The 69642-nt window shown below is 35.1% G+C and overlaps 10 protein-coding genes and 2 non-coding genes across 13 annotated transcripts; 7 read left to right on the top strand and 5 right to left on the bottom strand.

Annotated features, from left to right (window-relative positions):
* The first annotated feature begins 3062 nt into the window (after window positions 1–3062).
* On the top strand, window positions 3063–3169 carry LOC112082274. The gene has a single exon (XR_002896932.1). It is a non-coding gene; the product is annotated as a small nucleolar RNA R71 (small nucleolar RNA).
* A 9224-nt stretch (window positions 3170–12393) lies between these two features.
* LOC18010299 (glucose-6-phosphate/phosphate translocator 2, chloroplastic) lies at window positions 12394–14798 on the top strand. Its single transcript, XM_006391899.2, has 5 exons — window positions 12394–12959; window positions 13440–13665; window positions 13774–13996; window positions 14113–14326; window positions 14499–14798. Exons 1-5 carry the CDS (start codon window positions 12471–12473, stop codon window positions 14508–14510), a joined length of 1164 nt encoding a protein of 387 aa, XP_006391961.1. The 5' UTR covers window positions 12394–12470; the 3' UTR covers window positions 14511–14798.
* Window positions 14799–18820: 4022 nt separating this feature from the next.
* LOC18010356 (beta-glucosidase 46) lies at window positions 18821–22133 on the top strand. Its single transcript, XM_006391897.2, has 12 exons — window positions 18821–19003; window positions 19118–19187; window positions 19577–19635; window positions 19762–19837; window positions 19969–20043; window positions 20144–20231; window positions 20308–20560; window positions 20655–20770; window positions 20870–21128; window positions 21239–21341; window positions 21428–21536; window positions 21682–22133. Exons 1-12 carry the CDS (start codon window positions 18851–18853, stop codon window positions 21881–21883), a joined length of 1563 nt encoding a protein of 520 aa, XP_006391959.1. The 5' UTR covers window positions 18821–18850; the 3' UTR covers window positions 21884–22133.
* An 813-nt stretch (window positions 22134–22946) lies between these two features.
* On the top strand, window positions 22947–25680 carry LOC18010359 (beta-glucosidase 45). Its single transcript, XM_006391896.1, has 12 exons — window positions 22947–23108; window positions 23258–23327; window positions 23466–23524; window positions 23611–23686; window positions 23796–23870; window positions 23961–24048; window positions 24142–24394; window positions 24486–24601; window positions 24682–24940; window positions 25023–25125; window positions 25220–25328; window positions 25494–25680. The coding sequence occupies exons 1-12, from the start codon at window positions 22947–22949 to the stop codon at window positions 25678–25680; spliced, it is 1557 nt and encodes a 518-aa protein (XP_006391958.1).
* A 2959-nt stretch (window positions 25681–28639) lies between these two features.
* LOC18010354 lies at window positions 28640–30277 on the top strand. The gene is given in 4 exon segments (XM_024157589.1): window positions 28640–28898; window positions 29117–29500; window positions 29789–29883; window positions 29918–30277. Coding segments are annotated over 4 exon segments (1098 nt in total).
* Window positions 30278–32285: 2008 nt separating this feature from the next.
* Window positions 32286–38616, top strand: LOC18010319 (phospholipase A I). Of its 2 annotated transcripts, none has more exons than XM_006391894.2 (18): window positions 32286–33052; window positions 33190–33337; window positions 33416–33494; window positions 33587–33740; window positions 33833–34042; window positions 34130–34375; window positions 34458–34620; window positions 34703–34963; window positions 35044–35165; window positions 35417–35578; window positions 35712–35907; window positions 36008–36144; window positions 36330–36468; window positions 36621–36827; window positions 36910–37381; window positions 37478–37694; window positions 37798–37887; window positions 38002–38616. In XM_006391894.2, exons 1-18 carry the CDS (start codon window positions 32501–32503, stop codon window positions 38476–38478), a joined length of 4032 nt encoding a protein of 1343 aa, XP_006391956.1. In that variant the 5' UTR covers window positions 32286–32500; the 3' UTR covers window positions 38479–38616. The 2 variants fall into 2 exon arrangements, with proteins under 2 accessions (XP_006391956.1, XP_024015505.1); XM_024159737.1 differs by having other exon boundaries at window positions 36907–37381.
* A 306-nt stretch (window positions 38617–38922) lies between these two features.
* On the bottom strand, window positions 38923–40779 carry LOC18010318 (probable serine/threonine-protein kinase PBL23). The gene is made up of 5 exons (XM_006391893.2): window positions 40455–40779; window positions 40177–40358; window positions 39882–40071; window positions 39401–39792; window positions 38923–39267 (listed from the first exon to the last, which is right to left on the bottom strand). Exons 1-5 carry the CDS (start codon window positions 40597–40599, stop codon window positions 39001–39003), a joined length of 1176 nt encoding a protein of 391 aa, XP_006391955.1. The 5' UTR covers window positions 40600–40779; the 3' UTR covers window positions 38923–39000.
* A 380-nt stretch (window positions 40780–41159) lies between these two features.
* LOC18010324 (pentatricopeptide repeat-containing protein At1g61870, mitochondrial) lies at window positions 41160–42709 on the bottom strand. Its single transcript, XM_006391892.2, has one exon. The coding sequence runs from the start codon at window positions 42634–42636 to the stop codon at window positions 41410–41412; it is 1227 nt and encodes a 408-aa protein (XP_006391954.1). The 5' UTR covers window positions 42637–42709; the 3' UTR covers window positions 41160–41409.
* A 169-nt stretch (window positions 42710–42878) lies between these two features.
* Window positions 42879–42950, bottom strand: TRNAW-CCA. The gene has a single exon. It is a non-coding gene; the product is annotated as a tRNA-Trp (tRNA).
* A 1664-nt stretch (window positions 42951–44614) lies between these two features.
* LOC18010328 (F-box/kelch-repeat protein At3g13680) lies at window positions 44615–46095 on the top strand. Its single transcript, XM_024157585.1, has 2 exons — window positions 44615–44670; window positions 44860–46095. Exon 2 carries the CDS (start codon window positions 44884–44886, stop codon window positions 46093–46095), a length of 1212 nt encoding a protein of 403 aa, XP_024013353.1. The 5' UTR covers window positions 44615–44670; window positions 44860–44883.
* A 2869-nt stretch (window positions 46096–48964) lies between these two features.
* Window positions 48965–52019, bottom strand: LOC18010336 (protein DETOXIFICATION 37). The gene is made up of 7 exons (XM_006391890.2): window positions 51541–52019; window positions 50793–51424; window positions 50206–50262; window positions 49851–50089; window positions 49631–49749; window positions 49435–49521; window positions 48965–49337 (listed from the first exon to the last, which is right to left on the bottom strand). Exons 1-7 carry the CDS (start codon window positions 51844–51846, stop codon window positions 49272–49274), a joined length of 1506 nt encoding a protein of 501 aa, XP_006391952.1. The 5' UTR covers window positions 51847–52019; the 3' UTR covers window positions 48965–49271.
* Window positions 52020–64481: 12462 nt separating this feature from the next.
* Window positions 64482–65576, bottom strand: LOC112087697. Its single transcript, XM_024157579.1, has 2 exons — window positions 65403–65576; window positions 64482–65012 (listed from the first exon to the last, which is right to left on the bottom strand). Exons 1-2 carry the CDS (start codon window positions 65574–65576, stop codon window positions 64482–64484), a joined length of 705 nt encoding a protein of 234 aa, XP_024013347.1.
* Between the last annotated feature and the right edge of the window lie 4066 nt (window positions 65577–69642).

Below are 69642 nucleotides of genomic sequence, written 5' to 3'. Positions count from 1 at the left end.
CAGTTCGACGGCTCCTTCGGGATCTGGTTTCATCCATTTTCTGCAAAATGAAATGATTCTTGGAAAAAGAGTGAATTTGGGTGCTAATTTTAACACATTTAGATCTGTTATACTAATACTAGTATAAAGAGATTAATTAAAATTATTAGCAAACAAAATTGATATTAAATCAGAGAAATCAAGTAGTTCATGACTAAATTCGGATTTTTGATGTTCTTAACATAGAAATCTTCTAAAAATCGGTTTTTATGAGCAATTTCCATGTGAATTCTAAAGATTACCCAATACTAATCACTAATCACACAAGACTAAATCAAATTCATCAATTTTGCTGTTCCAAATTCGATTTTTATGAAGCATGTAGAATCCAAATTTCAAAAATCTCAATTCCTCTTAAGCTAGGTGCTAAACTCGATTTTTAGATAACCTAAATGGATAATCTATCATTCTTAAGCTATTTCCACCATCAATAGACCAAGATTTTGGGTTTTTAAAGAAAACCCTAAGTTCAAAATCGAGTAAGAATGGTGAGTTTGAGGTTCATACCTTGCTGGAAAGAGAGAATTGATGGTAGAATTGAAATCAGCTTCGAAAAAGAGTGAGGCTTGAGCCAAAAATTTCTTAAAAAGCTTAAGAATTGAAAATGTGTTCTTTCTCCTAAATCTCTAAGTCTTTCGGAAGAGAAGAGAAGAAAGAGTTTTGATCCAAAAAGTTTGTTTCTTTTCTTTAAAAAGCGTTTTTGAAGCAAAAACGGAAAATTTCTGGAAATTTTTAAGTTTATGGGAACTTACCTTTTCTTGTTTGCACATTAGGAAAGTTTAAAACTTACGGAGGATCTTTTCGGGTTTTATCGAGAATATTTCGGGAAATACCAGGAATCACCAGGCGAAACCGGGAATCACCAGGCAACACCGGGAATCACCAGGCAAACACCAGGCAACACCGAGAATCACCAGGCAGCGGCAGAAATCCGCGGAATCATCTCAACGACCAACGGCCGCGGTCAGGAGACGCGCGACCGCAGTAGTCGAGTGCTCGGCCGCGGTCACATTCACGGTGCCGCGGTCGATGCACCTTTGGCCGCGGTTCCGTCTGTTGCGACCACGGGTCTTCCTCCTGCGGCCTATTGTCCAATTTTCTCGTCTTTGCCGGGCCGAGCAGCAAAAGACCTACCTTTTTCCTCTTGGTTTTTCTAATTTTCTGATTTTTTTTTTGTGTTTTTGTTTTATAAAATACCTAATACTTAAAAAGAAAAAGAAAACATAAACTCTAAAAAGGAAAAGAAAATTAAAAGAAAGAGTACTTAAATGGGTTGCCTCCCAGTAAGCGCTTTTGTTTTAAGTCGTTTAGCTCGACGTAAGCATGAGGAATCAGGCTGATTTGAATGGCACTCCACTTGATGTGCCTTTATCACTTCCGGTTGGTGGAGGTTTTACTTCTTCTCCTTGAAGAGAAGTCTTCTTACCTTTACTCTTCTTTCAGACTTTAATGTTGTTCAGAACCCTTTTTGTGTTTTCGATCAGCTCCTGGATTTGGTCCTCACTAGTTTCTGTTGCATCCGATGGATTGATGATCTTGATCTTAGCAAAAGCTTTCGGCTTCTCCTTTTCTTTCTCTTTGGCATGTTTCCTTTGCTTGGAAATTCATCTAAGATAGTAGGATAGTACCTTTTTCTGTCCACATTGAGGAAAACAGCATGCCGGTTTGCGTGATCGATTATTGCTCCTACTGTAGCTAGGAATGGTCTCCCGAAAATGAGTGGCCTCTCCTTGGCTTTATCCATCTCCAGGACTTGGAAATCTGCTGGAACGATCTTATCTCCCACTAGAACTTGTAGATCATGAATCGCCCCTTCAGTATCTTTTTGAGATGAATCTCCAAAAATAACCTTAACCGTCGATGTCCTTAAGGTTTTTATGCCCAATTTTTTGGCAAATGTCTTAGACATGATGTTGACATTGGCTCCGAAATCGCACAAGCAGTCTGTAAACTTGATTCCTGAAATGAAACACTGGAAAACAAAACGTCCCGGATCATCGGCTTTGGTAAGCCTTTGAAACGGTGATCGTTCAGGTACCTTAAACGGTGGCTGCTTGGGATCGATATCCTTGTACAGTGGTACAAATATTGGGGTTTCTTCTTTCTTTCCATCGGTTCCGGACTCTTCTTCGGGCAATCTGGTTATGGCGTTGCAAAACTTCTTAGGGTTATCTTCAACTCTTCCTGGAAGAACTCCACGTTGCCTCTTCATAGAGTCGACTGTTTGGGCAACCTGCACATCTAACTTTTTTACGTGCGAAGATAAAGATTCAAACTTACCATTCAGATCATTGTACATGCAGTCCACTTTCACGTTCACGTCTTTAGATGCTTTTTCGTTCGTCATAACGAGCTGTTGGTTTGACTGTTCAAGTCTACCGATTTGTGAAGCTAGCTGGTTCGTCGTGACTCCCTGCTGTTGTACAAATTGATTGTTAAAACCCGTACCTTGGTAGTTATATGGCTGCCGCGGTTGATATGGTACTATTCCTCCAAAGTTTCCACCTTGAAACTTGTTTGGGAAGGATTTTTGCTGAGGTGGGTAGTACTGATCTTGAGGGTTCTCCACATTTGGATTGCGGTAAGAGAGATTGTTGTAATTTGCATTCCGGAAGTTGTTGTTGAAGTTGTTGTTGGAGCGATTTTGGTATGGCACCAGTGCTCCTACGTAGTTCACATCTTCTTCTTGAAATGCTTGATTAATGTGATCGATATCACTAGGTCTTTCATCTTCTGCGCCATTGTTGGTTTCACAGGCATGGATCGGGCGATTGTTGCTCTTCAGAAGCTGGCTCACCATGTTCTTCAACTCGGTTATCTCCTTGTTGTCTGTTCCGGTTTGCTTCATCGATCGATCGTACTCAGGAGAGTCACTGCTATTGGCTTGAGCCAAATTTTCGATGAGAGCTCTTCCTTGGGTTATCGTCTTTTGCCCAAAATCTCCATTGCTAGCTGTATCAAGTGAAAGTTTGTATTTTGGTTGCAAACCTCGGTAAAATGTGCTCAGCAGGCTTGATCCATGAAATCCATGATGAGGGCAATCACGTTCATACTCCTTAAAACGTTCCCAAGCTTCATAGAAAGATTCAGTTGGCCCTTGTTGAAAGGTTGAGATCTTCGTTCTCAAATTGTTCGACCTTGACTTAGTGTAGAAGTGGTTTAGGAAAGCAGTTCTACATTCTTCCCAATTAGTAATCGATCCTGCAGGCAAAGACTTCAACCAACGGTGAGCTTTATCTGCTAATGAAAAAGGGAACAACTTACACTTTAAATAGTCAGGCGGAACTTGGTTTGTTCTCATCATGCTGCAAATTTCTTCAAAAAGCTCGATATGGTCCATTGGGTGCTCAGAAGGAACTCCATGGAACTGGTTTTGCTTCACCAATGAGATGATTTGAGGCTTGACTTCAAACTCATTCCGGTTTGGAAATGGTACTTGAATCGCAGATCGATTCTGAAAATTTTGAGTAAGTGCATCAAAGTCAGCTATGCGATGGTTCCTGGCTTGTCTTCGGTGTTGATTTGCTGGCGGAATGGGGCGATGAACGCATTCATTCGGCTGCATTGCTGGGTGGTCACCATCGGCTACATTGATGGGTGGATCAAGGTCTTCACGTCCTTTTCTCTCTCGGTTCTGGTGGTTTCTTGGAAGAACCTCATCCTCCTCTCCATCTTGTCGAGCATGATCACCTTCTATGTGATCATTCTCTTCGTTTTCTCCATGTTCGGACCCGTCTTGGTCCATATTTAAATTTTGATTAATAGGATCTCCAGGCTGGTCGTCGTTGGCCATTCCTTGCGTTCGTCTAAGTCTTCGAAATTCTATTTCGTGTCTGTCTATCTCGTCTAGAATTGGAATGTCTCCTGCAGGTCTACGCCTGGTATTCATGCAATTCAGAGAAAGACAAAAGAAGGGAAATATAGTTCAGAAAAACTTTAAGAAAGAACTAGAGATCAGGTGTCTAGAACAGAAGTTAAAACAAGAAAAATAGCAAAAGGCAGCGAAACAAATCCCCGGCAACGGCGCCAAAAACTTGATGCGTGCTCGTGTCAACTACGTGAGGGAACAAGTTTTACCCTTAACAAAACAAATGAAAGCCGTAAGTGCACAGCTAATCAGTTGTAGTATTTAGAGATCGAATCCACAGAGATTTGTGTGCTTGGTATTCTTCTACGGTTTTTAACTTTATGTCTAGACTAAATTGGTTTTAAAGGTTGGTTGTTTTTCTTGCGAATTAAACTAAAACAAAAGAAAGAAAATAAATCTATCCTAAAAAGCAAGTAATGAAAATCGAATGAAATGCATATGGTATAAGTAAAATATCGAACTAAACAAAAATAAGGCAAGTAAAATATCGCATGAAAGGTAAATAAAGCAAGTAAATAACGAACTAAGGAAATTGAAATGCAGGTCTAAGAAAGCAAGTAAAAATCGATGGAATTGTAAACTATGGCTAAAAACGCTGAGCTTTTGGGAACTCTAAGGGATCATAATCGGTTTTAACACTAAGGTAGATAGATTGGAATTGACGGATAACAATATATGGGTTCTAGAGCTAGAGTACGGTGGTATGACTACGTCACCGTCGTGATCATAACCAACTGTTTCTCGCAACCCTGACCAGTAGGTTTCCACTCTGGCCCTGGAAGGGAGAGAACGCAAGAACTACACAAGACTCGTCAATACTCACGATCTCGCCGCAGGTAGGTTTCCACTCCTACGGAAAAATCGCCTGTTTCATTCTAGGGCTGATACTTAATGAAAACTTTCGCAACACTAACTATCTAGATCAGATACTAGGTGATCAATCAAGCATACATGGAATAAGAACAAGAATAAACAGAGAACAGGTCGAAATCCCAGATCTATAAACCTAGATGTCTTAATCGATTATGAGAGCCCCTTTCGGGAACCCTAAGCCCAACTTGGGATCTACTCAGACATGGCTGAGTTCGACATCATCATTTGTTTTAATAAAAGTAATGAAAAACAGTAAAGAAAAGAGATAAAGAAAGTTTCTCTATTGAAGAACTCGGACTTGAACAATCTTCTACAAAAATCTCATAAAAACGGCTAAAGGAAAAAGGTTTATGTAAAGTATGAAGGGTTCTTCCTAAAAACGACCTAAGTGAAATGTATTTATAGTCTCCAATACTCCATGGTCTCTAGGGTTCCGGAATTGAGGCTGGGAATGACTTTGGGCTTCAGATAAGTGGGCTTTAAGTCGGAGCTTGAATGCCGCGGTTGGGAGTGTTGTGACCGCGGTAATTGGCTTGTTGGCCGCGGTCGGGAAGCTTCTGACCGCGGCAAATAGCTTGTTGGCCGCGGTCGCGTGAGTTGCTGGCCGACTCCGCGTGGCTCCGGGGCTAATGGAATATCTTGAGATCCAACCATTGGAATGTCTTCAAACCAAGTGCATTTGAAAGCTGGTTGATTCTTCTATAAGTTGTCCAATTTTGAGGGTGATCAGACGGTGAGAAAGTCTTCGTCTCTCCATGAGAGTTCTGACGGTCTGCATTTATCCAAAAGAGTCTTTTTGTTCTATTTTGTGCCTCTTTATCCCAAATTACCTGAAAAGTCTTTTAAAATCCGGAAACATAGAAATCCTTTGAAAACCTTTGAAAATGGAGTAAAAACACCTGTAAAAGATATTAAAATGATCCATAAAATGGTCAAAATCCGGTGTTATCAACAGGCCGCAAACTGGTGGGCGTAAAAGGATACCGTACCAACGTATGTGCTATCTCCCTATAACTGATAGGTTAAAACGGCTTTATCAATCTGAAAGGACAGCTGCATCAATGAGATGGCATGCAGAACATACACAAGTAGATGGAGAAGTTGTTCATCCATCAGATGCAAAGGCATAGAAACACTTCAATATGGTATACCCAGTTTTTGCTAAGTTCAAACGGAATGTCTATCTTGGTCTGTGCACTGAAGGTTTTAGTCCATTTGGTATGTCTGGTAGACAATATTCATTATGGCCAGTAATCCTTACTCCTTATAACCTTCCTCCATATTTGTGCATGCAAAGGGCATTCTTTTCCTAAGTATTTTGGTTCCAGGTCCAAATCATCCGAAGCGAGCTCTCGATGTATTTCTGAAGCCACTCATACATGAGTTGAATCAGTTCTGGTATACTGGCGTTCGTACATATGACTGTTCTACGGGCTGTGGGCCGTGCTTATGTGGACAATAAGCAATTTTCCCGCTTATGGTATGCTATCAGGATGGACTACACATGGGAGGCTATCTTGTCCTTATTGTCTTCATCAAACTGATGCGTTTCAGCTAAAACATTGTAGAAAAACTTGTTGGTTTGATTGTCACCGGAGGTTTTTACCGGATAACCATCCATATCAGAGGAACAAGAGGTTATTTATGAAGAACAAAAGTGTACTGTTCCTCCACCCGTTAATTTAACAGGAGCTGATATACAGACGCAAATCGATCATTGGAAGGCAGAGGAAACAGTAACGCGTGGGGGAAACTGGCACACTCCTGCAAATATGCTTGAAGGTTATGGAGTTCATCATAATTGGCACAAGAAAAGTATCTTTTGGCAACTACCTTATTGGAAATATCATCTGCTCAGACACAATCTTGATGTCATGCACATTGAAAAAAACTTTTTTGATAACATCATGCATATAGTTATGAACGTCGCGGGAAGAACAAAAGACAATGGTAAGTCAAGATTGGACTTGCCTGATTTATGCAACAGAAGTGAGTTGCATCTACTGAGAAACGGGAAAGCACCAGTTCCTGTATTTCGGTTGAGTGCAGATCAAAAGTCAGCATTGTTCAGATGGGTTTCTTCTGACGTTAAATTTCCTGATGGATATGTCTCTAATCTTTCCAAATCTGTTGAGAAGGGGGTAAAGTTTGCTGGGATGAAAAGCCATGACTGCCATGTGTTTATGCAACGATTATTTCCATTTGCATTTGCTGAACTCTTGCCCAAAAACGTCCATGAAGCTATTAGAGGCATTGGTGCTTTTTTTCGGGATCTTAGTACACGAACATTATCAGTTGATGTAATATCACAACTGGCATTGAATATTCAAATCTTGTTGTGCAATTTGGAAAAGATCTTCCCACCATCATTTTTTGATGTTATGGAACATCTTCCTGTTCATCTCCCACACGAAGCAGAGCTCGGTGGACCCGTTCAGTACAGGTGGATGTATCCGTTCGAGCGTTTCATGAAGCATCTTAAAGCTAAAGCCAAAAACCTAGCTAAAGTGGAAGGCTCAATTGTGGCGGGAAGCTTGACGCAAGAGACTTCACACTTCACTTCATACTATTTTGCACCGAAAGTACGAACACGCAAAAGAGCTTATATATTAGATTACGGAATTTCAATATTTACTATCTTATGTCATAAATCCATCATACATGCAAAGTTGTAAACCTTTTGCTATATGTTAGGATACAATAACCTTTGCATTGTTCTTTATGCAGTATCCCATTTATAAGATTTAGGGTTTAATCACTTTTTAAAAAAACTTCGTAAAACCGTCGTAATATAATCATAACTTTACGACGGTTTTACGACTAAGTTCCCTAAAACCGTCGTTGAACCGTCGTAACGTTTGCACCGGATAGGCTCTTGATCCGAGGTACGAGGTTATAAATTTATGCAATATCCCATTTATAAGATTTAGGGTTTAATCACTTTTTAAAAAAACTTCGTAAAACCGTCGTAATATAATCGTAACTTTACGACGGTTTTACGACTAAGTTCCCTAAAACCGTCGTTGAACCCTCGTAACGTTTGCACCGGATAGGCTCTTGATCCGAGGTACGAGGTTATAAATGTTTAGACGTTACGACGATTTTACGACGGTTTTGGGTAAAATCATCGTAAAACCGTCGTAACGGTCAAATCACGACACGTGTCATGTCATGCAGTGGACCGACTGTTATACAACCGAATCGTTGTAAAATCGTCGCAAAGTTACGACGATTTTACGACGATCACAAAATCTATATAAGGGACGCGAGTTTTCCCCCTTTCGTCGCTCATTCCTCTCTTCTCCCCTCTCTCTCTATAAAACTTTCTCTCTCTAAACCCTAAACCTCTCCCTCTCTCCCTACTCTCCCAGCCAATACTTGTAAGTTTTTTTTTTTAATTAAGTTCATTACACATTCTTTTAGATTTAGGTTCGAAATTTAGATTTAGGTTCGGAATTTAGATTTAGGTTTCGGAATTTAGATAGGCCCGGATTTGGTAAATTTAAATAAATATTTGAAAAATTAGTAACAAATTTTTTAAAATTTTTTTGTAGATTCTGTTGATATAGCTCCTCAGGCTAAGAGATTTCACTACCGACAGCTGGTCGATTCTGACGGTTCGGCCCCGTCTACCTCGGCGACCAGATCAGCCATCCCGGAGTCCTCGGGAACACAACGGACAGTTTCTCAACCGGTCGTTGTACCGCAGCCGGCACCGCCTCCACCACCACCAGCCGAACCAGCGGCTCCCGCACCGACCGATCCTGAAGCTGATCCGATCCCGCCTGTACCGTATGCCCAATTTACGGTACAGGATCTTTTGGCACAGCCGGGTCGTGAGACCATGAACAAACTCGACCCGGATCGAGCTCCGGGAACATTTTGGTACATATTTTTTTCCTACAATATTTTTTAATTAATTAATATTTATTCTTATATATTTGAAATTAATTTACTTTTCTCTTTCTATTTGACTAGGTTTACGACCGACAATGCAGTCAGTCGTAATGTTGCGGATATCATCAAGGGGTTTTTCGTACAACCCCATACCAGCTGGAAGATGCTGGATCAGGCCACACTTGACACTTGGTTCAAGTGTTTTGCGGTAAGTAATTTACAATTTTGTTTAATTTTAATTTTTAATTTTAACTTTTTACAATAATTACTAACTTTTTTTTTCCCTAGCAAAACTGGCATTGGGAAACATCCGCACACGGACGTGTGGAGACGGCCTTCAAGGAGAAGGTCAAATTCCGCCTCAACAACACTGTTTCCGACTGGAAACGGAAGTGGGAGGTTGACGGCGACAAGGCCAAGCCGGCGCCTATGGCCAATTCCATCTGGCGAGGCCTTGTCCAGTACTGGTTGGATCCGCACAACCAGACTACGGCCGCCAAGTGTTCCGGATCTAGGTAAGTAGTTAATTCTATTAATATTTACATTATTTGTTTTTATTAATTCTTATAATATATTCTAATGAAAATATTTTTCAGGAATGTTACTGACGATGCGGGAAATCGGAAGAACGTTCCGCACACTTCCGGCCAGATTCCTTTTGTCGGAAGACGGCTTATGATGGTAAGTAAATTAAAATTACTTTTGTTTTCAAATAATTAACCCTTATTTGTCGATATTAATTTTTTCATTTTGATTTTGTAGGTCGAAGATAACGGAGGAGAACTTCCTCCGATGACAAAGGTTTTCGCCGAGACGCATAAGAAGCGGAACGGCGAATTCACGGATCCTCGGGCGGAGGAGATCTACAACGCCGCCTGTGCGGCGATCGAGGAGCGACAGATGCAGCTGACTCAGCAGGCGCGTCAAACGTCTCCCGGAGGTAGCTCGGTCCAATCGACCTCGGCGCTGACGGTGGCGGAGATGGACCAGATTTTCGAAGAGGTAAATTTAATTACTATATTTAATTAATGTAACTTTAGTTATAAATTGAATTTCTAACCATAATTTTTTTAAATATTTGTAGGTTGCCCCAAAGAAAAAGGGGCGGGTATTAGGGATTGGGTCCATCCGTGATACCCCGAGAGCTACGGCGACTGGTCACGTCTGGGTCTCGGATCCGGTTATCCGCCAAGAGATCGATCAGATGCGGACCCGTTATGAGACGAGGATCGACCAGCTTTACGGTCTCTTCGAGATCATGGGAGCCGACAACCCGGTGCTCATGGCGCAGTTGGACAAGCTGCAGGCTGATGGGGTTGTCGGATCGTCTGCCGTCGGGTCATCCACTAAGACGCAACCGCCGGTGCAGACGGACGAGGAGATGTTCCGATCTCTCGGGGTTGAGCCTCCTAGAGCCGGAGATCAGGCGCCGGCGGAAGCATCAAACCGAAGACCCGGCAAGAAACACGTCCAGGACGATAGGGAGCAGGCCGGTGACGGGATCGACGATATAGATTTAGAATTAGATTTAGAGCTGTAGGGTTTTTTGTAAATTACAATTAATTTTAATTTGAAATTTTAATAAATTTTAAATTGTAAATTTTGTTTTTAATTTAAATTTTAATTCGAATTATTTTTTTTTTAATTTTCAATTATATTAAACGTCGTATAATCGACGTAATATCTTTATTTAAAACCGTCGTACATTCGTCGTAAATATTACGACGAATTTACGACCAAAATGTACGACCACAAATACGACGATTATACGTTCGCGCTTTACGATGATTTTACGACGAAATGATTAAATACTTTACGATTGATTTACGACGATTTTTGCGTCATACATTTTACGACGATCTTACGTCGACCATTAACGACCACTTAACGACGGTCCAGGCGAAGACCAAGTCGACGCAATTCGATGTAAAATCGTCGTAAACTGTACGACGCATTTACGATGATTTCGTTTCCCTTGATGTTACGACGAAACGAAACCGTCGTATATTATACGACGATTTTACGACGATTTGTCTATTACGACGATGAATTTACGACGATTTCGTAATCGTCGGTAATTCGTCGTAATAGCCCTATTACGACGAAATAACGACCATTTTGGCCGTCGTAAAATGATGTTTTTCTTGTAGTGCGATATACTTTCAGTTGATAAATAATTAATATATACGTATATATATACTTTAAATACCAAGAAAATAATTGGGTAGGTGGAACCGTGCAACGATGCAAGAATGTTAGACCATCTTCAAAGGCAGGTTTTTAGAAAAAGCTCTTCACATTGTATATATATATAATAATAATTAAATATTATAGAGATTTTTAAAAAAAGAGAGAAAGTATCTAAAAATTTTTGTTTCAGAATCCTTCTCTCTTGTTTCAGAACTTTTCTCTTCTTTGTTTACATGATTTCATTTTATATTATTGTTTTAAAAACTCTTACACTATTCTTAACAACCTATGAGATGAGATGGTCTTATACTACTTCAAACTTGATATTTGCTTCTTTAACGTAAGACCAAAGACTAAACACTTGGTTTCTTCATTGTCTCATAGATTGTGAGGGCAAAGTATAAATAAACGTTTTCTTAAATAATCATTTTAGGTTTAAAAAATAAAATTCTTACAAGTATATTCATGAGTTAGTGGTTTATGAATCATACACCAAAAATATAACACACGGCAAGTAGTCCGTTTTTACTTACTACTAGGTGATTACCCGCACTATGTGCAGAGTAAATATTAACCATAATTCTTGTAATCGAATATACAAATATAATATATATAAATACAACTATAAAAATGTTTGCTGATATTCATAATTACAAATATATATGATGGTTATGCAATTGTAAATAATATTTAAAGTCATATTTATTTTATAATATAATTGCATAAATGCTAGATAGTTATTAGTTTTATAATTAATTTTAGTAGTATTTTTTAGATGAATAAAATTACGTATTAAATATACTAAATTAGATTAATATGTTTTATTTAACTGGTCTAACATCAGACTATGATATTTTGCTTTGATATAAAAAAATGTGAATTATAATATGAATGAAAAAATTTAGATTTTCTTATTATTAAATATATAATATGATTATTTTTTTACAAAATTAAGATTAAAGAAAGATGAGATAAGAAAATATTTTTTAGTAAAAATATTGTTTAGTAACATAAGTAATATTATGTATTAAATTTTTATAAATATGTTGATAAGAAATAGAAAGAGGGAGAATATATTTTCAAATTAAATGTTTGAGTATTAAATATATATTTGATATAAACTAATCTCTTACCAAATTAATATTAGTAGTATATGATATAATTAATCTAGTAAATTGAATCTAATTTTAAAAAATATTTTAGAAGCATTCTGAGATTGACACATCAGCATGACAAACTTGTTAATAACACATGATATAAAGGTTTTTTTTTAAGTGTACTTTTCAAATAATAATAGAAGATATTCAAACTTGAGAGCAAATAATTCAAAACTTTAGACAAAAATACCCATATCATACAAGCCCCTATTCCGTAATATTAAAGGGTAATTAAGTAATTTAGATAAATCTGAAATCTGTTTGTCGTTACCCTTTCCCTCCTCTGTTCTCAACCTCCTCAAAATCTCCTTATAAATTCTCTTCTTCTACCTCTTCCATTTTCCCAAGAAACTCTTTTTTATCTCTTCTCTCTCTCTCTCATACAGAGAAAAATCTCAAACCCACCTCGGGATCATCGTTTTCATCAATCACCCACTAAAAAAACAATGATCTCTTCAATTAAACCGGCTTCATCTTCCTTCTCCACCGTCTTCACCGGCGTTAGGCGGTCAATTCCGACGAATCTCCGGTTCTCTCCATTAAACATCATAAGAAACTCCAACAACCAAAGCTTCAACAACTCCAATGTCTCTCACCAAAAGCCTCTGTACATTTCTTCTTCTCAGAATTTCAAGCGTGAAGTCAGAGTCGAAGCTTACGAGGCCGATCGATCTCGTCCACTCGACATCAACATCGAGCTTCCCGACGAACAATCGGCGCAGAAGCTAAAAATCGGAATCTATTTCGCGACTTGGTGGGCACTTAACGTTGTCTTCAACATCTACAACAAGAAAGTGCTCAATGCTTTTCCTTACCCGTGGCTAACTTCGACCTTGTCTCTCGCTTGTGGGTCTCTTATGATGCTCGTCTCTTGGGCCACTAGAATCGCCGAAGCTCCTAAAACTGATCTCGATTTCTGGAAAACTCTTTTCCCGGTAAGAAACTAGGGTTTTTTCATGAAGTGGCGAAATTCTGGAAAAGTATCAATCTTTTTCTGAAAATTAAGAGTTCGATTACTTTAAAAATCTGTATTTCTGAGTAATAATTTAGGGTTTTGTGATTCTTTATCTTGATGGGTTTTATTCTCCACTGATTGCAAAACCCTTTTGATAAAACTAATCTCGAAATCTGAAAAACTCTGTTTTTATTGTGATAATTTAGGCTAGCTCTGTTTCCGGTAAGAAATCAGGGTTTTTCATGAAGATGAACTTAGGGGTTTTCGTAAGGTTGTTGCTTGATGGGGAAATTTAGATCTCATGACTCTATTGCTTGATAGATTTATGTGAAAGTTTCTGACAAATTTCGAGGCTATCTAATGATTTCGAGCACGAAACAGAGACTGTTAAATTGAAAAACCAGAACGTTGTTGGTTGTCTGATAAAAGAAGTGTGTGTTTTGATGTTCCTTCTGTTCAGGTCGCTGTGGCACACACGATAGGACACGTGGCAGCAACAGTGAGTATGTCAAAAGTAGCAGTTTCCTTCACACACATCATAAAAAGTGGTGAACCAGCTTTCAGTGTATTGGTCTCAAGATTCTTCTTGGGAGAGACTTTCCCTCTTCCTGTTTATCTCTCTCTCTTACCAATCATCGGAGGCTGCGCTCTCGCCGCTGTCACCGAGCTTAACTTCAACTTAATCGGTATATACAAACTCACAATCCTTCAACAACAAGTAGAGTTTTTATAATCTCACATTGCTTGGTTCTTGTGTGACATTTCCTTGATTAGGGTTTCATGGTTTTTGGCAGGGTTTATGGGAGCGATGATATCGAATTTGGCGTTTGTGTTTCGGAACATCTTTTCCAAGAAAGGCATGAAAGGGAAATCACTTAGTGGAATGAACTACTATGCTTGCTTATCGATGATGTCTCTTTTGATTCTCACTCCCTTTGCAATCGCTATAGAAGGTCCTACAATGTGGGCTGCTGGTTGGGAAAATGCTGTTTCTCAGATCGGACCAAACTTTGTCTGGTACGAACTAAAACCAAATCAAGAAAATCTTTTTTGTGTTTGGTTCCATATTGGATCTAACTTATGCAGGAAGTTTGATGTTTGTTTTGTGTTTGTTTTTTTTGGAATATCAACAGGTGGGTAGTAGCACAGAGTGTGTTCTACCATTTGTATAATCAGGTCTCATACATGTCTTTAGACCAGATTTCTCCATTGACTTTCAGTATTGGTAATACGATGAAGAGGATCTCTGTCATTGTGGCTTCGATAATCATTTTTCACACTCCGATTCAACCTGTCAATGCCCTCGGTGCTGCCATTGCGATTCTTGGAACTTTCCTCTACTCACAGGTAAACATAAACAAAACTTTCTTCTTTTTTTTTTAGTTGCCAAATAACTTGATGTGATTAAGAGGACTATACTTGGTTCTTGAATGATATATATAATCAATAGCGAAAATCGGTTTCTTTAGCTCTAAGAATATTAACCTTTGTGATTTGTTTCTTTGCAATCCGTGAGCAGGCTAAGATGTGAGGATGGCTTATGAGGATATCTTTTTGGGGTAGATTTTGATAAAGATTAGATAACATGAGTAACCGGAGAGGAGAGAATTTTCTGGTGAGATCAACATGGGAAAGTGCTTTTCGCGGTAATTGGATATGAGGAAACTGGAGCTTGAAGTTGATAATCACATCAGAGGGTTTTGCTTGTTTCTTACATCGTGTGTGTAGTGTTCTATATCACAAGAGCGACTAAATATTTCTATATCATAAGTATAGTTTTCTCCATGCATTATGAATAACATCAATTCTTCTTAACTTACCATGAAGATGCGATTTAGAGAGTTGCTTGCTAGGAAGATAATAGTTTATAAAGAAAATAAACATAGCTTAGAGCCACCATTGCTTAATGTAAAGAGTAAACAAGGCAATGGATAATATCCACAAAGATGAAAACACCATCACAAAAAAAAAAAAAGAGAAAAAAAAATTGTTATCCTACAAGATCCTGTGTTGCCATGATGGACATGGACAATACGCAATACCTTGAATTGTATATCAATCGGATCATACCCCAAAAAATTCCTCACACTATTTACTTTGGGTAAGACTAAGGAATCTCTTGTGCTATGGTTACATATCACTGGTACTATACGATCCACATGTCAATAACATAGACAAAGCCATGGATAGGAGCAGAGATTTCATAGGAATCATCAAAGTAGAATTCCGATTTCATATAATTATTGGGGGCTACAGGAGACGAATTGATATCCGGAGTTTGAAGCTAGGGTGACGAAAAGAAGAACAACTTAGTGTCATTTTAGCCCAAGAACTTGGTCAAGAACAGCTCAAGACTTTTGGTCAAGAATAACTCCGTGAAATATGGGCAGAGAAGTGTGGGCTTTGCCCAAGACTTGGTCAAGAACAACTCCTTGAAATATAGATGGAGGAGAAGTATAAGGCTTACTATCTAAAACCAAAAACCAAATAACTCGAACCGGACCAAACCGAATAACCAAATGTCCATCTCTAAATTCAAGAGTATTGGATACACATATAGGCATAGATTAAGCATAAAACCAAAATAATAATTATAGGAAGAGCTCAATTACAATATAAGACATCTCTTCTCGTCTAGTCATCATCGTTTTCTATTGAAAGAGATATGGAAAGACAAACTTTACTCACATATTCTCTCTTCTTTAACCATTCGGTTAAGAAAGGAACATACCAACTCCCAACTAGACAACGAAATGTCCCTCTTTTTGTCTTTTCTTCTTATTTTGTTGTATAATGTCTTAAGATAATTGGCGAAATACAATAGAATAGAGAAGTATTTTAAATTTTAAACAAAATAATTTATTCTTTGTATATGAACAAAGATAAATTAATCCTGATGACTATAATACTTTATGAAAAACAACCGAATTAATATGGGCGATAAAAATGAAAATAAGAAAAACCATGCACTTTGACAAAACCGAAACTCGGTTTACAACTAAGTTGAAATGCATATAGTGTTATAAGCTAATAATCTTTAACCGTGGATTTGATAATTTCGATGGCATGATAGATTCTTTCATAACTTTTTAACAACGTAAATCAATCATCTCGTCGGTAACGAATTATAGTCCGTAGTTTCACATTTTTGTAGATAATTATCTGTGGATATTGAATACGATTAACTTTTATATTTGGTCACTTATCTAACGTTATAATTTTAGTTAATATTTATGATGTTTTAAATTTTTATTTGACTAAAATTTTCGATCAATTTAGATTTTTTTATAGTTTATAATATTTTTTTTATAACGTTAAAATATTTCTAATATTTCACTTTCTGATAACCTTTTGATCAATGGCATTTTTACATAAAAAGTTTTTTTTATCAAATTAAAGAACCAGATTAATCTGAAACAATTATCCAAAAAACGTGATCTGTTGAATATTTCCTGCTTCTCATTATCTTTCAATGTGTCTGCAAATGTGCAAATAATATCATCCATATACTGAAGTATCAAGCATTCACTCTTCTCCCATTGCGTAACGATTTCTGCTGCATTAATTTTTTTACCAAATTCTTATTCACTGATTAACTTTGAAAACTTTTGCAATTAGAAAATTACTCATACATGTCTTTTTCTAATTTAAAGAAAACAGTTGTACGTACATTCAATATTTATGAACAAATTACCATCTACAACGTCTAATCTAGCATTTATATGCAAAACTTTAAGTTCTTAAATTAGCTATTTCTTGTACCGTTATAGAAGTCTTATATTCTAAAGAGACTATAAAATTAAAGGAAACAATATCATTAAGTACGTAATCATGGGGTGTATTTTAGAGGCTTAGAGTTGGTAAACTAGGTAACACCATTAGCTATTTAATTAATTCGAAATGAGTCGTTAAACAGTATAAAGAAAAGGACACACGAACAAATGATCACATAAATAAATATAAGCAAAATGGGATTGGACTCAACAATTACATATTCAGAAATGGTTGCGTGGTTGATGAATTCCTTTCGTTTCTTAACGAAAAGGTCGTGTCTAAGTAAATTGAAGTCAATTTTTTTTGCCATATTATTATATAGACTATAATACTTTTCTTTTTGGTTAGGAAACTCGATTTATTGAGTATCATGAATAGAATTGTTCAAAGGGCCAAAATTATTTTTGTTTTCTTTGCAATAGAGTCTGCCATAGCATTGGCTAAAGGTGGAATAAAACAAAAACGAAATCGAGTGAAACAAAGATCCTAAAAACATCATCAATAATAGCATGAAGTAGTCATGAAAATTACTTATCAACTTCAAAGCTAAGAAATTTTAAAATCAGATTTTATTTTAAATTATGGTATGATTTCCATCGTTGATATCTCTTTGAATATTTCTCTTAATTAATCTCCATATAGCATAGATTCCTAGAAAAGAAGAGAGAGATACTATAATCAAGAACGAAACAGCAACAGAGAGAGTTGAAAAAGAAGATGCATTTTCCCATATTTATTAGGATTATAACTTTTTTGCTCTTATCTTTCATCTTTCTTGCAGTATACGCAACCTTGTTCTACGACGTTTGTTCAGAGACTGGAAACATCAAAAGAAGTAAGTTGAGATACGACAATGGCTGTGAAGCTAGGAGCAGCCAAGTCATCAACCCTATCTTCAGCCGCCACATCACCACCAACCTCTTTACCAAACCGGTCAACTTTCTCCGCCGCACCACCACTTCGTATTCCAAATCGTAAGTTTTACTTTTACTTTTATTAATATTTTTCACTTGTATTTAGATCCTTACTATGTTGCAAAGGAATTGAGACGAAGTTTTTAAGATATTGTTATGAATTAGTCGCTGATTTTAATTTTGTGAGAACGTTGTAAATTTTCGATGTATTTGTCGTTTAGAACGGATTTCAAATTATTTAATTCCGTAGAGTATGGCTATTCCAATTAAATTAGTGGTTAGAATTAAGAAACAAATTTCGACAAAAAAAAAAGAATTGAGAAAAAAAATTATGGTCCTTCCAAATCTGTTGAAGTAACTTTAAAATGTATCAAATGCATTAAGTAAATTTTATATAACTATTCCTTAAAAAACTACAAACTTGGTAGCTCTAAGCCTCTAACAATATGGCTCTAACATGGCTCTAACAAAAAAAAAAGTTGATGGTTCGAATCCACTGCATAGTCTTTTGTGTTCAAAACCGGTCTAGCCGTAAGGAAATATTAAACATTAAGGTGTTGAATTGTATAAATTGCTCCATAACGTTGAAATTACAATAATCTGTTTTCGCAAACTCTCACACCAAGACTTGCACCCGTTATTTTTAAATTATTCAAATCAACTAATGGACATTTTGTTGGTAGAAAGTTGATAACAATACTTAATTAATGAGCACTTTATCACGTTACAATGAGAAGACATTTTACATTTGGTGAAACATTTTTAAATATACATTTTGATATTTTTAAAATAATAAATCTTATATATATATAACTTAATTATAGATTCAGATTAACAGAGTTAAAATGAGTCGTTAGTTGTTAGGCACACGTTAATATTTTAAGTTTATGATTTCTTAATTAGGAACTTTATGATGTGCACATATACTTTTTAGTTATAATATATCGAAAAATATGAAAAAGGCTATATAGTATATATTTGTAAACAATTGGTGTATAGTATGATATTTAATATTTTTGAATATGTTCATTAGTTGAAATTGGATACTTCTTAATTATTAGATAAGACTACCAAATCTCAATCATGCATCCAAAATATTCTACACATTTTTCATATAAATACAGGCACATATAGATAAAGCTAGCGTACACCAAACCCAGAAGATAAACACAAGAGAAAAAAAATGAAAAGTTATGCCAACTTCGTAACTCTCTTTTTATTACAAAGCTTATTGTTTCCTCTTTACAGTTTATCTATCCATCAAACTTCTTCAGATGATTCAACATCTCCATTTCCTTCTGATTTCTTCTTCGGCACAGCTTCTTCTGCTTACCAGGTACTTCCCTTTTCTTCTTTCTTCAATTTGGAGTCAAATTTTGAAATCCTAATCTTTTGTTTTCTTAATTTATTTTCATAAAATGTTTTATTTATTTATTTATTATGTATTCAGTATGAAGGTGCGTTCTCAACCGATGGAAAAGGTTTGAACAATTGGGATGTCTTTACCCATGAGAATCCTGGTATGTGTTTATTTTGGATTCGTTTTGGGTTAGTTCGGTTTAAAAATTAATCATGATGAGAACGTAAAAATTGAACTATATTGGCCACTGATTTTTATGTGGTTTTCTTTTTGTGAAATTTGTTTTGGTTAAGATTAGCTACACGAACATATATTTGAAAAAAATGAAAGTTGCGGTTTAGTTCTTGGTTCAAATTTGGTTCGATTTCTCATGTGTGTTTCTATATTAATTTTGTATCTATATACGCACGTAGATATACACAGCATACTTAAAAATTATTGACAGTTTTCCAACTTTATTCGATTTTTTTTTTGTCGGCAAGTTATCACTTTTAAAATGAGTTATCCTATCCCATTATTCCTTTGACAATATTTTGTGGTAAAATGCAGAGAAAATAATTAAAGAGGGCAATGGAGATATAGCTGTTGATCAATATCATCTTTTCATGGTTCAATAACTTTCTTCTTATAATTTGCGACTTTTTTGTTTGTTTATTTTATATTGTGAAGAACGTGACTAACTTTACTATTTAAAATTATCCACTATATATATGCTAATTCTTTTTAAACTACAGAAGGATATCCAATCAATGACTTACCTTGGCGTCAACAGTTACAGATTATCAATTTCTTGGTCTAGAGTCCTGCCAAGTAAGTCTTTACTTTCATAATCAAGAATGAGTCTAATAATTGAATTCTGTTACTTGTTTGGTATTACAAAAAAACACTTTCCATCTAATGACATAAACAATAAACAAACTGTATTGGGTTTGAAAATACAGAGGGGAGAAATGGAGGCATTAATCATTTGGGAATAAAGCATTACAACAGGCTAATCGACGCGCTCATTAGAAATGGTAATTAATTTACCCTCTCTTGACTTAAATCTATATTTATTATTTATTGATGAAATTGAAACAGAGGAGTTAGTACTAATGATCATGTATATGTCACCAGGGATTACTCCATTTGTGACGTTGAACCATTTTGACTATCCTCAAGAACTCGAGAACCGGTTTAAAAGTTGGTTAAGCTCCGAGATGCAGTGAGTAATTAAAGCATCTAACCGAATAACCATATACAGAACTAACTAAAACTAACTCTTCACTTCTTTTTACTAGGAAAGAATTCGGGTACTTGGCTGATCTATGTTTCAAACATTTTGGAGACCGAGTCAAACACTGGATCACGATAAACGAACCAAATCAACAAATAATCTTAAGCTATCTAAAAGGTATATTTCCACCTTCTCGCTGCTCCATGCCGTATGGAAACTGTAGCCAAGGGAACTCCAACACTGAGCCTTTTATAGCTGCGCATAACACGATCCTCGCACATGCAAAGGCTGTTCAAATATACCGAACCAAATATCAGGTAACACAACCAAAATATAACTATCTATATGGTTTTAACTGATAACTATTCTACCTATTATTATTATATCGGTGTAAATACATTGTGTTTGTAGAAAGAACAAAAAGGAATCATTGGCATTGTGGTACAAACATCATGGTTTGAACCAGTAAGCAATTCCATCGCGGATAAAAAAGCTGCAGAGAGAGCTCAATCATTTTATTCGAATTGGTATGTTATGCGTTATTCTTAGACAAACAAAAAAATTCAAATATGAGTATGTAAAATTTACACTCATGTTTCTTCGTTTAATGTGAACTGAAATACCAGGATTTTAGATCCTGTTGTATATGGGAGATATCCTCAAGAAATGGTGGATATACTTGGATCAGCTTTGCCGCGATTTTCGAGCAACGAAATGATGAACCTAAAGAGATATAAATCAGATTTTTTGGGTATTAATCACTATACAAGTTACTTCATCCAAGATTGTATGACCTCTGCTTGTAATTCTGGAGATGGAGCTTCTAAAAGTGAAGGATTCGCGCTTAAATTAGACCGGAATGGCAATGTTTCAATCGGAGAACTTGTAAGTATATTTGTATATGTACTTTCAACTTTTTTCTTTCTTGAACTCCCTAGTAATTATACTGTTTTATAACGTTATTTTACAAATGCTTGATTTTTCACGCTTTATAGACCGACGTAAGTTGGCTGCACATCGACCCTGAAGGATTTCGAAAGATGTTGAATTATCTAAAGGATAGATACCCAAATATACCAATGTTCATCACAGAAAACGGTACAATGCCTCAAGATTTTTGGTTATGTCCATTTTTTTTGTTGAGAATGTATATATTTTGAACGGTTGCTATCGATGTTTTGCAGGTTATGGAGACTTGCAAAAACCAGAGACGACAGTTAAAGAACTTCTAAATGATACAAGAAGGATACACTACATGAGTGGATATTTAGATGCTTTGAAAGACGCAATGAGGTAATGTGAATTGGATATTAGTGCTATATTTAGTCAGGCTTTAAACCACAATTGATACATTTTCAAGGGAACTTAATCATATATATTGAAATGCAAAACAATACCAATTACTAAGAATAAAAGCTAATTGTAAATTCTTTTGTAGGGATGGAGCAAATGTGAAGGGCTATTTCGCATGGTCGCTATTAGATAATTTCGAGTGGTTGTACGGATACACGCTTCGATTTGGGCTATATCACGTGGATTATACAACTCTCAAAAGAACACCAAAGCAATCAGCTTTATGGTACAAGAATTTCATTGAACAGCACGTGATGAATTCAGGAGATCTCACAGACAAATATTAAATACATTTACTAAGAATTGGTATATTAGCATACTCCTAATCGAAGTAAGTCAAAAATAGGAAGGCTTAGCTAAAATTCTTCTCATTGTTGATTGTATTTGAAATGTGTCTTGTATTTCTTCTACATGATTATTTTCCTAGTCTTACATAAAAAAGATTATTGCAAAGATAAATGTATATGAATATTTGAGTATAGATATATTATATGGGAATGCTTGAATTATCTGTATATTTGAATAGGTCGGAATCAAGAATCAAAATTAGAAAAGGTTGCTATATTGCCCTTTATCCAAAAAGGTTACTATATTGCCTAGTTGATTTCTCATGCTGACTCCGATGGTAATTTTTTATCAAAATATTCTATCATGGCGTCCCTCTCATATTTTGAAGAAAAACAGGAATAATGCGACTGACTCTCAAACTGGAAAAGAATTATTGAAAGCATTTTGATTAGCAAAATGTGTATATTACGCACCGAATATAATGAGAGTTTATTTCGGCGTATAATGAGCAGTTAACTCGGTTTGTTTTTTTTGTTTTTCTTAAACTCGCTTTGTTTTACATAAGTTGAAAACACACAAAAAAAAAAATGGGTTGTTTACATTATGTAGAAGCTAGCATTAAACTCAACTTGTTTGGATTAATTATACATGTATACTGGTCAAATATATATATATATATATGTATATTGAAATTTAGTATCAATATAATCCTCATGAGTGAATATGCACACAACTCATTCAAAGAATAGAGTATATTTAATAGGTTTTTCCACACACAGAAAAAGAAGAAAGAAAAAAAGAACATTGTGAGTGGTTGAGCAATATTCCTAAGGTCTCCATAGTTGATGTATTCCTTTGATTAGTTCTCTTCGAGGTGTGAGTTATTTGTTTACTGTTAAACTCATTCCTAACAAAAAAAAAAGAATACATATACAACATAGAATTTTGAATGGATAAGTTTTAGTTTCAGTTAATAAATTTTTAGTATATATAGTGCATATACACACAAAAAGACCACCAAAAACTGAGAAGGCCAACATAAACATGAGAGCACCAGACAAAATGCAAAGTTTACCCTTTTTCGTATTTATCATCCTATCACAAAGCTTAATGTTTAATGTGTACAGTTCGTCTCTCCATCAAAATTCTTCACATAATATTTTACAAGATTCATATCCATTTCCTTCTGATTTCCTTTTTGGCACAGCTTCTTCCGCTTACCAGGTATTTCCTTTTGATATCTTCTGTGTTCATGTGTTCGTCTTCTTAGAAAGAAGACAAAAAGAATCAGATTTTGAAGTCAATCCTCGAATATCAGTTAAGTTAATGAATTTTTTTTTTTTGCTTTTTGTTTATAATTTTGGTGTAAATAGTATGAAGGTGCGTTCTTAGCCGAAGGGAAAGGATTGAACAATTGGGATATATTTACTCATGAAAATCCGGGTATGTATTGATTCTGGTTTGATTCGGTTTCACTCCGGTTTAGATTGTTACCTATATATGTGAATATCACTATTAGTAATCATTTAATTCAGCTTTTTTTTTCTTGCTTATATTCGGTTGACAATATTTATATCTCAGGGAAAATTCGTGATGAGAATAATGGAGACATGGCTGTGGATCAATATCATCGATTTATGGTAAAAATATTTATCTCATAATAGTTCTATATATGTTATTTTTTTGATTTGATATATTCATTTGAATTAATCTACAATGCTTACAGGAGGACATTCAATTAATGACTTCCCTTGGGGTCAACAGTTACAGATTTTCGATTTCTTGGTCTAGGGTCTTACCAAGTAAGAATTGAGTATTACTTGACATAATTAATTGACTTACTAACCGATGATAATTTCAAACATACCGAAATCAATTATTAAATGAAGAGGTTTGTTATTTGGGAGACAGGAGGAAGATTTGGAGGTATTAATTATTCGGGAATAAAGTATTACGACAGATTAATCGATGCTCTCATTAGTAGAGGTAATTAATGTTTGTCTTAAGCATACTGTGTAACCTTTTTGAGTTAATGAAACTTAAGAATATGACTTACCAGGATTTAAATGTATCCAGGGATTAAACCATTCGTGACGTTGAACCATTTAGACTATCCTCAAGAATTCGAGAACCGGTTTCAAAGCTGGTTAAGCCGGGAGATGCAGTAAGTGGTTTAATAAGATCACTAACTAATTAAACCTACATTACTATAATTCGAATGTTAATGATCTCTAGTTACATCTTTCGAATCTTGCAGGGACGATTTTGGTTACTTGGCTGATTTATGTTTTAAACATTTTGGTGACCGAGTTAAACACTGGACCACATTCAACGAACCAAACCAACAAATAATCTTGAGCCATCTAAAAGGCACATTTCCACCGTCGCGCTGCTCCTTACCATATGGAAACTGTAGTCAGGGGAACTCAGAAACCGAACCTTTCATAGCTGCGCATAACATGATCCTCGCACATGCAAAGGCGGTTCACATATATCGAATCAAATATCAGGTTAGTAATATACCGAACGATATAATATGTATATATATAATCCCTAATATTTCTTTTAGTCTAAAGTCGATAGAAATATGATGCGGTTTAGGAAAAACAAAGAGGGATCATCGGCATTGTGGTGCAAACATCATGGTTTGAACCTATTAGCGATTCCATTGAGGATAGAGAAGCTGCCGAGAGAGCTCAATCTTTTTATTCGAATTGGTATGGTCTCTAATGATTACTAAGACCTACATTTTACATACTATATAGTCTTATATGTTACGTGCTACAATGTATACCAGGATTCTAGATCCAATTATTTACGGAAAATATCCAAAAGAAATGGTGACTATACTTGGATCTAACTTACCGCGATTTTCGAGAATGGAAATGGAGAACATAAGAAAGTCAGGATTAGATTTTGTGGGCATTAATCATTATACAAGTTACTTCGTTCAAGATTGTCTGTTCTCAACTTGTAATGCTGGAGATGGAGCTTTTAAAGCAGAAGGATTTGCACTCAAGTTAGACCGAAAAGGCAATGTTTCCATCGGAGAACTTGTGAGGACATTTTTGTTTGTCTAAACTGTGCAAATTCTAGTACTTTTACATAACCTTTTGTTGATTTTTCTTGTCATGATAGACCGATGTAAATTGGCAGCACATTCATCCTGAAGGGTTTCAAAAAATGTTGAATTACCTAAAAAATAGGTACCACAACATAACGATGTTCATAACCGAAAACGGTACGAGACCTCTAGAGTTAACCAATTATCGGGTCATGTTTCTGTATTCGTTTGAAATGTATACATATTGACCGATGCAAATCAATACTTTCAGGTTTTGGAGACTTGCAAAAACCCGAGACAACTGTTAAAGAACTTCTAAATGATACTAAAAGGATACAATACATGAGTGGATACTTGGATGCTTTGCAGTCAGCAATAAGGTAAAGAGACTATGTGAATTGTGCAAGGAGCCAACTTGGCATCTCAAGTACATTTACTTAAACATTTGAATGAATTGATGTATATATCAAACTGATATTAACATAGATGATATACAATGCATAATCTCTCTAATGAGAGTAATTGTTTTGTGAATTTTTGTGTAGGGATGGAGCAAATGTGAAGGGCTATTTCGCATGGTCGCTATTAGATAATTTTGAGTGGTTGTATGGATATAAGCTTCGATTTGGGCTATTCCACGTGGATTATACAACTCTCGAAAGGACACCGAAACTTTCAGCCTCGTGGTACAAAAACTATATCGAAGAGCACATTAGAAGAAGAGATTATTAGATATAAACACATGCATTGTTTTTAGTTTCTATAAAACAAGATCATCCTTACCATTTTGTGATAGTAATTGAACAGACTTTTTGCTGGAATTTGTTTCTAATAAAATCGAATACGTGGCTTAGTTCCATCTTTCTTAAATATTTTCATATATCTGAATGTCACATCTGATGTTTATTTCTACCCAACTAACGTTTTTCATCTACTATATCATCACAAGTCTCCAAATTGACAGTAATAATTGGGGGAAATTTTTCTGACATAAGAGGTCACCATTAATTTGATTATATAAAATAATGATAAATGATTTATTCACAGTATTATCAAATGTTTAAGTAAATGTATCAAGTGTGCTACCTTACCACACAAAGTAAGGTATAAGCACAACAAACATTTTCTCATATGGGGATAAGAGGTGTGCGTGAGAAACATTAGTGAGAGGTGTGCGTGAGAAACATTAGTGCGAGTTGTGCGAACGTAATTTACCTTTGAAATTATATCTCACCCCCTTTGGAGTAATCTTACATTTGGAGAGAAATCTCACAGGTTAATGTTGGATTAAGCTTGAAAGATAACTTGAGCAGCAAGTTAGATTATGTTTATTTCCTAAAAGGATTAGAAAATAAACTAAAGTGTTTTAGGAATATTCTTAGGAGTTATCTAAGAATAAGGAAATTTGTTTTTCTATTGGATTTAAGAGTTAGCTAATCCATTCTCTATATAAGGAGTTGCAGAGTTGTTGCAAACATTTATGAGTTGAGAGAGAGATTAAAGAGAAGCTTTAGGTTTTGAGTAATTTTCCTAAAGTTAATAAAAGAAGTTGCTTTTATTAGTTCTTGATCTAAGTTTCAATTCTATAATTGGTATCAGAGTCTAGGTCAAGGACAAAGTGAACCTGGAGAAGTTGGATTGGACTGAATGTTCGGTGCGGGAGAAAAATCCTCAAGGTGATCTTGCGATTAAGAAAGTACAAGATGGTACTAAGTATCGCTGTAGGTTGGAATTCAAGAATTATAGGGTCTTTGCCTTAAGGGGGAGATTGTTGGGAATCAATCCAAAGTCCCACATCGGAAGATTATACCAATATGATCTAGTATATAAGTAATGTCCAGTTCCAATTAGCATGAGGATTTCTTTAAAAAAAAAAAGAGAAGCTTTCGGTTTTGAGTAATTTTCCTAAAGTTAATAAAAGAATTTGATTTTATTAATTCCTGATCTAAGTTTCAATTCTATAATTGGCATCAGAGCCAGAAATTTAAAACCAGCAAATATGAAGATCATCGGAGGAATGGGTGATCTCGTCGCAGCAACAAGACCAAAGGAGGGAGGTTCTTCGACATCCATACAATATCCGATGTTAACCAAAGCACTTGGAAGAATAAAATTTAAAGAGATGAGAGATCTCATAGGAGTACAAGACTTGTCAAAGATGAAGTTCAAGCTTTAGGGGTAAAATGTTGGATTAAGCTTGAAAGATAACTTGAGCAGCAAGTTAGATTAAGTTTATTTCCTAGGATTAGGAAATAAACTAAAGCGTTTTAGGAATATTCTTAGGAGTTATCTAAGAATAAAAAATTTTGTTTTTTCTATTGGATTTAGGAGTTAGCTAATCCATTCTTTATATAAGGAGTTGCAGAGTTGTTGCAAACACTTATGAGTTTAGAGTAAGAGATTAAAGAGAAGCTTTAGGTTTTGAGTAATTTTCCTAAAATTAATAAAAGAAGTTGCTTTTATTAATTCTTGATCTAAGTTTCAATATTCTATAGTTAAAGACTACTCTCCTCTAATCACTTCATCACCCATATATAGGATTACATTGTCTTCTACTTAAATGGTCAATTATCAAAGCGCAAATGAACAAAATTAAAGCCTGTTTTTTCTTCTGTTGTTGTTGTTATTATGGTCTCATTTTAGTTATTGTGAATACATTTTTTTATACCAGAATTTTCTCGTGCATGATGTGGACAAATGCCTATTTTAATCGTTAAATCACAACTAAAAATAAAACTAATATGGACTTACAATTTTCATTATAAAATGATTCAAAAGACTTAGCTTAAAATCTAATTTATGAAAAAACAAACTGTATATCGAGTTCGTAAAGTCTTGGTTTATATAAAGTGGCTTAACAGTTGATTACGAAAATTAAAATTTTGAAGAATCTGATAGTTTCACAAATGACAAAAACATGGTTTTTAAGGAATCTAAACTCAAAATTAGACGTCTGGATTCAAAATTTTATGTTTGTTGTAGAAGATAGTTAAAAAAAAAAAAAAAAACTAGATTCTTGTATAACTAATCATTTAGAAAGACCTTAACTGAAATTTAATAGATACCAAAAAATAAAAGACTTTATCAAGCTAATAAATTATGAATTTATACCTCTATATTTGCTTCTTGATCAACTGGATCAGATAAATTAAAATCTTGAAGAGTCAGCTAACTTCAAAGAGGATAGTAAACCATTTGCGAAGAAAAATTGATTCTTTATTTACTTGGAAAGAACAGTTATCACAACTACAAAGATAAGAACATAATTCACGTCGTTTTCACGTTAAGGATCCAATAACTACAAGTAAAGGATATGTTTAAACTCAAATCTCCTTATTTATAGTAAAAAATTGTTAAAAGCTTGATATTTGTAGACCAACTAATTTTAAAATACTTTAACAGAAACATATTAAAAAAAAAAGAAATCACCGGAAACAGTCATGGATTCTAACGGTGGATTTCATGAGGTAGAGAAGGATGGTAAACTATTTATGGCTTATCACCACCCAAAGTACCGTCCCATGCCACAAATAAAAAAGCCCTTCTTCCTCCGCTGAAGTAGCCAGCCACGACTACCCTCCTCAACCCCTTTTCTAATGCCCTCTGGTACGGTGGGATAAGAGCTTCAGTGGTGATATAAACCCTTTTCCGGTCTACTATTCTCCAGAGTGTGATGTCTCTGTAATAGGTGATGAGTCTTTTCATCGAATATTCCATTTACTTTGGTCCAACAATGAAAAATTTAACGTGGATGATAGTCATATTAAATGTATATGCCACGGCTCAAATTTAGGCACATATTATTATTTTTGTGTTCATTGTAAACAAATGTACCACAAAGAATGTGTCGAGTCTCCTATTAAAATCACACACCCTTACCACCCTGAACATTCTCTCCAACTCTACTATCTTGAAACCTACAGATATGAATGTTTCTGTTGTGGAAAAAGTGCAAGCAGACTAGTATACTCTTGTACCATTTGTCAGGTTTTCATGGATCCAGTATGTGCGATGAAACTGATACCCTTGGTTATAGAAAAACCAAAAACACATGACCATCCCCTCACCTTTTTCCCCAGACAAACTTGCTTAACTTGCAACGTTTGTGGTTTGCTGAGAAAAATTTATCCCACCTATGTTTGTCTCAAATGCAATTATGTAGCTCATAATGATTTCATGTACTCCCCACACATCATCAAGATATCACGTCACCACCATCGTCTCTCCTACACTTCTTCTCTTCAATCAAGAGAGTGGTCTTGTGGAGTTTGTCGTCAATGTATTGACGGTGGTTATGGTGCATATACTTGTGACAAGTGTAGTGATTATGTTGTTCGTTCAAGATGTGCTCTAGGAAAAAATGTGTGTGATGGAGAAGAACTTGAAGGTGTACCAGAAGATGATGACATAACACAAGATGAAAGGCTGTTTATTGTGATATCAGAAGGAGTGATACTTCATTTTCTTCATGGCCATCATCTCCGACTCGAGATCAGCATGCTCTATGACGAAAATAAGCTTTGTCAGGCATGTGTTCTGCCTATCTTTGAGGGTAATTTCTATACTTGTATGGAATGTGATTTCATCCTCCATGAAACATGCGCAAAATCTTGCCGCAGAATACAACATGTGTTACATCCTTATCCACTTACATTAAAGCTTGTGAGGCTAAATGAGTGGGGTCACTTGAAGTTATGTGAAGCTTGTTTTCGTTATTTAGGTGGCTTTATATATAGGTGTGACATAGGGGAGTCTCGTTTCAATTTAGATGTACGGTGTGCTTCAGTTTCTGAGCCGTTTGATTACGAAGGTCATGAACATCCATTGTTCCTAAGTTTAGACCAAAATGCATATCCCATATGTCACATATGCAAAGAAGCATGTTTAAAACAATTAAATTGCATCACATGCAATTTTATTGTATGTTTCAAGTGCGCTACTGTGATGCAATTTTATTGTATGTTTCAAGTGCGCTACTATACCATACAAAGCAATGTATAAACATGACAGACATTTTCTCAAGATTTTATGTGGGGAAGAAGTATGTGAGAAAGTTTGGTGTGAGATCTGTGAACGTGATTTAAGTGATACAAATACAAAGGTGTTCTATTGGTGCGACGAGTGTTGCACCACAGTTCATATTGAATGCTTATTTGGTAAAGATTCATATATGAAACCCGGTCAATTTTTAAAGCCTGACTTTAAGGGGAAAAAGACTTACCTTCTACCCAAAAGTAATATTTCTCAACCATTATGCAATTATTGCAAGAACCCTTATATAAACAAAGTATTCAAGATTGGCTCCTACCAGGGCCGGCCCAGAGCATAGGCAAGGTAGGCAACGGACTAGGACATCCAATTTATAAGGGCATATTTTAGTTAATTTTTTAAATATAATAAGTATATATAAATAAACAAAATTTAAAAAAAAATTAGAAAGGAAAAAAATAATAACATAATAAAACAATTAGAATTAGAAAGAGCATATTATTGCCATAATAAAAGGGCAAACAGATTTCCGTGATCATTTAAAGAGCATAATATAGAATTTGTTTAGTACTAAGTGAATACCTACACATTACGTGCGAATTCTTTTTTTTCAATTTTTTCAATTTTTTATATATTTTTATAAAAAATAATATAATCATCACTTATTACTTACTTACTTGTTAATATTTCATTCTAAAAATTTTAAAATATTAATTTAAAATACATATTGAATATTATTTAATAATTTAAAGTTATATTAAAATTAGTAAGTATCATTCAATATTTTTAATTAGTTATAACATAAATTTTTGTTTAATATTTACACAAATATTAATTCATAATTAATTAATAAAAAATTAAAATAAATATAAATCATTATATTAGTTAATTGTTAGTATTTTATTATAAATAATTTTAAAAATTAATTTAAAATACATCTGGAATATTATTAAGTAATCTACAGCTATATAAAAATTAAATACATATCTATTAATATTTTTAATCTGTTAAACATAAATGTTTGTTTAACATTAATATAAATGTTAATTATGAGTCAATTAATCAAACAAACTTTTCATATTCTTTAAGTGCTTTAAAATTTAATATTAAAATTTATTAATTAAAATTTAAGTGATAGGTGTCAACCTCTCCAATGCTGATGTGTCAACATATGAAGAAAGTTGAGCAAACTTTTATATATAAGATACATAATATCAATTATCAAAATAGAAAGAGTATGCCCTTTTTATTGATGTCCCACATCGATGTTGTAACAGCAAAATGGACGATATGAAGCTATATAAATACTCTGTTTTATTAATAAATATAATCAGTTTTTTATGAAATCAACAGTAATTAATATTTTTTATGAAATATTTTATGGTATCAGAGCCAAAAATCCTTTGATCTAAGTTTTTTTTTAGCTGCCGGTGATTGTTATAAAAACACAGAAATTGCTTATCGCATATTGTTGACAGTTCCGGTATCGGTTGCCACTGCTGAAAGAAATTTTTTGAATTTAAAACTGATAAAAAATTATTTGCGATCTACCATGTCACAAGAGCGATTAAATGAGTTAGTTTTATTATCTATTAAGACAGCTATGGTTGAAAAACTCGACTATAAGAGGTTAATGAACGATTTTGCAGGAAAAAATGCAAAGAGTGTCGTATTTCAATAATAAAATATTTGTTTTATTTTTTTTTTATTTTTTTTATAAACTATTTATGGAGTTGAAATATTTTATGAAATTTTAGTTTTTTTATTTATTTTTGTATTGTTTTTTATTTAAAAAAATATAGAAAAGGGCATAATTTAAATTTTAGATTAGGGCAGTCAAAATGATTAGTTCGGCACTGGCTCCTACATAGCATGTTCAGTGAGATGTGTACATGGAATCATCTAATAAGTTATATATCTATCTCTCTACTTAAATGTAATTTATGTTTTTAATTCTTATTTGCCTTCTTGGTTTTTTAAGCTTCGACTCTAGTGCTATAGTATTTTTTATCTGAGAATTAATATATTGGTTTCTGATATTTCATTAATTAGATTTGGGCATGCCAATTGCCAAGCTATGACATAAATTATTTTATTTTTTTTCTTCTCTCCTCATGCTGTAAATCAATTTTACGCCAATGTAATAAATAAATCAGTTTATTTTATTTCTGCATTGAGTTTTCACTCATCCGGTGTTCAAAATGATACTCTTGTTGTACAAAGGAAAAATTTGTTGGGCTCAACAGTAAACTACTATTGGGCCTTTATTGGAAAAAATGAAAATATTTTTTTTAAAGCCAGCGACGTCGTACTAGTATTATCAAATTTCCAAATTCCGGCGAAGATCAGAAAACGGAAGAAAAATGAGTGTTGAATGCAGATGAGAAAGTGAAAGACTAATCTCCTATAATCACTTTCATCACCCATTGATCGAATTACATTTTCTTTTCTCTTCTACCATCGAAATTCTCAATCATCCAAGTCCGATCAACAATTACCGATTTGATTCGAGATTCTCCGGTTTTGATTTCACTCCCCCCGGCGGTGATCGGAGATCGTCGAGATGTCGTGGGGACTGGGGTGGAAGAGATCGTCGGAGAGTTTCCGTCTGAGTCTCAGCTACGGTGCCGATGATCTAAACGACGATCCCATCCGATCGTCGTCGGCGTCTCCGTTGGGATCTCCGACTTCGGTTTCATCTTCTTCGTCTTCTCCGTCCGCGGTGGAGGATCCGGAATTAGGTTTTCGGATTGATTTGGATTGGACGGCGGGAGATTCCGAGGAACAGGTGGCGTTGAGACTGGAATCGCAACTGATGGTTGCTTTGCCTGCGCCGCATGATACAGTGGTGGTTGAATTGAGCGGCGACGAAGGTGGAGACAATGTTGGGGTCGTGATGAGAGTTGAGAAACGAAGGGAGCCATTGCGAGCAGTTACATTGATGAAAGCGGCTGGCTCCGGTCAACAGTACGACGGTGTAGGCGTCTTAACAAGGCTGATGCGGTCTGATATGATGCCTGCAGCCATTCCTGCTCCGGCTATCGACGTTGCTTCTTCTTGTGGTGAGCATTGGAAGACTGTGACCTCGTTAAGCCTATCTGGTTGTGGTTTACTGGTAAGGTTTCCTCAACTTTTCTTGAATCCAAGGAAGAAGATAGGGAAAAAGCTCAATAACTTAGCAATTTTTTCAAGAAAAAAAAGTTTAGTTTTTGCTTGATGTTCCCTTTTAAAATCCTTTGCAATGCTGGGCAGGTAATGCCAGTTGAAGTGACTGAGTTGCCTCTTCTTGAGAAGCTATGCCTTGAGAACAACAAACTGTCAGTTTTGCCTCCTGAGATAGGGAAGCTGAAAAAACTTAAAGTTCTTAGAGTTGACAACAACATGCTTATATCTGTTCCTGGTGAGCTTAACCTGGAAATTTGCTTGTACTTGGAACCATTAGAATTTGTAGCTGATGTTGGTGGAAACTCTTGTGCAGCGGAACTAAGACAGTGCGTTGGTCTTGTTGAATTGTCATTGGAACACAATAAACTCGTACGGCCTCTTCTTGATTTCAGGTCATTGTGGCAGCAGACTGGTATTACGGTTTTTCTTTTTTTTTTTTGTTACAATTTGTAGGAGGCTGATTTGTTAATCGATTAAAATGCAGGGCGATGGCTGGGCTACGAATACTACGGCTTTTTGGTAATCCCCTTGAATTTCTTCCAGAAATTTTGCCCTTGCATCAGCTTCGCCACTTGTCTCTTGTAAATATCAGAATTGTGTCTGATGAGAATCTAAGATCAGTGAATGTACAGATAGAGGTACGAAGAACATACATTACACGGTCTGTCTGCTACTTTTCATTCTGTAGATGTTAAGTTTATATGTTAAGGATGCGTTTCCATGATGCCAGACAGAAAACACTTCCTATTTTGGAGCATCTAGGCACAAGCTAAGTGCATTCTCTCCCCTTATATTCCGTTCTTCGTCTTGTCATCATCCCCTTCTAGCATCTACATTGGTGAAGATAATGCAAGATGAAGGAAATCGTTCTGTTATTGGTAAAGATGAAAATGCAGTGAGGCAGCTTATAAGTATGATAACTAGTGACAACCGCCACGTGGTATGTTGGTTTTTGTTCTCTGCTATGGCTAGAAATAATTTATCTACTTTCTTTTGGGAACAATCACCATAACTACAGGTTTGATAGGTTGAGCAAGCATGCGTTGCTTTATCATCTCTTGCTCGAGAAGTTGGCGTAGCAATGCAGCTGATGAAGTGTGATATAATGAAGCCAACTGAAACTGTTCTGAAATCAGCGGCCCCAGACGAAGTGATATCCGTGCTACAAGTCGTGGTCACCTTAGCTTTCGTATCTGATTCTGTTTCTCAGAAGATGCTCACCAAGGATATGCTAAAAGCCTTAAAATCCTTGTGTGCCCATAAGAATCCTGAAGTAAGATAGCTGCATTTTTGCTCTCCTAATTAAAAAAACAAAAAAACCCACAGCTTCTTGGACTGAGTTTTAATTTCCTCAGGTTCAAAGACAAGCCTTATTAGCAGTTGGGAACTTGGCCTTCTGTTTGGAAAATCGTCGTATTCTAATCACTTCGGAGAGTTTGAGGGAGTTATTGATGCGGTTGACTGTAACACCTGAACCACGAGTCAATAAAGCTGCGGCTCGAGCTTTGGCAATTCTTGGTTTGTTTCTTGTGTATCGAATTGCCATTTTTATTTATAATCTAGTTGGGGATTACATACAATATGTTTCTTCTGATGACAGGAGAAAATGACATTCTGCGACGTTCAATAAAAGGCAGGCAAGTACCAAAGCAAGGACTGCGAATACTCACCATGGATGGAGGTGGAATGAAAGGTCTTGCAACGGTGCAGATTCTTAAGGAGATTGAGAAGGGAAGTGGCAAGCGTATACATGAACTTTTTGACCTAATATGCGGTACATCAACAGGAGGAATGCTAGCTATTGCTCTTGGTGTCAAGCTTATGACACTGGAGCAATGCGAAGAAATTTACAAGAATCTAGGTGTGTAGAAATTCCATTTGAGCTGAACAGATTCGTTGAAATATTGGCTCTAGAGTTTACTTTGGATGACTATTCTTTAGGAAAGCTTGTTTTTGCTGAACCTGTCCCAAAGGACAATGAAGCTGCAAGTTGGCGGGAAAAATTGGATCAGCTATATAAAAGTTCCTCACAAAGTTTCAGAGTTGTTATCCATGGATCCAAGGTATATACAGTTCCTTTGGTCTATTCACAGTTGACTTCTTCTGTAGGGACATAGAAATATAGAGCAATGCTTTATAGTTTTTGTTTTAAGGATTCATCATTTTGATGTTGTTTACTGTCTTGGATTTTAAATTTAAGATTTCCTTCCAAATGTCCGTTTAGGATTGTAAAAATATATGCCTGTAGACTACCGATTAGCTCTTGTTGGTTCCTACGTGACTTAGTCAGAATTTATAATACACTGTCTTGCAGCACAGTGCAGAGGAGTTCGAGAGACTGTTAAAGGAAATGTGTGCCGATGAGGATGGAGATCTACTAATAGAATCAGCTGTGAAGAATGTTCCAAAAGTCTTTGTCGTATCTACTCTTGTTAGTGTGATGCCTGCACAGCCATTTATATTTCGGAACTACCAGGTACTACACTTCACTTTTTTACTTTGGGCTGATTCCGTATTCTCTGTTATTTTGCTTTGAAGGGCTTTTCATTTTACGTTCTCCTGCCTATACTTCTTTTTGTGTATCATATGCTCTCTTTTTCTATTTGCAGTATTCTGTTGGAACACCGGAAATGTCATATGCATTTTCAGATCATTCAGGCGGCAGTACACTAACTTCATCAACTGCCAGTGATCAAGCTGGCTACTACAAGCAAAGTGCTTTTATGGGAAGTTGTAAGCATCAGGTTTGGCAAGCAATACGAGCATCATCAGCTGCTCCATATTATCTTGACGATTTTTCAGTCGGTACAAGTCTACCTTCTTTCTTCTCTATCCTTATCCTTGAGACTTTGTGGTAAGTTTTAACGCTGATACTGTTTACAATCTCGTTTTTAAATCACTTAAGATTCATACCGCTGGCAAGATGGTGCGATAGTGGCAAACAATCCTACAATTTTTGCCATCAGAGAAGCACAACTTCTATGGCCTGACACAAAAATTGACTGCTTGGTTTCGATTGGCTCTGGATCTGTACCAACAAGGGTAATTCCCGTTTTTTCTCCTATTTTTGGATTTAGTTAATGATATTGTAGCAGCAAATGGCAATTACAAAATATAATATTGTGAAAAATCTCTATGTATATGAGAAAAACCACTGATATACATAAGACGAATAAAATCTGGCCGTCGTTGTAATGTTTGTCAATGTTTATCTAACTCCCTTGTAGGTACGGAAAGGTGGATGGCGTTATTTAGATACTGGGCAAGTATTGATAGAGAGTGCATGCTCAGTGGAACGGGTTGAAGAAGCTCTAAGCACACTACTCCCTTTGTTGCCAGAGATACAATACTTTCGGTTCAACCCAGGTAATACACATTTTATTTTACAAAATGCAAGAAAACTCTATCCTCTTAAACACCTAGGAAATCTTGAGTTTTCTAATCCATGGCAATTATAGTAACACAAAAGTGCTTGGACGTAGAATTCAGTTAAGCCTGTACATATATGGTCTATGCAGTTGATGATCGCTGTGGAATGGAGTTGGATGAGACTGATCCAGCAATCTGGCTAAAATTAGAAGCTGCAATTGATGAATATATACAAAGCAATTCCCAAGTATTGAAAAACGTCTGCGAAAGATTGACACTCCCCTTCCTAAACGATGAGAAATGGTGTGAGAATTTGAAACCTCGTTTTATGAATGGAAAGCTACCAAACACCAGAGGTATTCATTTCAAACAATTTGCCTTTCATAAAAACCTTCTCAAACTGTTAGCTTAGTTAATTATTCTTTTTCTGGACAGTAGAGAGCAGTCCTTCTCTAGGATGGAGACGCAATGTTTTACTTGTGGAGGCTCAGCATAGTCCTGACTCAGGGAGAGTAAAGCATCATGCTCGTGCACTTGAGTCGTTTTGTTCAAATAATGGAATAAAGTTATCTTCACTACATGCTACTCCTGGAGGCCCGAAACCATCTCCAGGAACTGCTTTCCCCACACCATTTAATTCTCCTCTAATAAGTGGAAGCTTGCCCCCGAGCCCACTTCTCTTCACTCCTGATCATGGCCCACAAAAGTTTAATAGGATCGACATGGTTCCGCCACTAAGCTTGGACGGGTGTCATGCTGGAAAGACAGTTTTGTCTCCTCCATCATCTCCTCCACGACTAAGACAACTCTACATTCCATTACGACAAATGCATGAAAAGTTGCAGAATTTGCCCCAAGTGGGGATCATACATCTAGCGCTTCAAAATGATTCTAATGGTTCGATACTGAGGTTAGTCCAAACTTTTCAATTTCCACCACAAGACGCTCAGGTCTAAAATGTTGATTCTAGTTAACTGATACATTTTTGGTTTCTGGTTTCATTAAGTTGGCAAAATGATGTATTTGTGGTTGCTGAACCTGGAGATCTCGCTGATAAGTTTCTCCAGAGTGTCAAATTCAGTATATTGTCAGTCATGCAAAGCAATCGCCGAAAGGCTGCTTCAATTCTTTCCAACATCTGCTCAATCTCGGATCTGGTGCGTATCAAGAAATGCTTCCAGGTTGGGAATATCATCCACCGTTATATCGGACGCCAAACCCAAGTAAGAATATGCTTTCATTTCCCAACTTCTTTCTGTTGTTAATATGATAGCTTTGCAGAGTTTATTTTTGTATGTAATAATACTTGTTAATTAATGTTAAAAGGTGATGGAAGATGATCAAGAAATCGCAGCATTTATGTTCCGCAGAACTGTCCCTTCGACACACCTAACTCCTGATGACATTCGCTGGATGGTAATGGCACTTGACCATTGTACAACCAAAAGAACTGTGTGATAGTTTCTTGTTAACATTTTCTTGTTCTTGCATTCCTGTTCATTTATGCTTTTAGCGTATTTTTTGAAATAGGTAGGAGCATGGAGAGACAGGATAATAATCTTCTCAGGAACATATGGACCAACACAAGCTCTAGTTAAAGCCTTCTTAGACTCTGGTGCCAAATCTGTGATTGGTCCTTCGACAGAACCGCAAGAGACACCTTTAATCACATCCCAAGGCTCGTCTGAGTACAACATTGGAGAGAATAGTAAGTTTGAGATTGGAGAAGAAGAAGACGAAGAAGAAGAGGAAGAGGAAACGGAAAGAGAACATACGGAGCCACCGACACCGACAAGTGATTGGGAAGATAGTGACCATGAGAAGACGAACAGAGACGATGATAAGTGTTGTGGTCTTTGGGATGATGAAGAAGAGGAAGTGTCTGAGTTTGTTTGCCAGTTATATGATCAGTTGTTCAGAGAGAATTCAAGAGTTGATGTTGCTCTTCAAAGAGCTCTTGCCTCTCATCGAAAGCTCAGGTACACTTGTCATCTTCCCAATGTATAGAGAGGAGAAAGACAACTTCTTATTAAATGAATCACATACCTTTTTTGACCCGAGGGAGGAAAATTTGAGAGAGAAAAAAAAACAAGAATATATGTTGTTTCTGCAAATAAAGGTATCAAAAATAAGTTTATTATGCTTCTAAAGAGGTACGAGATATAATATTTTTACAATTTTGGTAGAGAGTTCTCTTTATATGCCTTTCGGAATTCGATTACAAGGATTAGATTTGTAATTGTTCCTTTCTTGGAACGTGAAATTATGAACGTAATTAAAAGATTAATGAAAAGAAAGAGATCAAGATTCATCCGCTTGAACCAAACAAAAAATGTAAGTATGAGATTAATGATGTAAGCCACATGATGCTTTCGTTATCCCTCAATGCCATATTACACCACATTACAAAAGAATTATTTGCATCCAATTAACTTCGAACTCTAGCCCTAATTAGTTTTCTTGGGTTTCACGTTAGTAAACCAAAAAAAAAAAAATGATTTGAAGGATTGAAATAGAGTCTTTTTTTTTTTATGAATCAGATGATGATGTCTGAGCATCGGAATCAAGATTAGTGGTAGTATTAGTATTATTATTATCAGCAACCTCAATAGGTTTAGCCAAGAACTCAAGTGCTGTGACCACATCTCCCATTAATGGCCTAGTCTCTGCTTCTTCTTGCAAACACATGGCTGCAATCGCTAGAGCTTGATGCAACCCTTTCAGAGGATAATTCCCTTCTAGACTCGGATCAACAATCCGCGTAAACATCCTCCTATCTCTCAATAACGGCTCAGCCTACCAAAAAAACCAAAAAAGACTTCAAATTGGTTTCTTCCTTCTCAAGCAACTACAAATACTACCATAAACCAAAAGACTAATCACAAATTTGTATTAGTGTATTAGAAGCATCAAGTTTGTGTAAATGTACCCAAGAGATCAAGTTTTGTTCTTCGGTTGGTCTATCTCCATCAATAGCTCGTCTTCCTGAAATGATCTCAAGAAGGACAACACCAAAGCTATAGACATCGGATTTAGCAGTGAGCTGACCCGTCATTGCATATTCTGGAGCACAGTATCCATACGTTCCCATGACTCTAGTGGACACATGATCTTTGCCTTCAGTTGGTCCAAGCCTAGCTAACCCGAAATCCGACAGCTTTGAGTTGAAATCCGATTGTAGCAATATGTTTGAAGCTTTGAAATCGCGGTAAATCACAGGAGGATCTGCATAGTCGTGCAAATACTCAAGCCCTTTTGCTGCACCATGCACTATCCTCATCCTCGTGAACCAGTCTAGACTTGGTGCACCTTCTGGTAAGTCTATGTAGTGAAGAAAGATTAAAACTTTAGATTACAATATGCAAGAAGCTTTAGTTATATCAATCATGAAAAGGGTCAAAACTTTTTACCGAATAAATGATCTTCCAAAGATCCATTAGGCATGAATTCGTAAACAAGGACTCGTTGCTCGTCTTCTACGCAATAGCCAATGAGATTGACAAGGTTTGGATGTTGAGCCAGACTCAATACCATCACTTCTGCAAAGAACTCTCTTGTTCCTTGCAACCCATTCCGGTCAAGCCTCTTTACAGCCACCACCTAAACTTCTCATATCATTCAATCAAAACACACACAAAAATTAGCAACTATTTTTCACCAAATGGGCACGTATATTAAGATTTGATTGAGACATTGAAAAAGGACCTGGTTTAGGCTGGTGAGGAAGCCTTTGTAGACTCTACCAAAACCACCTTCTCCAATCATACAGTCCATGCTGAAATTGTCGGTTGCAGCTATTAGTTCCTTGAATTTGAAGATATTGCCACAGTTCTTCACGTTCCCATATTTCTTTATCTCGTCCGTTATGTACTTCTGCCTGGAGCTCCCTACATAGCCATAACCATTTTTCAGAAACCAAATGATGATCAAAATCTTGACAAGATTGATTTGGATGAAGAAAAAAACGACGTTTATGAGAGTACCTTTTCTGTGTGAGCGAAATGTGAAGAGAACAAATAGTTTACGGCTATGGCCTCTATAAGCAGTAAGACCTTCATCGAATGAATCTCTAGGCGAATTAGGTCCGAGTTGTTGTGGATTGATGAAACAAGGACAAAGTTTCATCATTTTCTTTTTTTCCTTTTTTGTTCTTTTTTGTGTTCTTGATTCTTAGAACAAACAAATCCTTTTCGATGAATCCCTTAAGGAAAGATTTGATCTTGTCTCTTTGATCGATCCTTTCAGATCCAAACCCTGTCTGGGCAAAATGAATCTGAAAGAAAGATCAGATCTTTCCCAGGAAAATGATGTTGCATGACAGGAGAATTTGAGGGAGGATCACAAAGTTTTGCTGTCTCTTGTTGTTATATATGAATGTTCCCATGTTTGGATTCTCTCAAATTTGGATAAAAGGATTTTCCTTCTATTCTTATTTTTAGGGTTTTCTTCTCTGTTCGTTTATTTAGAAGAAGCCAACGCGTCTGCTTTTCTAACAAACCTCAAAAATCAACTCTTACTCCAAAAAAACATAGTTCGTGGTAACCATGTAAAGATTAAACATCCTTCTTTACACACATAGTCATCATACTATATAATATAAACAACATAGGAAAGATATTAAGATATTAATTACATAAATAGATAAATACACACACAATTGACAATTAAGACAGGCTAACTTCGTTTGATTGCTTTGACCAATCTTACAGATACCTTAATCCCAAAATCAAAACTGAAAAACCTATGAGTTCATGAGTTTTCCTTGATTATGTCTGAAAAATCTAACATGGGCCAAACATAAAACAGAATTTATCTATAGCTACCAAGATGCTCTCAATAGATTACTATAGTCTAAAAATTATTTCATTTCTGACACAAGTAAAGATTTTTCATCTGAAGAGAAAATTTGTAAACTTAAAAATACCAAAATCTTTGATTTTATTGAGGCAATGCGGCTTCGACTTCATTCCACAACTCGACATTTCTAGTGAACTTCTCTTTTACTTGCGCAATGAGCTTCTTTGCTTCTTCGACTTTCGAATCCTTAACTAATCCGTTGACAAGCGATTTCATGATACCAAAACTCGGAACCCAATTCTTCTCCATACTCTCCTTACAAAGACTCAAACCCGTCTCAAAGTCTCCACCTTTACACAAGTAATATATGAGAGTGAAGTAACATTCACTATCAGGCTTACATCCTCTGTTCACCATAACCTTGAACAACTTCTTAGCCTCATCTAAATCACCTTCACTGCAAAACCCATGAATCAAATGACCATAAGTAACCGAATTCGGCTTCATCCCTGAAGACAACATCCCATCAAGCAGAGCCTTAGCCTCTGCAGATTTCTTCCTTTTGCACAAACTCTGAATCCTAATGTTGTGAGTCGAGACACCGACACTAACCCCACGCTCTTTCATCATTGCCAACACTTTCCCAACTTCTTCGTTCTTACCCTCGTGGTAGAATCCAGCGATCATGAGACCGAAGCTAGAGCTCGTCGGCTTTATCCTTTTCCTCTCCATCTCTGCGATGATGGAGTAAGACGAACTAGCAGACCCGGATTCACAAAACACTTTGATCATACGGTTGTAAGTTTCGAGATCAGGTTCGATTTTGTACATCTTAGGCATCTCCATGTAAACTCGTTTCGCTTCCTTGTAATCCTTAGCTACTAAGCAAGCAAAGAGAAGAGCGTTTAGGGATTTTACCGTACGAGGGATCTCAAGCTTCTCGAGCTCATTGAAGATTCGTAAAGAGTGGTCAAGCATATTCGCCTGAGCATACAGAACAATTGCGTGAGCGGCGAAACGCTCCGATCTGAGATCGGGTCGGGTTTCGATGAACCCATCGAGAAGATTTGTTACGGCGGCGAAGTGTTTCTTCTCCGCCAGGTTCTCGACGGCGGCGGAGAAAGCGATTCGATCGATGTGGCAATCGGGAGTGAGAGAAGCTGCGCGGCAGATTTCTAGGATTCGATCTGGATCTTTCTCGGTTTTGAGGAGAGAAAGAGCGGCTTTGCTCTTCTGCTTGCTAGTGAGAGGGGTTTTGGAATCCGGCGAGAGGATCGATGACGCGGAGGAGAGAGAGCGGATTTGAGGCGACGGGTTGAGGTGGCGGAAGAGAGACGCCGATGAACGGATTCGAGAGAGTAACGTCATTGATTCTAGGGTTGTTGATGTTGCAGAAGAAATGGAGAAGAAGAAGACAGCGAAATGTGGAAGAATGGATTAGGGTTTTGGGAGAATTATGAAATTGGGATTTTCTGTTTTCTAAGGCGTATTTAGAATAATCTAAGCCGTTGATGATTTTTTTTTTAAAGTCGTGACTATGTACGGTTGCGATGAAATTTCAACGTATTAAAAATAATCAAAAAATTAAGATCCAAATTTACCCGGGGTTTTGAACCCGACGTGAATCGAACACGCAACCTTCTGATCTGGAGTCAGACGCGCTACCATTGCGCCACGGATCCGGTGGTAAAGTAGTGCTCGTATTTGTTATATAACCAAAAATAATATTGTGTGTTGAATTTTGATGAGTTCTAGACGTTGATTTGTATTTTGTACATTGTAGTAACTTTGTAATCTTCATTTACGTTGGTAACATACATGCATTATTTAACTACGCGTTTCTCAAGAGACACAAGGTAATATAATATTAAAACCTTGATGAGTTCTTTTCCGTGATTGCCAAGGCACAAGGTTTATGCAAATGATCTGCTCATCTTTCTTCCTTGTTACCATCTTTGCAGCTCTTCTCACTATACCTCTTGCTCCTTGCTGATCCTTTTTTCTAGACTAATCAAGATTCATCATGCTCATATATCTTCCAAGCTATCATCTACCTAGTTTGGAAAGAGAGAAACTCGGCCAGAAGCTTCTCTTCATATCTCCTAGAATTCTATTTCTCTTGTATTAGACACCCTTGATGTTCTTGACATCTTGTTCTCTGATTTGTTTGGGTTACTCTTTTCTGTTCTTTGTATTGGTGTAGAACAAGTTGTTCGCAACATTGTATAAAAATTTCAAAAAACGATATAAATCTTCACTTTTAGATCCAAAAAAAAACTCGGAAAGTCGGTTATAAATCTTCACATTGTTTTCTTTTTGGTGTGAGAATTCTCAAGATACGTTGATGTTTTGATCAAAAAAAAAATTCTCAAGATGTTGCTCAAGAAAAGAAACTAAGAAAGGAATCCTCTAATAAAAGGAAACACATGGTAAGAGTGTCTGACGAACAACTTTTGTCATGTCTTCTCTACTCTACACGACAGCATGGGAACTTAATTGTCATTGTAATATCGAATACAAATTTTTATCATAACTCTGTTTTTAATTATATGTTTTTGTACTCAAAGTGTGAAGAAGCTTTACTCATGAAATTGGATTCACTGTCTTCGTTGTGTAACTTCACTCATGGGAATAAGAATTCAATCACGCAGTGACAGAAGATCTTGTTTGAAAAATTTAGAGAAATATTTGTGATATAACTTAGTGGTCGAGGAGTTAGATTATAATAAAGTATGTGTAAGTGTGTTTTAGCTTTTCGTATCTATAATTAGGATACTCGTTTCAACTAAATTAGGAGACATGTTCAACTAAATTTCGTATGCAACATGTTCATAGATTATCTGGATTAAATTCAATGGCGGAGCAAGAGTTGTTTTTTCATTGGGGGCAATTAGGAGTGTATATGATTTTATGAGTGAAAGACATTACTATTAGGTAGGCTTTGATAAATTACACCAATTTAAAAAGATTTATTGGAGTCATTCGCCCCCAACTTGATTCAAGTGGTTCCGCCTTAAATCATATTTTGTGGAATTTCTACCATGAATTGTTCACAGATATGAGATGGAAGAGTGTGGCAATTGGATCGCAGTTTGAGAAGACTGGTCTACTAAAATAAAGGTTGAAAACCCGGGTCCGATTAGATTTATCTGAACCGATAAATGTACCAATCAAATTGAACCGGTCGAAACCGGTCAAAGTATCAACCGAATAATCGAACCGGCCGTCTTCTCATTCATTTTGTGTGCTCTAAAAAGCTCACACTTTTCTACTCCACTCCACTCAATTTAGAGATCGAAAAGGAAAAAAAGCAAAATCAGGCGAAACAAAAATGATGGCTAGGGTTTGGAGATCGGGATCTTCTTCTTCCTTTGCTGCTTGTGTTAGAGTTACCCGTACGAGGTTGATTCATCGTCGCATTTGACTTTTGAAAATGGAATCGTTTTGTCTCGCAATGAAGTAGGCCTTGTTTTGAAAGTGTAGCCTTTACCAAAATTTATGTCCATGCAAATACACAACCCATTATACATTTTAGCCCACTAAGCAAACCGTTTCTTAATCATTCACCTGAATATTTTTTTTTCGTTACAGCCTTGAAAGTTGAAACTTTGAAGAATGACGACGATGTCCGATCTTACCGACGATTTGTTATCGGAAATACTTTCTAGGGTTCCGATAACATCTCTGAGATCAGTTCGATCAACTTGCAAAAAGTGGAACTCTCTATCCAAAAATCGGGTCTTTGGTAAAGCAGCAAAAGCAGCAGCAAGGAATCAGTTTCTAGGGTTCATGGTGATGGATTCTAAAGTTTGTTCCTTGAAATTCGATCTCCAAGGAATCCGCAGCGACGGCGATGAATTCTTCGACCCATCTATAAATCCAGTAAGTATACTTGAACCAGTCGAGATATCTAAGGCCTTTCACTGCGACGGTTTGTTGTTATGCGTTACCAAAGACAGCTCGAGGCTCTTGGTGTGGAACCCATATCTGGGGCAAACCAAGTGGATACAACCCATAAACGATTTCCACAGATTCGACAGATTTGCTCTCGGGTACGATAAGAACCGTAATCACAAAATCTTGAGGGTTTTCGATTTCTATCAAAGCGTAAACAGCCGCGATTTTGGCTACGAGATCTATGGTTTTAGCTCTGATTCATGGAAGGTTCTTGATTTCACTCCTAACTGGAAGATACCGTCTCATCAACGCAGCGTGACTTTGAAGGGAAATGCTTATTTTTTCGCTCAAGAGAAGATAATAGTGGAAGGAGAAGTAACAACAGAGACTGAAGACTTTTTACTCTGCTTTGATTTCACATCAGAGAGATTTGGACCGCGTCTTTCTCTGCCGTTTCACTCTGGCGATGAAGAGACTGTGACTCTGTTCTGTATCAGAGACGAGAAGCTCGCTGTGTTACATCAACGGTGGGAGACATGTGAGGTAATGGAGATTTGGGTTACCGATAAGATTGATCCCAATGCGTTGTCTTGGACCAAGTTTTTGGAAGTGGATATGAGTCTGCTCACTGGTTTTCCTGTTGACCCTTTTGCTGGAAGTTTCTTCATTGATGAGGAGAAGAAAGTCGTTGTTGTTTTCGATCTAGACAGTAATGATGAACCGACCGAGACATGTCGTCGCTACCAAACAGCTCACATCATTGGAGATGATGGATACTTCAAATCCGTGAATATTGGAGAAGTTCCTCAAGTAGTTTTTTTTTTTGCGTGTGTTATCATTCAAGAAAGATTCTACCAACATCTGTTGCTATCTGCAAATAAACATTTTCTCAATTTTTATGTGACAATTCCTCTGAATACATTCAGTTGAGCATCCTGTATTCTTAGTTCTACCTCATGATTTAGTGCATTCCGCGATCATATAATCATGTTTAAGCCGGTGCAAAGTTGTGATCATTCTTTTTGCTGGTTTGGGCTATACGATGCTGTAAACATCTTCATGCGTTGTCATAACCTTACCGTCTTTTTAGTCATCAAAGGTGGGAGGGAAAAGGATAAAATGTACTGGACCATATGTTTAGGACTAAACTGTAGTAGTGTTCTTGTCATGGTAAGTTTTGGGTGGAAAATGTTGAACAATTACTTAATCTATTCTATTAAACCAGAAGTACTTTTAGTACTTGCTTCCAAACACTCCTATTTAAAAAAATATATATTTGGAAACAATTTTAAAATTATTCTAATTTATTACAATATTATTTAAAAAACATATTATCTTTTATATAAATTTAATTCCGAAAAATAGATATTAGTTTAGATATTTAAAGATTTCCTTAAATATAGGTTATATTTAATTTAAAATTCAAACTATTCAATTTTTGTATTAAATCTAATTCTGAATAATAGATATTAATTTAAATTACTTTAGATTTCCTTAAATATAGGTTCATTTAATTTAACATTTGAAATTCAAATAATATTTTCAAAATAACATATGATTAACGAATATTTTATTGTATTTATTTAATCATATTCAACCAGACTTAAATTTCATATATTAAAAACTGATAAATATTAATATTATATAGTAATTTGATGGATGAGTTAGGTTTTTTTTAATAATTATGGTCTTATGCGGTTTGAGTTATCAAAATATGCAAGATATTAATATAAAAATTATTTCAAAATGAGTAAATATTGACGGGTTAGAATTATAGTTTTATAACCATAGTTCTTTTCGGACTAATAGAATGAGCGAGCTATATATGTTTTATAATAACATTTAATTTTCAATTAAGAGAATGACCGGATTAGAATTATGTTTTCATGATCGTGGTCATAATAATACTAAAAAAAAATTTTAAATATATATAGATTGTTTATGTGTAAATTTAAATTCACATCATAATAAAGCTCATAATTTATATTAGATCGATATATATTTAATTAATCAATACTCTTATTCTACTAATATACAAATCTATACTATTTAAAGTTAAAACATGATAACAAATTTCTTGATTTAAAAAATAAATAAATAACAAAACAAATTATATCTAAACAAAAAAATAAATACAAATTATATTAGAAAAAAACAAAATATTCCCGTGCGTCTTTATTCTCGTGCGTCCGCACGGGGTTAGAATCTAGTTACTAGTTAACTTTCCTGCGTTTTGTGCGGACTAATATAATTTTCATTTGATTGTTTGAAAATCTAAGAGTAGTTTGGATTCATTTGTTTTTTATTCTTGAGTATATTTGTTTGTTAGATTTTTTTGCATTTTAATGTTGGAAGACATGATCGTGAAAACAATATTGAATAGAAGAGAGAAAATAAAAACATAGTAGTATCCAAATAATTTAGTTTAAATAGTTTTGAGATCTTTTGATCACTATTTTACGTATTTTAGATATAATTTTTTGAAGTACTGTATCAACTTATTTGATTTTGATCACTGTTTTATGTGTTTTAAACATCACAAATACCGTCATTCCATTAGTTAGTTATACTTTAATTTTTTTTGTTCTATTTTTTTTTTAATTTTAGACAACATTTCATTATTTTTTAAATAGATTCTATTTTTGTTTTTTTATATATTTTTGTTAAATTTTTTTCTAAATTTTAAAAACATAAGAAATGGTAAATTCTAAGAGATATAGAAGATTCTTTTTTAAAAAAAAAAACGTTTTTGTTTATATTTTTTTATAAATTTCAGTTTTCTAAAATTTTAGAAACGGTTTAATTTGACAGCAAAATTAAGCATTAAACTGTTATAATTTAGACCGGTTTGTTTTAAGTTATTTTTGACACATCATCAGTTAAGAATCAATTAAAAAAGAACATGTAATTGCAAAATGGAGTTAAACAGTTTTTTTTGACCGAAACTCATTCTGGAGCTGACACGTAAGCAAAAAACTGTGAAACTCGTTGTGAACATGACACGTAAGCAAATCACTACACAAATAAGTATATAGATGTCTTAAGAAGCTAAATTAAAGAGTAAAATTGTGATTCTGATGACATCTTAGAAGGAAAATGCTGCATTAGTGCATTGTCTTACTTCACCGTAAAGTAAATTTGCAGATACACAAGGCTTGAGTTTGGAACTTGTCAAGTACACTGATTTGGAGGTTGATGCTGAGGCGCCAAATGAGTGAGTACCTTAAGTGTAAGCTTGTGGACCAACAGAGAAAGGTATGTCTGCTGTTGAAACATGAGGAGGAGGCCCTTCTGATTCGCAACTTAGGACCTCAAGCAAAGTGGGTCATTTGCATACGACCAATATCAAGAATATTGAAGATCCTTTTTATCTAAGGGGATCTTGTGGTAGAATCTGCAGGATAAGCTGAGTTTGCCAATGTTGTTAGGCAAAGCAAAACCAATGTCTCACCTCATAGAACTTAAACTGAGAGTCCTTTGAAGCATCTTTCACTTTTGCTGTCAAAGGATGATGATGACACAAGAGGACAAAAGCTTGGCCCATCTCCGCTAAGCTTGGGAAGATTTAATTCGACGGTTGGTACGAGTATATGAATTTTTGATGATGGTTGGATTCATTTATAATTGATTGGACCATTTTTGTTGTCAGGAACGATTGGTCCTAACTCCTAACTCATAATAGTATAACACTTATTAAATCGATTATGCATTTTAATTAGACGCGTGAAAGATGTCTTCCATGTATAATAATCAACGAATACAAGGGAACTAACAGAAGCTGGTAAAATTGTGTTCCAAAAAAACAAACTCACTCTCTTTAATGTAAAAAATATTCACTCTTCAAACTAAGAACAATTTAGATTTGTTTCCTTTATATCTGGCATAACATAAACCACCGACAAAACCTCAAATTTCGGAGTCATTAATCAACAAAAACAACATACATTTTTCGATTGAAAAACTAAGTGTTTTTATCAGTTGGCATCTTTCAGGTGATCCTCTTCGACCAAATTTCGGGAAACAAAAATTCTGATTTTTGTTTGACATCAAAATTCCCAAAAGTGAAAAAGAAACAAAAAAATCCTTGTTTTTTTTTTCAGTTTTTTTTACTGCTTCAGAAGCGGCTCACGGCTTTCTTCCCACTGGTCCAATCGACTCGAAGCTTTCTCCACCTAAATTACAAAATTAAATTAATTGTTAAGTACCATATCTATCCTAACTCATACCAAGATCTGTACCTAACACTTATTTACAAAAACTTTAAATTACCTCTTTATCCCAATCAGTTCGGAAGGTGACAATCACTAAGATTATTGTTTGCATTAATGTACCACCAATCATACCTGTCCATATTCCCTGCACCAATCAATTATATATACACATTTATTATTACATTTATCATGGTTTGTTATGTACATTTATGTAAAATATATATATATATATATATATATATATTGAGATTTACCTTTGCTCCCATATCATAAGTGAAACCTAGAACGAAACCAATAGGAATTCCCACAACGTAGTAACATCCAATGTTAACGTACGCCACAAATGCTTGCCATCCACATCCAACAGCCACACCTATTAATATTTTGTATATTAAAAAAAATTAGTTAAAAATTTAAAATTAATAATTAAAACAAAAATTTTTGATTTGATGTAATTATAGTGTGTTTTTTTACCAGACAAAACAGGCTGAATTCCATTGAGGACAATAGTGATGGCTAAAAAGGGAGATAAATCCGCAACAGCCTTAGCCACTGCAGGACTATCCGTAAACGCATAACTGATCACATGTCGCCACGATAAAACCACGACGGCTTCGAAAACCGCTAGTAAGAATGATACTCCGGTCGTTACTACGGTGGAAAACGCAGCCGCCCTTGGGTTTCCGGCTCCTAATTCATTGCTTACTCTCACACTATACATAAATTGGAAAAAAAAAACATTATTATTAATAACCACAAGAAATAAATAAAAATCCTATTTCGAGTAAATGATTTTGAGAAAGATGGAAATTTTAATTTTGTTACCAACCTTGCAGCTGCGTTGAATCCAACGGAGACCATGAACGAGATTGCTGAAATTGACATGCTGCAAACACAAAAAAAAATGAGTGATTGAGTGAGATTTTTGGTTTGTCCAAGCACATAAGTGCATGTCGTTTTTACTAATTAGAAACCACACGCAGTTGATACCCTTAGTAAACGACAAAGAAAGAGCTTCTACTGACTAAGATAAAGACGTGACGAGAAACGAGTCGTCTTTTTCGACTCTTCTCAGAAAAAGCAATCAAAAAAAGCACTTCAATTATTTAACCGTTATTTAATTACATCTGTCTCACGTTAATCCGACCAATAATTTGTCCTATGTTTCAGATTCATCGTTAATTTGTGAACATAGAAGAAATCTCCTTTAAAAAAATATCAACTTGACGAGTATAACAACAAAAATTACTACTAAATTAAACATTTTGCGCTAATCACTTTTGTCTTAATCTTCAATTAATTTAAGTAGATTCTCAATTAATTTTCTCTTTCTCCATGTTATTATTATCACGTCTCAAAAAAGGTCAGAAAATATAATTGTGATTAATGAGATTTTAGAATTATCGGGAAAATTACCAAATAGCGAGAGAATCCAAAGCGAGCTCAGGGTCTTTGAGAAGTCCGGCGAGCAAAACCAGAATCTGAGAGTACCACGACTCTAAACAGAGCATAACGGCGGAAGCCGCCGATAACCGGAAAAAATCCCAGAGACCTTCAAAAGCTTTCCAGCTAAAACCTTCCCAAGTCCGGCGACATCTCGGACTCATCTTAATATACACAATCTGAGCCACGACGATAATCCACCACGAGAAGCTATGGATCAAAGACAAAGCCAACAAACCAAACCCTAATCGATAAACGGCGATCCACGACAAGACGAGGTGGATGACGAGAGTCGCGGCGGAGATGTAAGCGCTCGGCGTCACGATGCTCTGCGCTTGGAGAAATTTCTGGATCGGGAAATTGAAAGCGTAGGCGAAAATCACCGGAATCATACCGTAGACGAAAGTCGAAGCCATCGACGCGACTTGCTCAGGCTCGCCGAGCGAATTCAAAAGCGGATTCGAGAAGATGAAGAGAAGCGACATCGGAAGACAAGTTAAAATCAAAACCACCGTCGATCTCTGGAGGTAAACGCCGAGCATCTCGTAACGATGAGCTCCGTGCGCTTGTCCACATAACGTCTCCACCGCACTTCCCATTCCAAGCTACTCACCGGAAAATCAACAAACCAAAAAAACGATTAGATTCGGTTTAAATCTCAACGGATCCGGTTTAGAAACCGGTTAGATTCATAAGGAATTTTGGGATTTAGGGATTTTACCAGAAGACCGTAGGTGAACATGTTGAATCCACTGTTGCCGAGTGAAGCGGCGGCGAGTTGGGAGCTGCCGACGTGGCCGGCGAAGATACGAGTGAGGATGGACATTCCGTTGTTGATGACGTAGACGAAGATCGCCGGAGCGGCGAGGTGGAAGAGGAACTTCATCTCTATCATCATCGCCAGGTAGATTTTCCGGTAATACGGCAATTCTCGGTCCGTTAACACTGTCTCGAGCCGGTAATCGATGAACGATTTAGACGATTCTATCAATGGACGGTGGAGATTTTCCAACGACTCTGAATTCATTTTTATTTTTTTTTTTCCTTCGTTAAGAATCTTTCTGAGAAAATTTGTTGGGAGATGTAAAAAAAAAAAAAAATTCGAAATCTGGGAACGAGGATAGTGTTTCTCTCTCTCTATCACTCTCTTTCTCTCTCTTTCTCAAATTTTCTGAGTATTGAGTCTGTGCCTCTCTGCAACTTTGGGAGAAGTTATATAATGCGAGTTTTGCCGTGTATGCTGACGGGAAATAATAATATTTAATTTTTTATTTGACTACACTTTTTTTTTTTTTTTTTTTTTTTTTGTTTAAAGTAAAGGTTGGAAATGAAGAAACGAGGAAAGGCTGATTAAAATATTACTAAACGAGGCCAAAATCAGTAAATCACACATAAGATGTGTCCGACCAAAACCATTTGAGTGTAATAATAGGTAATATAAGTTGTATTTAAAACCTTTTATTTTTTTAACCATTTATTTTTTTTTCATTTGTAGTAGCCGTATCGATTTGTATATTGGTATAACGACGTTTCTTGACCCTTCCAAATTTTAGGAAAGTTAAAAACAAAAAGTTATTATATTATTTTCCTAAAAATTTATTCGAATTATTGAAATTAATTTCCATCATGATATAGTAGATCCTCTTATGATTCGAATAATCAATTCGAAAATGATTTTTTTTTTTTTAATGTAAGTTTACGAAAATGAAAGATCGTAAATCACATCCAGCCTATACTATCTTTGTTTGGCTTTGACAACGTCTCTCACATAGGTTAAACCAGATAATTACTATCAGGGTTAGTTACACTGCACAGTTAAAAATTTCAGATGAATATAATGTGCAAATATATATTTAAAATACCAAATTTTCATTTGTAGCCATAATATTGATTAATTGCCTAAAACTTTTCTTGACCAGTCCAAATTTTAGGAAAGTTATTATATTATTTTCCTAAAAACATTTTTGAATGATTTTATTACGATATCAAATGATTCCTACCATGGTTTTTAATTAATTCGTTGAAAATTCACAAAAGAATGAGTTTAAAAAAAATGAAAGTGCGGATATCATATCCAACCGATATTATCTTCGTTTGGTTTTGACAACAATTTTCTCAGAAAGATTAATTAAAACAGAATTATTATCAGCGTTAATTACTTTGCACAGTTAAAATTGATGTATCAAAAATCAAAGAGCTTGAAGATTCAGTCACAGTACAATTAGGAATCAGAGTATCGATGTTAAATACCTTGAATCTGTGGTGTTCATGTCAACTTCCAAGCTTCAGCCATCATAGCAAGTTAGTCTTACAAGTTAAAAGTTATTTAAGAATATCATTGTTTTAAAAATAGGAAATTCTGATATTTATACCATTGATATTTTTCTCTAAAAAGATGATATAATATTTGCTTTTGACAAATGTGGATTTTTTTCAAAACAATTAAGTATTTAGCCCGCGACTTGCGCAGGCCAAAAGATTTTAAAAACAAAAAAAAAAAAAATTTATGCTATAAATTAAAAATAATTAAAAAAACTATTTAAAACATAAAAAATCAAAATAAAGTTAACTAAAAAAGTAAACAAATTTCAAAATTAATTACTTAAAAAATACTTTATAACTGAATAGTCCACAAACTAATTTAATTAAGATAATTTCTAGTTTTTCTTTTCCTATTTTTTCCTCTTCATTATTTTTTTTCTTTCTTCTTCATATTTTTTCCTTATTCTTCTTTTGTCCATATTTTTCTTGTTTTTTTTTTCATGTCTTATTCTTCATTTTTTTTTCTTCTTTCCATATTTCTTATTCAAATTTATCATTCACATCTTTTTTTTATTATTTAACACATTCGTCTTCTTCGTCTTTTTTTTTTTTTTTACGGTTTATTCTTCTTCTCCTTATGATTTTTTTTTCATATTACGTACTCTTCATACTTTTTATGACTCTATATCTTTTGAGGTTGAGAAAAAAGATAAATACACATTTCAAACTTAAAACCCTCCTTAAAAGTGTGTTATATTTATTGTTAAATAAGAAAACTGCATTAACTTTTGTAGCTTGCTCCTTTCGAACAATCAAAACTGTTTCGGGGTAATCAATCTTAAAAAAGAGCTTAGACATATACCAAAAAAAGAAATTCTCAAAATTTCTTAATTTTGCTAATAACAAAAATAACAAAAATTAAACAAATATCAAAATAAGACTTTAAGTAAAATGGAGTCTCCACAAAAGGGTTGTGACATTTTCACGGTCCCAAGATTTGCAGATTTTTGTATATAATTTATCATTGATTTCTTTCACATTGTTGTGCTAGAATATTTATTTGTTACCATATTAAATAATTTTAAAAATAAAGAAAATACAAAATTAGATGGAATTGAATCCTTCCAACATACAAACTTAAGAAAACTTAGAGTTTTAGCTACTTAAACATAAATTTTACATCTTTTGTGAAACTTAAGCAAGAGAAGTTTTACTCTGATCCAAAAACAACATTTTATAATTAACAGTTCAAACTCAACTGGAAACACATGAGATGAAAGCACTCCACACGAAAAAGATTTCAGTCGGAGAAACGTGCAAAAGATCAAAGTACAAATAGTTACATTTTTCTCCTGTCTTTGCCCATAACTAAAATAAAGGAACCAGAAACCAATATCAAAAAATATCCCAACACTGGACATAAGAGACAAAACACACACAAAGATCATTCAAATAAAGTGATGTTCGAATAAAAAATAGTAATTTTGTTCATATATCATCATTATTATCAATAGAACTAACTTTGAGAGTAAAAATATGTCAAGTGGACTAATATTTTTGCTGGAACTAAACTCTTTGTTAGCTTGTTTTCTTTTGTTCTCGGCAGCAACAGGTGGGGTCTTGGATAAAACACAGACCACCATGTTCTGCACCTTGTTCACCGAAACTTCTTTTGAACTGTTATGATTCATCAGATCAAGTAATAATCCATAATCAGATGATTAAACCTGTGTTTTTGTATGTGTTCTTTTAAAGTTTCATGTACCTTCCAAAAGTTCAATCAGCTTGGCAACCTTCACAAGAACCAGGTGAACTCACGTTCATTGCCATGAGGGATTTCGACACCGTATGTCCTATAGACCATTATGAATCGTCACCAAAAGCCTACACCACAAAACAGAATACATGATCTTTTTGTAATAATTTTTTAAAACATATAAAACGCTCTTATCTGACTCCGAAAACTGGTTCGCTTCATGACCATAATCTATGTCTTCATCACCAGCAAATGAAATCTGTTGCATCGCAAGATGAAACAATAAAACGCGAGCACCTAAGAAAGAAAAAACAAAAACAATCAAAACTTAAAACAGATAAGAATCAATAAAAAAAAAAAGCTCGACTCAGCCTAAACTAATAAAAAGAGAAAGAAAAGTGCACCAAAACTGGCTAATATATAAAACATAAATATGATAGATAATAAAAAAATCACAAATCTAAACCAAAAGCACAAAAAAGAAAATATAATATTACCCTTCGGTATAGCAGTAAACTAAACAATCAACGATCAAGAAAGTCTGGCTAAAACACCACCTCCTAAACAGAAAAAAAAAACATCAAACGCTATTATTAGTAAGAAGAATTTATAAAATATAAATATAATCTAACTTCTAATATACATCAGAATAAAATATATTCCTGAAAGAGCTATAAAAGGGAAGACACAAGGAATGACCTAATATATATAAAAGAATGTAGATCTATATGAGCTAACAGAAACAAATATAAAACAAAATTAACAACCGAATAGAAAATTAGAAAGCACAAAAACTATTTTTTTAAGAAGTCACAAGATCACTAATGTGAAACACACGAAAAATATAGCTTACATGATCACCAAACATTACAACCGTGTAAGTGAAGAAAAAAAATTGGTTGAAAAATCTTTAAAATTTATGCAAATCGGATAATTCATATATTTTTTTTATTAAAAAAAAATATCTAAGTATTTATCAAGACTTACTTAAAGATTAAGTGAATAACATAACTATATATGATGATTTTTCATTTTTTAATGTTTTTTTTATAATTCATATAAATATTTGTTTTTAAAAAAGAAAACAATATCTAAGTATCTATTAAGTTAGATTTACTTAAAGATTTATGGAGTAACATAATTATATATGATAATTTTCGATTTTTAATAATTTTTTATAAAAATTAATTTAAATTTGTTTTTAATAAAGAAAATAATATCTAAATATCTATTAAGTTAGATTTACTTAAAGATTTATGGAGTAACATAATTATAAATGATAATTTTCAATTTTTAATAACTTTTTCTAAAAATTAATTTAAATAAAATTAATTTCATTTTTTATTAAAAAATCGTAGATTTTATCAGATTGTGATAAAATCATGTATTTTGATTAGATTTAATATTATTACAATCTATATTATAATCATGATTTTAGTTGTAAACAATTTTTTTTTAAAATTAAAAATATTTTTAAGGAGGGGTAAAGGGTAATTAACCACTCTGAGATTCAATGAGAAAGTTTTATAAGAAATTTTTACTTCGCTTATAATATATATGATTAGTTTTTTTATAAAACAAAAACAAATTGTGAAAGTCTGTTAGGTTATTGTTTGACCAATACTTCACTAATGCTTATGCACAATAAAATATGAGATTTGAATCACAGAGAATTTAATTTATTAATTATTGGAGTATTACTTATACAGATTAGTAAAAATAAATTTATAAAAAAAATTAGTATGAAATATGTAAAACTGTTTGAGATATTCGATAAAATTGTTCGTTGTAAAATTACAAGATAACAATTTTTTTATAATTTGTAATAGAATTATAAATTAATATTAACAAAAAAATGAAAGCAAAAATTCCAGTCATGCATAAAAATGTTTTTTTTTTCAAAGAGATAACTTGACCATTATAGCTGTCCCAGTTTATTTACCTTTATACTAAATATATATCGTTCCTTTTTATAATAATAATGCACTAAAAATATAAGTACAATTATATTAATATATTGATCATTGGAGACTATATTGTTAAAAGTAATTTCATTTCATTTTTATTATGTTATATTATTCATTTGTAATCTATGTATTGTACACTGTAGCTTATAACTGAGGATTTTTGTAAGTACTGTAATTTCAATATTGAAAACAATAGTGCATACCAGTTAGTAGAATTTCCAATATTATTCCTTAGATACCTTTGACAAGAAAAAGAAAAAGAAAAGAAGATACCTTTGTTTGATGTTTCAGTTGAGACTTGAGACCATGTATCATTCTCTGCAACTAGTCAATTACACTATAGAGCTGGACAGTCTTATCATGTGGTGGCATGTTCAATTGTATATTTTTCGTGGAGGCCCCGGTATTAGTGTTTCTTTCACAATTTGAACCCAAATAGTTCTTAACTTCACATTAAAAACCATTATTATGGGGGTGTAGGAGTATAAATGTATTATTATGGCCTCGTGATTGCTCATCTTATTTCAACATTGATTTTTATAAAAAATATTCAAATTTGTTAATTTTGTTCTTACACTAAAGTTTCTGGAATATGCGTGCATTTGAGAACTTGTGTAAGACGTCTATCGAAACATAGATAAAAGGACTGAATCAAATTCACATGTATTTATCATGATTATTACATAATATATACTAATTCAATTAGTGTTGAACTAATAACATATTAAGTAAGCAAAAGCAACCATCCAGTCGCATTCTCCGCAAACAATGACTTTTAGATTTTTTTTTTCTTTTTAAATCAAAAATTATCAAGGAGTGGGTTACTACTTCTGAAAACAATTAATCGACCATATTCAGCAGAGAATCCCCACAAAAATCTAATTCTGCAAGCGAGTTAGTAAATAAGACACGACATGAGTGACCATTGTACAGAATGTTCAACTGCATCGGACCTTATAGCTTTTGTGGTGCTTAGAATTTATTGAGCAGCAATATGATTTTCTTTTTTCCAACTCAGCAATAACTACATATTTATTAGGCAAAAGAAAGTGATGTTTATAAACTACTCTCTTCGTTTCGGTGTCATTTTGAAATTTTAAAACTAAATCTCAGTTTTATCTCTCTTATTTCAGCTTGTTAACTAGATAAAAAAAAACTTATTTGGTCTTTTAATGAAGGGTATGAATCATATATTTTAACATAATTTTTAATATGTATGAAGCGTACTAAAATGACTTTTTTTCTTTAAAAATTAATTTACTACTACTAATTTGCATTTTTTGCAACTTATGCGTTAAAATAGGAACACATATATAAAGTAACGATAGCATAGGTCCGATCAAGTTGAAAAGATTAATTTTTTTCACTCCAAATAATAATTGATAAGACGATGGTATTTCAAATTAAAGAACGTGTAACTGTCAAAAGAAAAAAAAAACTGAAAGAACGTGTCCTTCATTAAGTGATACTAGCTTTCGAGATGCTGTCAAAACAGGGTTCATAATACTGTATTTCACTTGGATTAATCGGAGTATATCAGATTTATATTTTAAGATAGTCTGGATAGTATGGATTTCAATTAAGACAATTCGGTTAACAACAACAAAACAGAAAAATTTTGCAAGTGTCTTAATTTTTTAAGTAGTAATAATTAAAAAATACAATAGAAAAGATCCCGAATTCAAAGATTCGAATATATCTTTTTCACAAATAAAAAAAAATATATTCAATATGAGTATATGACTACGATATATCAACAAATCTATTCCAAAATCGCTTTGTGTACTAACCAGTACTCAAGATATGACCTTGCTATTTAAAAGTTGCTTCGATTTTTCGATGATATTAAATAGTGTTGATTCACCACTCCACGTTTAAGTGAACTTACGTTTTAGAAACAAAGGTTTTCTGGGTTAAAAGAAACAAAGGTATTATTGGATATACAACTAAAAATATCAAGTCGGTTCTAGACTTCTAGTATCCATAAGAATCTAGAATATATATACATGAAACGCGATTCTATATGCTCCAATACTATCATACTATTATATTCGCGCGGGACAGTTACAGAGATACTGAATCTCTGGTTTCTGAGACAGATATATAGAATATTAAATATATATCCACAGCCACAAATGTATAACTTGCAAAATTTATATCTTGATTTCATATTCATGTTTGGTATGTCTCAAGAAAATGCCAGAAAAGGGATAATGACAACTGTTTGGTAAGCTAAAAATTTATATAGTATACAAACCAGTGACGAAAAACAATTGTTACAAAAATTGGCATAGAGATACGTGCCACTATATCATTAGATCTTTGATGATTTAGTTGCATGTCGAACTGGGTATCTAAAGACACGTGTCGATATTTATATAGTGTTGACGTATTATGCAATATCATGCAAAAAGGGGTTATCGAACTCATCTCAGAAATGAAAAACTTATAAAATATATATGGTGGATATTCGACACACGTCTGAATTATGTAAATTGAACTAAACTGGCGCCTAACTCTTTGTTGTTTGCTAATATTCGATCCCTATGTCCAACTCCAACCTAACATATTGTGTATATATAGACTAATAAATATGTTTTTAATTGTGTATTAGGTTCAATCATAATTTTTATTTTTAGTAATAATTTGCATAATAAGGCATATTGTAAAACCGTGCATTATATGTTGTTAAAAAAGCCAACAAATTAGTTAAAAAACAGAGGGTTAAATTTTCTCAAAATTAAACTTATGTCTTTAACATATATAAGATGCTTGAGATATATGTTAAAGGAGTATGACGTTGAATTGAATATTTTAAAAGTGCAAGAAAATTTGTATATGTTGGGCCTTTTGGCTATCATATTTATAAAGAGTAAATTCGTTTGAAAATTCGATAATATGAATTTAGCTAGTGAATGATTTTATAAAAAAAAAACTGAATTTTCAGTCATACATTTGTTATCTTTGGAAATAAAATTCTCCATATATTTATTTAAATTACGTTTATCATGTTGATGATTGGTCCAAAAAAATATACGACACCAAACAAGAAATTTGCTTCCATTCTTAATTTCTTGGTGGGGAAACAAAAAGAAAATGAGAAAATGTTATGTCATATGGAAGAGGTATGGAGAATGGTGGAGTAACTAAGTCAATATTATTTGTGATGTCATAAAATTTAGAAAATAAATAATAAAGTACGAAAATGTTCCAAAACAGATAATCATAGTATTTTCGTTATAAAAATTAAGATATTTGGTAGACTGAAACGTAAATTAATATGTCGAAATATCATTGAGCATTTTTGTTATTTAAAACGTTGATTAATTATATATTACAAGTTTTCAAACATAAAAGAGAGATTTGTTACAAAAAAATAACATAAAAGAGAGATGAATGGTATAATCGACAAAAGCAAAAATTGGGGACAACTTTGAGCGTGATTACAAAAAGGTTCAAAAAAAAAAAAAATTGAGCGTTACTTAGAATAAACGTAAAGAGGATGACTCGAAGTTTGTTAGTTACTTTACGGGACCATTTTACTTTTAGTAAGAATTGCCACGTGGGACAATAAGCATGCCAAACTCGTGCGTCAAATCAAAACACGTAGAGAGACCTCTGGTCAACGTAACCGCAAACGCGGTTGTCTCATAAACGCCAAACTAGAAGAAACAAACTCAACGATGATGATACTTTTGAAGCTACAGTTAACATCACACCTCTAGCGTTCCGACATTAAAGAAAACTCATAATTAGGAATTACGTGGTTTTGATTAATTACATCTGTTTTAGCGATATGTGAACATATATAGCGTATTAATGTTTCTATTTTATTTATTTATTTTGGGTACTTTATCTTACTCCCTTACTCTGCTTCTTATACCCATTTAATGATTTAAATAAAAAAAATGATTTAAATAAAATAAACAATTTTGAACGAGTAATTATTTGAAAATTATCTGAAATACAACGCAAGTTGAAATTAAAAATATTGCACGGAAAAATATTATGCATGTACAAAAATAGAAGCTAAGTGGCATTTTGGTGGATAATATATATATAATACATTTTAGCACTTCGATTATTTTCTGCCAAAATACCACTTAACTTCTCAATTTACATAAAATCTTAAAAAGGCTTCAAAACTATTTTTTCCAGCCAATGATAGATTTTAGTTTTAAATTTAGCCAATTGGTGAAGCAAAATTTTATAGATTATATTGGCATTTTTTTGCCAGTATGTACGCCCACACTATTTTTGTTACCCGTCTCGTTTGACAGGCCTGGTTTTCTCTATTGTCTTATCATGTGTGGTCGGTATTTCTCTCGTTATTTTAATTGCACTCTGTGTCATGCGTTTTCTGTTGTAAGAGTTCTCTTAAAAATGCTCTGTAAGAAATCATTGTATAAATCAAAAGGATGATGCCTCGCTGGGAAAAAAATGAAGAAGAAGAAAACCTCATCTTATTGCATGCAATTAAACAAGACTTCAAGTAATGTTTTGTTTTGTACGGATTCAACTTAAGAATTTTGTGTTTCTGAAGAACTACATAGTCTCATGTACAAAATCTCTTCTTCTTTTTTTAATCTCCTGTTTTTGTGTATGTGTATTGTATAATTCTATATGCATGTTGGCTGGTGGGAATGTGAATCCTTTGATACTTCCGTGATTATATAGCAGAAATAATTATCATTATTAGTTTTTTTTTGGTCGAAAATGTTAAGATTTTATACCAGCTTTTAAATTTTACAGAGTTGTGGACAGGCCACTTATTACATAGAAGAAGAAGGAAGGAAGGAAGAAAGGAAAGGGAATACATATTAACTTAAAGAACCCAGATGCTGAAAATAAAGCTCGAGCAAAGAAGGATTAGAGAGACTCCTGGCCGGGAAGGAGAGGAGCCGATCCCGAATCATTCTGTCGACAGACGCACGGACAGTAGCAACAGACATAGATTCCAGCTTGAAAATCCTGGCATTGCGTTCCTTCAAAAGGGAGTATAAGACCACCTGCAGCGCCAACTTCAAAATAGTTTGGATACGAGAATTTGCACGACCTGCATGTAGATCAATCCAAGCGGTTGCAAGAGGAAGAGTCTGGTTGGTTACGGTACCAACACGACGAGAGAAGAACGACCAAAGCTCCGCAGAATAAGGGCATTGGAAGAAGATGTGATCATGAGATTCCATTCCCGAGTTACAGAGAACGCAGACTCCAGAGACAGCCATACCCCACCACATCAACCTGTCTTTTGTGGGTAAACGAGCAAGCATTGCTAGCCAAGCAATAAGAGAGCAGCGAGGGATGGATTCTTTAAACCACACGGTTTTATGCCACGAAACCGTTGGAGCTGAAACACGAATATGATTCCAGGTAGCTCTCGAGGAGAATTGGTTACCGAATGATCCTGAAGCATTCCGCCAGAGATAAGAATCCTCCCCTCTATCAGGGGACGGAGGAGAGATGGTACTAAGCACGATCTGAAGTGTTTATGCGTTGAGGGATCTTGCATTTGGGAGATGCCAGTCGCCATGGCGTGTGGCACGCACAACAGGATCAGAGATACACAAGCGAAGTTGACGAGAACCTGAATCTCCGAAAACATCAAATAGAGGCCCTAAATCCGTCCAGTACTCAAACCAGAAGGAAGCAGTTTCCCCATTTCCGATGGCGCATCGCATAAAGTTAACCAGCATTGGTTTCAACTGAAGGAATCTCCTGATTGTGGTCGAAAAACGTGGAGAATCCTCGACCTGCCAAAAGCTTCTCCTGCGAAACACATGTTGTTTCAACCAAGCCACCCACAAAGAGCCCGACATCGAGAAGAAATTCCATAACAGCTTTAGTCTGAATACCAACTGAAACTCCTCCAGATGACGAATACCGAGACCGCCTTCTTCCTTTGGTTTGCAAACATCCTTCCAACCCACTCTTGCACCCACCGCAGAGGTTGTTTTATTCTTCCACAGAAAAGCCGAGCATAGAGAATCGATTTTCCGATAAAGAGACTTTGGCAGAACAAACACCGAGCTCCAAAAATTAACCATCCCATAAATTACAGAGGAGATAAGGCGAATCTTACCAGCAAATGATAGTAGCTTCACAGTCCAAGAATGCAGTTTACTCGTGACCCGTTCAATGAATGGCTGAAGCGTGGCAAGAGATATCCGAGAAGGGTTAAGCGGGAGACCCAGATATCTTGTCGGGAAGGAACCAAGCTTAAACCCGGATATGCTACTAAGGGCATCTGTATCGTTGTCATTATACCCACCAAAGAAAATCTCTGTTTTAGACACATTCATCTCCAAGCCACACAAATATTTAAATTCAGATATAACCGCCTTGATACCCAACAATGAGTGAATGGAACCATCAGAGAAGACCAGGAGGTCGTCAGCGAAGAGAAGATGCGTGATTCTAGGGTTGTCACATTTGGGATGTAGCCGCATCTGGTCATTATCAACCGCATTTTCAAATAACTTGGACAGAACTTCCATCACCATGATGAAGAGATATGGCGATATGGAGTCACCCTGTCTAAGGCCCTTTTTTCCCGAGAAGAAGCCAGCCAATTCACCGTTTACACTAATGGAAAAGTGAGGGGATGAGATGCATTCTCTGATCCAGGTAGTGAACATAGGCGGGAAATCTTGAGCCTGAAGCATTTTCATGATGAAATCCCAGCAAACCGTATCAAAGGCCTTGCGGATATCAACTTTTAACATGCTGCTTTTAGGACATGAAGCCCTCGTATAGTCTCGGATCAACTCAGAAGAGAGTAGAACATTTTCTCCCAAACTTCTACCTTTAAGAAAAGTGGCCTGATTGGGACTAATGCAGTGCTGAAGAACCAGTTTGAGCCTATTCGCAATGATCTTGGAGATTATTTTATAAACAATGTTACAACAGCTAATAGGCCGGTAATCTCCAAGCTTTGACGCCTCGGGGTTTTTCGGTATCAAGGTAATAGCCGTGGTGTTTAGGTCCTTTAATAAGCGGCCATTCCTGAAGAATTCCTAAACAGCACATATCACATCCTTCCCAACAATATCCCAGGAAGCTTGAATAAACTCAACCGAATACCCGTCAGGTCCAGGGCTTTTACTTAAAGGCATTGCGAAGATTACCGCTCTGATCTCTTCTAGAGATACTTCCTTCTGCATATTCTGCTTTTGATCATCTGAACAACGGAAAGGCAGCAAAGCTTTTAACTGAGTGACCGAGCAAGGGGAAAGAGGCATATCAGTATGACCAATGATCCCTTTAAAGTATTCAGCTGAATGAGACTTAATATCCTCTAATGAACCAATCATCCTGTTGTCATTGTCTCTGAGGAAGTGGATATGATTCCTAGAAGCTCTCTGCGATGTCATTCGGTGAAAGAAAGAAGTGTTCCGGTCACCAAGATGCAACCACCGGACCCTTGACTTTTGTCTAAAAAATTTCTCCTCAGCCGTTATTAAAGTCTTCCATTTTTCACGTACCGCATTTGTTGATTCTATTAGATCTAATATTTCTATCGAGCATGAGTTTCTATTATACCGCGTGCTCTTCTCGCGCAACATCTGCATTCGGGGAGGTGAGAAGGGATCTCTGTAAATCTGACAGTCTTTCAGCTTGCTCTTTTACCCTTAAGGAGATCCCACTGTAGTGTCTCTTGTTCAAACTCCGCAAATTTCACTTTAATCCTTTCATAACACGGACTAGCTTGAATTGATCTGAACCTATTACTGAGTCACAGTTCCAAGCACCCTTAACAACATCAGTAAAAGAAGGATGGTCAATCACATGGTGGAAAAACTTGAACGGTTTACGGTTTCGCCGTTGCAGAGATGGGATCCTAACCAGGCATGGAGTGTGATCGGATTGAAGAGGTTCCAAAAACTCAGCAAACGACTCCGGAAAGGATGAAGACCACGCATGGTTTATAAAAGCGTGGTCAATCTTAGTAGAAATAGGATCCGCTTGATTATTTTTCCAGGTGAAGGGAAGACCTTTGGCTTGGGCTTCAAATAACTCAGCATCTTGCAGAGCCAAGTTAAACTCCTCCATACCTGATGTATCAACGTCAATCGCCAAGTGGTTAGAGTGGTGTGATACTCTCATCATTTGGTTGAAGTCTCCGACGACTGCCCATGGGTAACTAGCCGCAGGAGTGGAATCATTTATCTGACGAAGCTCATTCCAAAGAGGAACCCGAGATTCAACCTGATTAAACCCATAACAAAAACTTATAGTTAAACTTATTCTTTCAGCAGGTAAAAACACCCCACAGGTAATGGCTTGTGCTGAAGCTTGATAAATCATCACCGAGATTGAAGGATCTCAAACAACCAGGACCCTCGCAGTACTGTGATGCTCATAATTCCCAAAATATTTCCAACCGATAGGCAGAGCTCTTACTATACGCTCGGCATTTATTCCTTGAATATGCGTTTCTAAGAACGCTCCAAAAAGCGGTCTGTGGATATTTATCCAGTCTTTGACCATTGTGTGGCGTCGATCACTATTGAGCCCTCTTACATTCCACGCAAAAAATGACATGATGATAGATTAATGGTTTTTTGTGGCCTTGCGACCACTCCTCTTGTATGAAACCAAGAAAAAAGGTTGTTCATCTTCCGTGCACAACTCCTCCTTGTCGCACGATCGTGGTTCGGATGTCCCTCCGCCAGAGATCTGGGATTCCATGTTTTCACTAGGTCCTTTCTCTGAAACCGGATGCAGCTCAGTCTCCTGATACGAAATGGTAGATTGCCTCGCCACATCCATATCAACCTCAGCTGAAGCAGAGCCCGCATTATCCTTAGCGGTTTCAATGATAACCTCGTCAATCGGTGGTCGAACAACTTTTCTCTAAATTTTAGTCTGGGGCATATCCGTTGCCTCTGGGGTTTTGTGGGATTTGCCAACATCAATATCTTGTTGAATTCCAGTTCCTTCCACATCAACATGCTTTGTCCTGTCAAGCGAACGGCCCGACCTAGACTTTCTGATACGTTTACGAGCGCCTCTGGTAGGAGACCGGCTCAGAGTTCGACCAGTAGGAGATGGTTGAGATGAGATTGTGTGACAATTAACACCAGCATGGCCATACCGTCCACATGCCGAACATTTAACCGGCATCCAGGGATACGACACCGAAATAAGTGTTTCCTTTCCGTTGGAGAATCCCGACATAACCTTCGATGGGAGCTCAGCCTGGAGATCAATACAAACAAAGACTCTAGCAACTTCGAAATTCTCCTTGCGTTCCGTTTTGGGTGCCAACTTAACTGGCTTCCCAACCGCTGTGGCAATCCGACTTAGGCTTTCTTTGTTGAACAACAAGTAAGGAACATTTCTAAATTCCACAGGAACGACGGCTGAAGTGAGAGGAGGGGCTTCCGGAGAGAATTCCGGAGACCAAGGAGCGACGAACATGGGAAATCCTGCAATATTCCACATGTTCCGACTCAGAATTATCTCGCGAGCTCGCTGGTTCGTCACACGAAGAAGAAAGACCGATAGTCCAATTTTGTGAACGAAAATTCTGGGTCCGGAGCGAGCCCAAATAGCATTAACCACTCCAATGATGCGACCCATGTCCGGTGCGTCATTGTGGAACCTAGCAAACACGAAGTCCTTGAATTCTTCCTTCGCCGATTCGATATTAGCATCAGGTATCATAACAAATGGCACACCCGAGACATGAGTGGTTGGGGTACCAATGGAGTCAAGAATACCCGCAGATTGCACCACCGAGGACCAATTCCGGTGCTGACTAGTCTGAGCTTCCAGAGAGGCTTCAGTTGAAATGCCGACTGAGGGAACATCAGGGCCGGAGGATGGACCTTCAACGGCGGGGAGAGTGGTCTCAGAGGCTGCGGCGAGAGAAAATTGAGTCGGTAGAGCAGCATCGGCGATACCAGGATCACTGGAAGGGCCGCTTCCGGAGGCAAGAGATAGATCCAGATCTGAAGAGACAACATCGGACGATTGAGGAGGCGAAAGCGATCCCGAGCACCCTTCCGAGCAGGGGCGCCCATCCGAGCTAGAGGGAGGAAGACCGGCGGGTGGAGGCAAGACAGCCGCTGCCACACGGGCAAACTTCGAGGTGCCCACCAACCCTCGGTGACGAGCTTTCTTTTTCTTTTTTGGCTGAGGCATCAGAGCGCAATCGCTTGAGAGGAGGGAGGGAGAACAGAGAGAAGGGGGAAGAAGACCAGAAATTCTCACCAGACGGCGTGAGGGCCGATGGCGTACGAGTCGGAAGGAACCCTAATCACACATTTATCGCTTTTCAAGAGAGAGAAAAGACTCTTTGTTTGTTTATCATTATTAGTTTGTGTAATATTTATATTGTCTTTTTCCAAATTGTTTTTCTATAAGGAGTATGGACTTTTTCAGATTACTAATTTCCGTCCAAAATGATTGCCTATAGCTGTAAACAAAAGCAGTCTCACGAAGTCCGCCAGTTTGACTATTAGTTCGTATAGTATCTAGCTACATGCAGTATTTCATTGACTTTCTGTGAATTTCTGACAAAAAATCTTATTCGACTTCATCATTTGATTTTAGGGAACATAAATATTGTTTTTTCTTTGGACGACAACTCAAACTCTTCATTTGATTTTCACTATAAGAAGTGACCAAGAAATAATGTATATATATATATATATAGATATATTCCTATTTTAACTCTAATAATTATTATGTTCTCAATAATAAAATTGTACTTCTTCAAAAAATTTCACATTTCTATGAGTATATTAAATATATTATGAACAATTATATTCAACAAATTTTTAATGATTGGTTGAGATGTTTTCTATTATATATTAAATAACATAGTTTTAGAAAGAAAAAAATCCTAATTTTGTGATTTTTTTTTGCTAATTTTTTATATTATAAATCAGGATGAGTAATAAATAAAATCTATGAGTTTAGGATTCAACAATTTATTAATATCAGCCTCAGTTCCAGATTTTTAAGTTTTTTGCGTCAAATAGTGCTTCAAACAAAAAATTAAAATATGACATTTAAATAAAAATTCTTTAAAATTCTTCTCCTTGAAATTCGTTCGATAGTTTTTTGTGACACGAATTTTTTTTTGTCTTGTCTTGTCAGTAGTCCATTAGTTACAGACTTTGCACTTTGCAGATGATAATACCATTCGTACTAACGTATCCGAGCTGGCGACCAGTTTTCTTTTTCTTAAGTTGAAATTTCTTCAATCTGAAAACAAAGAGTTAGTACAATTTGTTTACTAATAGTCTAATACCAATTGTACTAACAAATTTGTCTTTAATCATGATATCATCAAAAGTCATGATTCTTTTTCTAATTTGTTTGATTAGTACATATATTGTGGTATTCCAAACTAATTAATACAGATAAAATATCTAGATATCAAATATATGTGCAATTCAAACTCGTCATCCGAATTCAATTCTTGAGTTGGAAAAATGAAAAGACTTAACATTGAACACCCATATGCATAAATGGATAACATCACCCTAGTTAATATCCCACATGCCATATGGGCCATTTACATTTATATGCTCAGATAATATATCTAAAATCGTATTATTTAAAGTAAAATCCGAATTAAATTATATTACTAGTGAAGTTTTATATATCAGTCGGAATTACATATCTTAAAAGAGTCAGGTCAGACTTTGTCTCACTCATTCCCACGTGATTCGTGATCTCTACTTAGAGAAGAGGATATTGCGCTAATAAGTAATGACTTGTGGTTACAACTAAAACAAATGATTAAGCAGAATTCAAATGGAGTATTACTCAATCAGAATTTAAATAAGAATCTTTTGATACGTCACAAATTATATAGATGGTCACGAATCACTATATAGCTGAACTGTTTTCTAGCTAATGCATATCTACCAGATATCTCTCCATAGATAACCATAACATTCTAGGTTGTCATATTTAGTAGGCTAAAATGTTATAAATCATATAATCCATAATATATTATATGCCGACTTGGAATTGTGTAAGCTGTATTGTTACATCTGTTCGTGTGAGATCGAGAGCTCGAGAATATCGTGTTTCTGCTGAGTACACGTCTACGGAAAGAAGAATGTGGATAAAGTTTTCGAGTGGAAAGTTGGAACTTTTTATCGTTTATCTTATTAAGTAATTGAGTATTTTTTATTGGCCATTGTGGATAAGCTCTAAGTGGAAAATTGGAACTTTGTATCGTTTGTAAGAAGTAAATGAGTTTTGTTTTCTTATGCCAGTTCACGTTATATTACATCCCAATATTACATATGGCAAAGATAATTCCAGGATTACATTTTCATAGCGGTAAGCTTTCATATTTCTCTATCACTTAATCCAAAAAACTGAACATGTAATATATTAATAAAACAGGACAAATATATATTAATAAAATATATATTAATAAAACAGGACAAATGGCACTGAGATTTGTATGTGAGACAAGCTTTTAAATTAAATTTTCTTGTCGTTTATATAAATTACATACAGTATATTATTATTATACTGCATATAAAAACTATTATATAAAACCTTCCTTTTCATATTTAGCAAGTAACTTAAACCCGAAGACATGTTAACATTAGCCACATAGGACACAGGTTCGATCAAGGGTTAGGTATTTGTTTTTACTGTACGATCATGTAAATCAGGACTCATATAAATGGTTAATTAAAAATATAATAACACGTTGTTTTGAAAGCAAAACCAACTTAAATTTTAAATCCAAGTCGTTATATATATATATATATTCATATTTTGAGGGATAACATAAATTAAAGACGTTAACTTTTTTCCGAAATCTGATGAAAATAGTCTAGCTACAATATTTTCAATT

This window comes from Eutrema salsugineum, unplaced genomic scaffold (genome assembly GCF_000478725.1).
Source record: "Eutrema salsugineum unplaced genomic scaffold, Eutsalg1_0 scaffold_8, whole genome shotgun sequence".
In the NCBI taxonomy this organism is placed as follows: domain Eukaryota; kingdom Viridiplantae; phylum Streptophyta; class Magnoliopsida; order Brassicales; family Brassicaceae; genus Eutrema; species Eutrema salsugineum.
This window is presented reverse-complemented; position numbering and strand designations above follow the sequence as displayed.

What these genes read in the sequence shown, in the direction of transcription:
- LOC18010299 (XM_006391899.2), top strand. Translation starts at nt 12,471, where the DNA reads ATGATCTCTTCAATTAAACCGGCTTCATCTTCCTTCTCCACCGTCTTC. An exon ending in TCTGGAAAACTCTTTTCCCG is followed by an intron (nt 12,960 to 13,439) that starts GTAAGAAACTAG and finishes CCTTCTGTTCAG; the next exon opens with GTCGCTGTGGCACACACGAT. An exon ending in ATCGGACCAAACTTTGTCTG is followed by an intron (nt 13,997 to 14,112) that starts GTACGAACTAAA and finishes GAATATCAACAG; the next exon opens with GTGGGTAGTAGCACAGAGTG.
- LOC18010356 (XM_006391897.2), top strand. Translation starts at nt 18,851, where the DNA reads ATGAAAAGTTATGCCAACTTCGTAACTCTCTTTTTATTACAAAGCTTA. An exon ending in CAATCATTTTATTCGAATTG is followed by an intron (nt 20,771 to 20,869) that starts GTATGTTATGCG and finishes CTGAAATACCAG; the next exon opens with GATTTTAGATCCTGTTGTAT. An exon ending in ATGTTTCAATCGGAGAACTT is followed by an intron (nt 21,129 to 21,238) that starts GTAAGTATATTT and finishes CACGCTTTATAG; the next exon opens with ACCGACGTAAGTTGGCTGCA.
- LOC18010359 (XM_006391896.1), top strand. Translation starts at nt 22,947, where the DNA reads ATGCAAAGTTTACCCTTTTTCGTATTTATCATCCTATCACAAAGCTTA. An exon ending in ATCAATATCATCGATTTATG is followed by an intron (nt 23,525 to 23,610) that starts GTAAAAATATTT and finishes CAATGCTTACAG; the next exon opens with GAGGACATTCAATTAATGAC. An exon ending in TGGTTAAGCCGGGAGATGCA is followed by an intron (nt 24,049 to 24,141) that starts GTAAGTGGTTTA and finishes CGAATCTTGCAG; the next exon opens with GGACGATTTTGGTTACTTGG.
- LOC18010319 (XM_024159737.1), top strand. Translation starts at nt 32,501, where the DNA reads ATGTCGTGGGGACTGGGGTGGAAGAGATCGTCGGAGAGTTTCCGTCTG. An exon ending in CATGCTTATATCTGTTCCTG is followed by an intron (nt 33,338 to 33,415) that starts GTGAGCTTAACC and finishes ACTCTTGTGCAG; the next exon opens with CGGAACTAAGACAGTGCGTT. An exon ending in ATACTTTCGGTTCAACCCAG is followed by an intron (nt 36,469 to 36,620) that starts GTAATACACATT and finishes TGGTCTATGCAG; the next exon opens with TTGATGATCGCTGTGGAATG.
- LOC18010318 (XM_006391893.2), bottom strand. Translation starts at nt 40,599, where the DNA reads ATGATGAAACTTTGTCCTTGTTTCATCAATCCACAACAACTCGGACCT. An exon ending in ATTTCGCTCACACAGAAAAG is followed by an intron (nt 40,359 to 40,454) that starts GTACTCTCATAA and finishes ATGGCTATGTAG; the next exon opens with GGAGCTCCAGGCAGAAGTAC. An exon ending in TCCTCACCAGCCTAAACCAG is followed by an intron (nt 40,072 to 40,176) that starts GTCCTTTTTCAA and finishes TGAGAAGTTTAG; the next exon opens with GTGGTGGCTGTAAAGAGGCT.
- LOC18010324 (XM_006391892.2), bottom strand. Translation starts at nt 42,636, where the DNA reads ATGACGTTACTCTCTCGAATCCGTTCATCGGCGTCTCTCTTCCGCCAC.
- LOC18010328 (XM_024157585.1), top strand. Translation starts at nt 44,884, where the DNA reads ATGACGACGATGTCCGATCTTACCGACGATTTGTTATCGGAAATACTT.
- LOC18010336 (XM_006391890.2), bottom strand. Translation starts at nt 51,846, where the DNA reads ATGAATTCAGAGTCGTTGGAAAATCTCCACCGTCCATTGATAGAATCG. An exon ending in GGATTCAACGCAGCTGCAAG is followed by an intron (nt 50,090 to 50,205) that starts GTTGGTAACAAA and finishes ATTTATGTATAG; the next exon opens with TGTGAGAGTAAGCAATGAAT. An exon ending in GAACTGATTGGGATAAAGAG is followed by an intron (nt 49,338 to 49,434) that starts GTAATTTAAAGT and finishes TTTGTAATTTAG; the next exon opens with GTGGAGAAAGCTTCGAGTCG.
- LOC112087697 (XM_024157579.1), bottom strand. Translation starts at nt 65,576, where the DNA reads ATGGATGTGGCGAGGCAATCTACCATTTCGTATCAGGAGACTGAGCTG. An exon ending in ATGAACAACCTTTTTTCTTG is followed by an intron (nt 65,013 to 65,402) that starts GTTTCATACAAG and finishes GGGTTTAATCAG; the next exon opens with GTTGAATCTCGGGTTCCTCT.